The 72,089-nt window shown below is 36.1% G+C and overlaps 2 long non-coding RNA genes across 2 annotated transcripts; both read left to right on the top strand.

The window, feature by feature from the left end:
- The first annotated feature begins 33,737 nt into the window (after window positions 1-33,737).
- Window positions 33,738-34,352, top strand: LOC135074170 (uncharacterized). The gene is made up of 3 exons (XR_010257764.1): window positions 33,738-33,774; window positions 33,959-34,097; window positions 34,183-34,352. It is a non-coding gene; the product is annotated as an uncharacterized LOC135074170 (long non-coding RNA).
- A 26,211-nt stretch (window positions 34,353-60,563) lies between these two features.
- Window positions 60,564-61,477, top strand: LOC135073902 (uncharacterized). Its single transcript, XR_010257718.1, has 3 exons — window positions 60,564-61,008; window positions 61,095-61,263; window positions 61,416-61,477. It is a non-coding gene; the product is annotated as an uncharacterized LOC135073902 (long non-coding RNA).
- The last annotated feature ends 10,612 nt before the right edge of the window (window positions 61,478-72,089 follow it).

Raw genomic sequence — 72,089 nt, 5'->3', positions numbered from 1 at the left:
CTGATGAGTACAGATGCACCGATTAATACCATGTACAATGGGATGGTAGTATGGTATATACTGTAATCTTCGTTCTTCTCAAGATTTAACGTTGGATGCTGGGAGATCTTCATGTTGGTGGCGTGAAGATGATCCAGATTCATAGAGTTTAGTTTGAGTGTGACTGTCGAAATATTATACTCTGGTCCCTTCGGTAGATCCGTGATTGTCAGTACATGTCCTTTCAGTCGATCCTTGAGGTTGGAGATTGTCAACAGAGATGTTTCCATGTAGCATTTGTGTGGGATGATTGCGAGATAGCTGCCTCGATACTCCTTGTAGAGATCATGCCCGCAGGACAGATGTACCTTCGTAGAAGTAGGGAAGTTGATGACATAGTGGCGGTCGTCTAGTTGTTCGTATGCTGGTTGATTTAGTGTGACCGTGATTGGGCTGCAGTTGGCGCTCCGTTGTTGGGTCGTGATGAGTTGATGGATGCAATCTTCAGATGGTTGGCTTTGGAGACTCCGTGTTTCTTCACATATGAACCATTTGCTGGTCTTCGGGCATTCAGCCTCTATGTGCTTGAAATCTTTCTCATTGATAGCTAGGAATGGGGAGGATGGAACAAGGATTTCGTGATTTCCGTTAGGGACAATAGATAATTTGTATAGGTCGTATATGTAAGGAGTAAAGATTGGGAACTTGTACACTATTACTATTTCATTATCTACGTAATATGAACCTAACTTAATTATGTCGTAATATTCTCTTATTTCTAAGTCTAGAATCTTATTGTTTCCGTATAAAGTATTTAGCTTATTTATTAAACTGCGAATTTCACGTGAGTTAAGAAACGAATGATGCATAGTAGAAACTTTAATAAATGCTAAGATGTTTTGTAATTTAGTTAGTTCTTGTGATACTAGATCTATATTATCTCCAAGTATTAAGAATGTTTGTGCGAGATGAGCATATTTTATAAGATCGTGGTCTCTATTAGCATCGCTTATGGAGATTTTATTTATTATAGTCTCTATAGTCTTTTGGTTATGTACTAAGCTATCTATAATTTTAGAGTATTGCGCGGCCATTTCTTTAGTTAAGCTTACATGATTGTTAAGTTCAGTTAATAATTTATTTTCATTATTACGAATACCTTTTATGGCCTGGTCATAGTGTAAGGCGTCCGTGTAGTCTAAGTTACCAGTTACACTCTTGACTACAGATCCGAGGCCATCAATGAGTCCCCTTTTAACTCGACTTGTTTCAAATGTCTGGAGTTGATCTGATACACTGTCGAGCTTAGACATAAGATATTGTAAATGGGGTTGAAATAAAGAGTTGGTCTTATTATTAAGTTCTGGGGAAGTATTCGCTAGTTGGTCATTGATTGAATTTACTTTATCTTGTAATTCTTGAAGGTTAACATATTGTAAAAAGGAATGATAATGGGATAGGATCCGGGACGGACCTAGCTTAAAGGGAAGGATACCAGGACCGCTATCTAGACTTTCAAGTCTTATCTCTTGTGTTACTACTGTTCGTAGAACCAGGTGGATTACCACTGCTGTCCTGTAACAATTTAGAGCTCTTAGGGGTTCTCTTCAATCTATGTTTTGCCACAGGGCCTCGTCTTTTCTTTGTATAAATATGGATAGGAAGGTCTGCCATGACTACATCATGAGTGAAACGTGGGGCTAGTTTTTGCCGGGATGCAAAGGGATTTTTAACAAATACTTGTTGTTCAGGACAGTAGTCAATCTCAGGTTCCCTATTTTTATTACGGTTATCCATTAAAGCCTTACGGGAGTCAGTACTTAAGTCGTGAATTAATTGATATGCATTAGTCATTTTGTCTTTATGGTTAGTCATGTATTGTTGTAATAAGTGAACTGTAAGATCGAGGTCAAAAGCGTCCCGAGGATCAAAGTGGCCAGTTATTACCTCAATGGGTCTACATTTGGTTAGGCTGTGTATACTATTATTATAAGCGAGAAGGGCGTAGGGCATAAGATTAGGGACAGAATCATTTTTATGTGTAACCTTTAAGATTCGAAGATGTTCTAGGATAGTCGAATGGAACTTTTCAACAATTCCATTTTCGTTGGGTGTATGCGCAGCAACTTTGTGATGCTGTATTCTGTGTAATCTTACGAATTCGCCGACAAGTTGGTTAGTGAACTCTGGCCCATTATCAGTCACTATGGTGATAGGTATGCCGTGATGTGTGCAGAAGCTAAGAAAACCCTGAACTACGCTAATAGCGGTTCCGTCTCGCAAATAGTATGCCTGAGCGTATTTAGAAAAGGCGTCTACGATGGTTAAAAACTTCTCACCTTGGATTGTTAATAAATCAATATGTACAAGCTCAAAAGGTTTATTGGTGGAAGCAACTATTTTAAATTGTTGTTTGACGGGGTTTCGATCATACTTTGCTTGACCGCACACTGTACATTCATTTATAAATTTAGTGATACTTTCGCGCATTTTGGGCCAATAGTATTTGTGAGACAGAGCTAAAAACGTTTCATTTATGCCCCGATGATTGGTTTTGCCGTCATGATACTTGTTAATAATTTCCTGTTGTCTTAAATATTCCCGAACGTTTTCTAATTCCCTTTTGGTTAGTATTAATTGCATTGATGAACTCTTAAATGTTCTTTGAATGATGGGAATGATGGAATACATGGCCAAAGGTGGGTTAATAAGCAATCCCGTTTTAACCTTTGGGTTCACGTACTCTTTTATTGCGTTCGTAACATCCTCCTCTAAGTTAGATTGCGATAGTTGAACTGTGATGCGAGTGTGCGTATCAAAGGGTTTAGTCACAATTGGGCGCCCTTTTATATCACCTACGATATTTAAAATAATTTGTTTGGTGAACTTATTTAATGGTTCATCGGAGATTGGGATTTCTAATATTGGGTTCTCATTATCTGTATGAACTGTCGCAGTCCCAGAGTTATCTGAAGGGGCTGTTATAGTTCTAGATTCATCTAATGTAGGTGCTTTCTCAGATGGATTGGCTACGATAGACATGAGCTCTTCGTTATTCAGTTCTATCCTAGATAATGCATCTGCGTTCGTGTTACACTTTCCCTGTTTATATATTACTGAAAAATCAAATTCACTTAATTTTAGGCGCCACCTTGTGAGACGTGAATTGGGCTCCTTTAAGTTCATGATCCATTGTAAGGGCTTGTGGTCTGTTATAATTTTAAATTTACGACCGAACAAATAAGGCCTGAAATACTTAGTTGCCCATACAATAGCTAGGAGCTCTTTTTCTATTGTACTATAGTTGAGCTCACTGGAATTAAGTGTACGTGAGGCGTACGCTATTGGTTTATCCGAGCCTATTGTACCCTGGGATAAAACAGCACCGATAGCTACATTAGACGCATCCGTTGTTAGTATGAATTCCTTAGAAAAATCGGGATATTGGAGGATAGGGTCGTTAGTCAGAAGCGTTTTGCAGTGATTGAAACAATCTACGTAATTTTTGTCTAGTGTAATTTTAGAACCTTTTTTAAGACATTTAGTTAGTGGTTTTGTTAATCGTGCAAAATCTGGGATGAATTTCCTATAGTATCCTAGCAATCCGAGAAAACGTTTGATTTCAGTTGGGTTTTTAGGAAGGGGATAATTTTGTATAGCGGTAATTTTATCTGGATTAGGCTTCACACCCTCATTACAAATGATGTGGCCTAAGAAACTCGTTTCTAATTTTAAAAATTCCGATTTGTCCATTTGTATTTTAAAATTGGATTCTCGTAGTCTATTAAAAACTTTCTTCAGGTTTACTATGTGTTCCTGTAGGGAAGTACTGAATACGACAATGTCATCTAAGTACACTAGGCATATTTGATGTAGGTCTCTTAGAACATTGTCCATCACTCTTTGAAAAGTTGACGGAGAATTCTTGAGACCCATCGGCATTCTTAAAAATTCATAATGCCCATTTTCTACGGTGAATGCGGTTTTATGAATATCGGTCGGATCCATCTCTACCTGATAGAACCCTGACGCTAAATCTAGGGTGCTGAAGTACTGGCATTTACCAAGTTTATCAAGGACATCGGTAATGTTGGGTATAGGATACTTGTCATCAATCGTCTTCTCGTTCACTTTCCTAAAGTCCACGACAAGACGCCACTTTACCTTTCCTGATGCATCTGCTTTCTTGGGGACAATCCATATAGAAGAGCTCCAAGCAGAGTCTGATGGTCTTATAATATTCTGTTTGAGCATCTTATCTATCTGATCCCTAACCTCTTGTCTGTGAACGTATGGGTACCTATAGCTCTTGGTGTACACTGGAATTTCATCGGTCGTTCTAATTTTGTGTTTTATTTTATTGGTGAATGTTAACGGTTCACCCTCAAGATAAAACACATCCGCGTAATTAGCACAGAGATTTTTCAAGTTAACAAGTTCTTCTGGGTTGAGATGATCGGTACGCAAACGAGATAAAACTGCTTGTGTACGATCCGATGAGATTTCAGGTTGTACGCTTTCGATGTTAAATAATTCAGCTTCTATGGGGCGGTCCATTGAAAAGATGAGATCGTTAGATGAAGTGTTAGTAATTTCTACCCAGCCTCTACTGTTACTAACTGTGGTTAAGCAATCTGAAATAAGGCAGTTACAAATAGTTTGATGTTGGACTAAAACTTCACCATCACGCGTGTTGATGGGCAGCTTCAGTAGTTTGGATGAATTAGCAGGAATGATATCTTCGTAAAGATTAACATTACGAGAATCATACATTTGTAAAGGTATCTGCGCATTTCTAGTTAGCAGCATTTTATTTTTAAGATCTATCTTTGATCCCCATTTTTCTAATAAGTCAAATCCTAGTAATCCGTCAAAGTAGTTGTGAAACTTGTACAGGAACAAGGTAATGTCAGTATTTTCATTTATCTCTGGAAAGCAAGGCAAGGTTATAGAATACTCGTTTTTACTAGTCCCATGAACATTGGTCACTTCAAACGGTTCGTGATTCAGAGGCAAATGATTAAAATATTTAGTTACAGCATCTGGGTTTATAAAAGATTGATTAGCACCTGTGTCAATCAATAACTTTAAAGGAGGGTTGCTAATTTGGATAAACCCTAGCTGTCTCTGTATATGAAAATTAAGCTCTATTTTGGTTTTTCGGATTGGGAAGCTTGCTGAAAATTTTCGGTTGGGACTACGCCAGCCTCCTGGTCTACCGTTTCGGTTCCAGGGTGTTGTTCATAATAAAAGTTGGGGTTGTCATAGTAAGTATAGTCAGTATAGTTGGGGTTCCCGTAATAAGAAAATTGATCTGATGGGTAGGAATATTCCTGTTCACAGTCCGCGTAATTATAGTTGTTATAGTCATAGTCGTACTCGCACTCGTTCATATTCATTTCCCTAGGCTTAAAATAATTGCTGGGGGGCGGATTCCCATAAATTCTCCAGTCACGACCGGTAGGTGGTAAGGGTTTCGGCACAAACTGACTAACTCCACTCATAGGATGGGGGCCATTAAAAGGCTGTTGTGGTGAATGTCGATTAGGTGCTCTAAAAACTTGGCTGCCGGGGTTATAGTTAGGCAAGGGGGCGCGCATCATTTGCTGCGTTCTAGTGAGTCCCTGGGGTTGATGAGCTCTAAAATTATTAGGCTTCCAATTTTGAGCGAAGGGTTGGATAGGCTGTTGCCGAGAAGGGCCAGGACCGTTAATCATAGGTGGCATCAATGACCTGGGATTATTAAAATTATTATATGAGGATTGTTTCGGGATAAAGTTATTAAGTGGTAAATTAAAATTATTAGGCTGTGAAGGAGACCACTCTTTCCTATGTGACGGGTTACTCTCGTTACGATTTTGCATATAGATAGTATTTAACTCCTCCTGCACGAACTCTAATGCTTTCTCCATGGATTCCGGACGCATACAGCGTATCTTTGATCCCAGAGGGTCTTTTAGACCTCTCAGATAAGCCTTGAGGGTTAATGTTTGGTATAAAGCACGTTTAGACTCTATTGTTGTAGGTACAGTTTCGTGAAGCGAAATGTAGGTCATGATAGTACTGAACAGATTCTGGCATCGTTCGTAATATTCCTGAGGGGTACTAGATCCCTGGGTCTGCATAGCCAAATCGTTATACAATGAGGACTCATCGCGGTGGTCTGCGAAGTTATTTATTAAGGCCGTTTTTATACCCTGCCACGTTTCTGGAATACCATTCGCATTAATATGTCTAGCCGCGGCGCCGGTAACTTTATTTAAAATACCATTTATAAGGGCTAAATTTGATAATTCGTGCCCTGGCGCAGCGCAAAAGTGGGTCAACACTAACTGGTCGCATAGATTTATAAATCGTGTAAGTACGTGCGGATTACCGTCGAAGTCTGGTAATAGCCTAAGAGACTTGTAAATTACATCAATATCGTATTGCGCCATATTTTCGTTTAAGTTCCTACACTCGTCTATTGCTCCTAATCTATTTATAGCTCTACTATCCCTATCTAACCTAACGGTACGCGATTCTCTTGGATGAAAAATTTTGACGAACTAATAAAATACACACACAAAAAAAAAAAATACAGTAAAGTAATAGCATGCACAAGATTGGAAAGGATAAAAATTTAAGTTTAATATAATTAGGATTAGGAAGGTGAGGACTTGAAAGATTCAAGGACTTACAGCATTGCTTTCTTCTGGACGAATCGATGGCTTGATTCACCTCTGGACTGCAGCTCCCGTAGGTTCGGATATTCGAAGCGCGACTTGATAGCCACTCGGAGGGCTCGGTGAACGGAAATCTTCGTACGCGACCCGGGCCTAACCGTGAATATCCTACCGACTGCGCCAATTTCGTTAGCTGCAACCGGAGGTTCCAAGAAAAAGCAAACTTTATTTAATTAAATTTAATTTAAAAGAAAGAAATTACAATAAAAGTAAAATTAGGTAAGCTAGTGATACCGTCTCGAAGTGTGAAACAAATATGATTATAAAATAATTGGTAAAATTAATGAAACGTCGCCGCTGTCGTCATGAGAGGCGCATTTTGCTGATGCTGTTGTCAAGAGAGGCGCGTTTTGCTGATGCTGCTCCGCGCGGTCCATAGTGCAATGTGCAATCTTGATTTGGGTAAACTGGGTCAGCGTCGATGCAGCGATCTTCATAGATTAGGCGTGCGTAACAAACGTAACGAGTTATTTATTGTTAATATTTTATTGTCATGTTTTAACAAAACATATCGAAAATGTTATTCCTGCAAAAAATGTTTATATTTAATTGTAACGTAATCAACGAAGTCACTTAATTAGAAGTAATCTTCCTAAAGCGATACCAAAATTATCATGTTAAAACGAAAACAAAGAAACTTTTTACTTTCTTAGTAAAAAAAAATAATCCCCCAATCGAAAATGACAATTATTATTAGAAAATAGTTCCAGTAAACCGTCTCAGCTCGCCTTACACAATCGGATTTTTTCGGTCTACGAAACTGATTAACCTCACATCTTAATTGCCATTAGGCTGCAAACCCTCTATAATGGGAGGCTCTGGGGAAGATTTACTGAGATAAAAAATTCAATTAACATTTTACCAACAATTCCGAAGGCCTGCTTAGATAACTCCGCGTCGGAATTTCATGGTTGTTTGCTGAAGATAGCTTCGGCTATTAAATTTCTTAAAAGCGAAGCTTCTTCACGGATCTGTTTACCTATTTATATTACTTTTACTTCCCGCGACCGCGTATTTGGTTTGTATTATTCTTAGGACGTTAATTGAATGGATATAAAAACGTCCACAGTGTAAATAATACAGTAATTTTGTTAAAGGACAGCCATCAAGAAATTGAGATTTCTTCTGAGACAACAAACAAGTTTTTCTCTGAAGTCCGAGATGAATTCGTAAAAATAGGAGTAGCATCCCTCAGACATGTTGAGGTGACACATTCGTATCGAAAGGTGAACCAATTCTCATTTTAATTCTACTCCGAGTTCCGACTTTATTTTAAATATTATATTTGTTCCTATTTATTACAATAAAATATGATGAACACAGTATAAAAGACTACCAAGTCCCTACATAATCGAATCACCTGACACCATCTCAAAAAATTATAAATAACTTATTTATAATTTTCAAATTAGTTTGAGACGCAACTCTTAACGCTAAAAATTAAATAACTATAATATCTAAAATCTACATTTTTCCGATGAAATATAAAACCATAACTGTAACAAAAGAGTAGGTACACAAATGGGAGCAATATTCTTTTGTATACGAAAACATAGTTGCATCTGTACCAGAATCGGAAACGCTTTCGACAATGAATTCCGGGAAATCGTGAACACGATCACGGAATATAGGTGTGAGCGTGACACGTGTATCATTTGCGTATCACATTTGGAACGAGCTTTCGCTCGATAGAAGCTTTTGACGGATACCACTCTACTACCTAATTACATGGTTCAACCGAAAACCCTTTAAACAGGTTTGCTTTTTTGTAGCTAAAATTTAAAGAAAGCGTAAAATGTAATGTAATTTGCTATTTTCAGGCATTACATAATATTGTAATTGATAGCATCATTCCATCATTACTTAAAATTAAGTTACTTAAAAAATAAACAAAATTAATTTCATATATTACCCTCAGTGGTCGCATGAGACCGCGGTAACAATTGATTTTTATTGTGTCTCGATTCGCTGGTACTTGAAGGGCTACAAATCCGTCAATTTTGTTTAATTCTCTTCCAAATTCAAATTCAAATTACGTTTATTGTGAACCACAGGTACAAAGGTTGTCAAATTATAAATGGATATAGATCGGCTGCGTTCCGCCTTGAAGGCATACAATAGTTAGTTCTTAATTCTAGGGTTAAAGTTTATGCTGAAAGTTAGGTGCAAACATAAGTAATTATTCAAAAAATTTCAAATAATTAATCAATAAATCGGTCCGTCACTGCTCATTACACTGTGTTTTGCCAGCAGCATTGCGTAGATACCTTTTATAATGTCGCTCCATTTTGTGGTAGAGCGTCCTCGCTGCGTTTGCCAAGTCGCGGGTCCGCACTCAAAAACACGTCAACACAATCATTTTTGGCTATACAGTCAACCAGACTTATTGCAAAATCGCACTTATCACAACTGAAATAAAGATGCCAGATGTGTTGACGTCTGTACTTCCTGTGCCTATAGGTTTTATCACTATTTAATGTCCGATCGAATTACCATAAAAATGTGTCACCTCGCTGTCCCTTTTGTTTTACCTCATTAAGCAGGTAAAAAGTTTTATAGCACTTTATTTCCGTCAAAATAACTAAAAAATATTTTAATATCGTCATATTATTTTCCCATAAACTGTTGCCCTAGTTTATACCATACGTTTTCAAGTTTTTTCATAACATTTTACGCGTGAATAAACCGTGCGCATAAAGCATAAAGTCCGCGCGCGTATACGCGCTCCCAAAAACGAATTTATACTCGTCAAAACTATTAAACTAAACGCTAAAAGTTTATTTCTTATAACTATGCCAATGTATAATGCAATTTTTGACAGTAAAATAAAGTATGAACATGAAACTAAAAAAACACTACGAAACTAGATAAGTGGTATTTCTCCTTGCGTGATTGTAAAATCCTCGCTCTTCTGCCAAAGTAATGCGCCGCGTATTCGCGAGTCACTCGTAAAACCAAACGGTTGGGTGCGGTTGGCGAATTTAATTGCCTTTGAAAACGGAAACTCGAACTACTAAGTAGATCTATCTGAATTCCTGTATATACAGGGTGGAGTTTTGTAATGCCACCTAGAGGGAAAGTATTCTTAATATTATAATTATTCCAAAATACGAAAAGTAATAAATTTGCTAAATGTAAGTAGTAACAGACGGGACACATCAAAATACACATACAGTTGTTTCAAGGCCTGTTTTACAACAAATGTATAGATAGTTTGGTCTGTACAAAATTGATGCAAGTTAAAGTGGCAATGTACCGGCCATATCTGTCTCAGAACCGATGAATAGTGGAGAGAAATAATGTGCTCTCGAATGGAGACCACGTCTTGGCAAACGATTTGAGATGCCGAGAATATGTGATGACATTTCTTGTGTAACTCGTATTCGACTAAAACATGGAATTTTAAGTATAAATAATACTCCCGGGAGAAAAAAGTTTTTCTTAGGTTTATTGTACGAGTACGATACAATTTGGGATATGTGGGACTGGTCATTGTGAAATTCCTTAGAGACCTTTGTCCAGCAGTGAACTTCCATTGTGCAACAGAAAATTGTGTAAAATACGTTCTTGTGCATGTCCGGTTTTCTCATACAAATATCGCCTTGTAAACCCTTAGTGATTATGTTTAAAAAGGTCAAAGCTTCTTGGGCTACAAAAAGAATTTCTACGTACGAGTAATTTCATTAAAGCACTGTTCACAGGTAATCAATCTCAAAGGTAGAGTGAAGTATTAAAGTAATTGTGGGGCTCGCGTGATAAAAAGAGTAAAAAATTCGCCCGCACGCGCGGAAGCGAGGTAATTGAAAAAGTTTCTGTTTTCATTACGGGAGCATGGACACGCATGTGTACATTGCCACAAAACAGGTAGTAACAGAAGACAATCACCTGTATGTATTGTACTTTATTTTGCATACGCACACAGACAATAGTGTCTTAAACGGGCGGCATTCGCACGCGCACTGTTTTAGACTGGTTTGCGACACTTTACGCGATATTCGCGATAACGTATTCGTGAGCAATGTCTATGGCCGCTTTCACATTAGGGCGTGAGAAGCGCGACAGTAGCGCGGCAGCGGCGTTTTTATAATGTGAAGGAACAAGGAAAGCATCCGCTGCCATATAATATGAAATTGTCGGCAGCCCGTCTGTTGCGCATTTATTTATTTTTGTTTAAAACAAGTTACATAGTATTTCCAAACATTAATAATGACCATTGACGATGTCACAAAAACCAGTTCTGGTTTTACCGTGCACCATTGTATTATTTGTCGCGCTGCTAAGTCGCCTAAATGTGAAAACGCTCTATATGTGTGCAGCCCGAGCGTATTTTGTATATAGATTGTCTTCTGCTCCTATCTATTTTGTGATTTAATCAGACATCCTTGGGAGTTGTAATCTGTGCAGTGTTATGGTGAATGGGTTTTATAATGAGCCTTTACTGCTGTAACTTTCACGGCAAGGTACAGGAGGAACTTATTTAGTAAACTGTGGTACAGGTATTATCTTACGTGATTTTATAATACAGGGTGGGCTAAATATTTTTGCAAATAGCAACGCTTGATTTCTCGAATACGGTTTGAACTAGGGCCGTGGGGGTGATGGGAAACTGTGCATAATTTCATGAATTTTCAGTCACTATGGAGCGTTTCACTAGACAACAGCGTGCTTTGGTACTTACATCTCATCGATTTCATAATAACTAGTAGGTATATTAAGTAATTTGATATTGTATCGTTTGCATGGATTAAACTACACTTACTGTAAAGCAACTAATCCATTATCCACTAGGGCTGAGTTGCAGCACCTTATTTTAACCGTAAAAATAACAATAACCGGTGCTTTTTATATGGAGTTCGACGTTTGTTAAGGTTTAAAGTAAGATGGTGCAACTCATCCTAAGACTTTTTCTCAAAAGAATTGGGGAAATAAATTGTGATGTTTGTACCCATAGCTTTAAAGGTAAGTCGTCTAAAATGCGTTGAAAAATTAATTTTTGCATTGTTTTAAAGCTTTCCTTTTGAGGAAGGTCAACTCTTACAACTTTAAATGGGTGAAGACATAAAAATGTGAAGTGTTCCCAATCATTTTTGCAGATTTACTGTAAAGGAAAAATTTTGGTCTTTAAATTACTTCGTTCGATTCAGCCGAAAGACGTCCACTGCTGGACAAAGGCCTCCCCCAAGGATTTCCACAAAGACCGGTCCTGCGCCGCTTGCTTTACTTATTTAAAGATAAATAGCACAAACATTAAATTAGAAATTGTAAAAAGTAATTTGGAGTCAAGATTATCACGAATTGTATTCTGTTATCAACAATCCAAAGTCAAAGTCAAAGTCAAAATTTATTTATTTGTTTAGACTAATAAATAGTTCTTACAAATCGTCATTTTGCTTTTAAGGAGCCTCTACATGTCTCAAAATCTTTTTACCCTACCAGCGCTTCGAGACCAACATTTGGCAAGTGCTGAGAAGAAGCGCCGCAACAAACTCAGTCACCACTGTCTGCCGGTTAATATAAATAAATAGAAATAGTAGTAGTAGGTACATTCGATTCAGGAGCAGTTCACTGAATTTACCATGCATTCTTGTATGGTGTATCATAAGAATGGGTATACAAGATTGCGAGGTATATTAAACAAGGTAGTGACGTGCTAATATCTAGACTTACATATTAAGGTACTAGTAGAAATGACTCGCATACATAAATTTGAATAACTTGGATTGACCAGTCCCCGAAAGCAGCGCCTGTCCACTAGGCATGGAACATTTCATGAATAGCAGGTGAAAAATCATATGAAATGAATTTCATTAATCACTCCTGCTATTTTACTTCATATAGACTGCTATAATTTCACAGTCAACGAAATCACGAATCACATGAATTTCATTCATTCATTCGAGCGAAGTCCGTGAGCGCAGCTCTGCGAAGCGACCGAGCGAGTAAGTAGGAATGATTTGATCATGTGCGTGTTAGAAAAGGACGAGAGATGTGATGACGGACAAAACTGGGCACTTTAAATATGAACTTTAAACTCAAAGGTGTAAGGTTTAGATTTCCTTGTCACGATTCGTATGATTTCATTAGATAGCAGGCAGATGAAATGAATGATTTTTCACTAGTCGCGCGGTTATGGATTGTTGCATACATACTGTGCTGTAAAACTGTTTGTTTTTTGTTGTGCGACATAAAATGAAACAGATATTGTTACATTTCAATTTAGCTAATTAGCAATCGTCCATCATAATTCACACTTCATTAAAAGTAGCACATTATATGAAAGAGCTACATTATAACACTGCGAATAAAAATCATTGCCTGTGAAATTTCACATGTGAAATCATATGAACAAAAATCATCATTTCATAGAATGAAAATGAATGAAAAATAGCAATCATTTCCATGCCTACTGTCCACAGACATGACGAGTGAACCAGCCATCGCTTCACTCGACCTTATTAGAGGGAATGTAACAGACAGACTTTCCACTATTTCTAAACCAGGCTTAGCGTAAAAACCTAGCTTTAGTGATAAATCCCACTAGCACTAAAGAAAATCGAGGGGAGTTCAATCTGAAAACGTAAATATAACATAGATTTTACTTTTGAAAATTGATTTTTTTTCATAAATCACCCATTGTGTCAAATAAACTCTTTGATTTATACCAAATTCACATTTAGTATCATTTATTTATTTATACAACTTATTTTGCTATTTCTTATACTCGTAATATATCTAAGAACATAAAATAATATTTGACTGCAATGGTACTGATATTATCCCCTTAGATTTAAGTACCAGGCACGTCAGTTCCAAATGTTCCAATACGCAAATTCAAGTTCACCGTGATTTATATTCGATGTCACGGATAAGGCAAAGTACAGTCTCCGCCAATAAAAATGGCAAATGTGCAAAGCAATTATGCCAACTAATAATATTTACCATTGAACAATTTTACGTATATTGATGTTAATAGGTCAATCGTTAGTTACGACGTTTTATTTCGACATTCTAATATCTGTTTCAGCAGATTTTTATAGCATATTATTTACAGGAACGTCAATATTCATCGGAGCGGACTGTACAAAATATATAGTGTAATACGATTCTTTACGACCTGCGTATGGACCGTGGTAACTTATCACTGATATTGTAACTGAGAGGAATGGGACACCGTAACGTTCCACCATTTTGCATGATATTGGCCCATAATGTTAGTCGAAAATCGAGAGGGTTGCGTCGAAACGATGTCATTTGTTACCGCATGTTGGGGAGTATTGGCGGCATTTATAGCTGTGCCTCGAAACAAAAGTGAATACATTTTTCGGACGTTTTAAATATAAGATGGCAATATTGTGTGAATATGTTACAAACAAAAATATTTTATGGCTGTTAGCACGTCAATGGACTTCAGAAAATTTTTGTAACAAATTTTATGAGTTGTCGTCTATGCACACATCTTTATGTGTAGGTACATCTTATGTGTATCTTTGCTCGGTAAATACAATAATATTGAGTTTAAGCCGGGACTCCAGCGCGTGTTTTGCTACACAATCAACAAAACGTCTCAAGGTATTTTGTAGGTAATTTTGTTGTATGTTGAAAAGATTTTGTTGATTGTGTAGGGCAAAACACACGCTGGAAACCCAGCTTTACTTATGACTAGCCGCAGACCACCGATTTTTAGTTGGCCGATAGTTGTGCCCAATTTTAAAATGTAAGGTACTTGATGCAAATAAGGCCTACGTTCTAATAAGGCCTATACATCAGAAAACACAGATAAATAAATCCAACCGGGATAATACTTCAAGAACACGTACTCATATGCCCTACAACCCGGTAGAGTGCAAGAGCGTCCCGATCCACGATCCCAGCACCAATTGGCACGCGTTCTTCTAAGGTGGTGGGTGATTTCGTGCTCTCTTATAAAAATCTGGCGATTTCATCTTAAATTTTCGGTAAAATGACGCTGTTTTAGATTAAGCTTTTCTTTGTAATCGTTTCTAAATATTTCTTACTAGCTAATAATTACCTTCATTTGTACTACTGGCTATAGATGCATTATTTGTAAATTTTTAAAGACAACAAGAGCGAGATATCTTATAAGGCCTAGGCCTTATTTCAGCATGGTAGGCCATATTAGATACTTATGTCAACACCTGATTACGGCCAAATTCATTAAACTAAATGAGTCAAAGAGTAACTAAAAATTTATTTAATAAGAATTTTACTAACAGCACAGAAAAGAAAAAGAAAATAGAGTCGAAAAAAATTACTAAACCTGTAGAAAAAAAGAAACAAAATACAAAACCAATTAAAAATAAGAAAAAAAAGCCGTATGTATAATTCTAAAGGAAAGGAGAATAAAAGCTGGTATTATCATGCCTTTTTTCAAAGACAATGTAGCAGATATGCTACCATAAAGGACTGCTTTTGGTGGTATCACGAAGATTGTGTAGGAATTCGTAAAGATGATTCAGAAGCCTTTTTATGCCCTGGTTCTAACAAAAATTGAGATCTCATTTTGTTTACAAAAATTCAAGACTAAATGATGTTCCTAAACTGATTTATTTAAAAGGTTTTATGTGTAGGCCTTATTCGAACACGGTGTTTTAATAAGCCCTATACAAAAAAAAAATTGTTTGATTTGATATTTTTTTTGATAATTTAAGTAAGGAATCATTACTTTGTTACTATGAATATTTAATTGTATCTATAATTTATGTATTATTCTTAATAAGTGGAATATAAGTTTATCTAGAGATATACAGTATATTTCTGTTTACTTGGTATGTAAAATTTTGATAACGCAAACAAATCGACGTGTTTAATGTTATAAGACCGCATTTTGTTTAATACAACCTCAATTTTAAGGTCTACAGGTCTACTTGTTTTTGTTGACTGGCGTTAATATTTATTGAAATATAAGCATTTAAAGTTAGGTAGGCCTTATTTGTATCAAGTACCTTATGAAGAATCGGCCAAATCGAATCGGTGTACTTAATGTGCGCACTTCCATACGTGCCCATACAGATCAACTGCCCGACTAAACTATCGGCCGACGAAAAATCGATGGTCTGCGCCTAGGCTAAGCAGTGTAATACTTTTAAAATGTACGAAAATTCTTAATTAACCTTGCAAAAAAATCAGTGTTTCGCATAATAAATAAACAAATCCTCAATTGCTAGACCGTTCAATCTCTGTCTCGGCGGTTTTTCATACCGTTTGTATTAACGAAATTGCTTAAATCTATTGGCGTAATAGATAGACGACTGAGACGATCAGAGAGCGCTGTTTTTATGATGAATGGGTTTGCTCTTGATAATATATCTCTCTTCGGCTTTTAACATGACAATCTGAGGACGGCTTGTCGTATATTTTGTCATACAATCCCAGTTATAAAATTTAACGGGGATATTAGGACTATTACAATTAGTGCAATATTTTTTTTTTTTTTTAGGGGTGTAAGGGGGGAGCGCACTCCATCTAGCTTCCCCAAACGTCAACCTCACCTGCACGTGGTGCACCCTGCTGCTACTGACGAGGCTCTGGCGCCCGAGGAAAGGCGGGATATCCTTTCTCGACGTGGAGGGGGTTTTGTAGCTTTACCCGAAATTTCTATACAAAGTTACCCACGTGTTTGTGCCGTGCGTGGAGACCCGTAATGACGGAGGAGAGGATCCTGGAAGCTGAGACCGATCGAAGAAGGTCAGTTCGCCGCAATTTATTGCGCGTCTTCGTATTGGTCAACACGCAACTTTGGCCTCAAATTCGGATAAAACGGGAGGTTGGAGTCTAGCCAGCTCCAATCAATCGGCTGCGGCTACTAGTAGGCTGGTAGTCAGGCGAGTGTCGGGTGCGAAGGATCAGGCAGACGGCGGGCTCGGCAGCAGTGTGAATGGTCGTCACGCTCGCTGCACTTGCTCCAACCGTCGCGATCTGAAACTTCGTAGCTTTTTATATTCTTCTCTCTTCCTATTCTTTCACTTCTTTCTTCTTACTTCTCCTGGTACTATACTCAAAGTGTAGCCCTGGGTTTGTAGTGCAAACTCCCCATTTGCGGACTCCGAGGAGGGTGGGGAACACGGAGAGCGAACTTTTATCCTTTTTTAAAAATATGGCTACAAAAAACAAAACTCCAACGACCAATCCCAGCTGCGAGGCAGCCAATCTTAAAGACTCGAAATCACTATTCCTGAAAAATAAGGCACAAAAATCTCCTCCCACCACAAGCGTCAACAAAGCACAAACTAAAACAGAAAACATAAAAAATACTTCTCAAAAACCACAGCCTGAAACGTCTGAAACACAAAACCCTGGGTCTCCAAAATTGACACCAACCTCTTCGTCCCAAGGGTCATTACAATCGCAAGACATTTCATGTTCCCCCATGATAATCATTCCTGAGGATGATTATGAAACACCAACTCAAAGTCCGATACCTAAAACACAAATGGATCCATCACGTCTTGCTCATCCCATGCTTGAACTTGCAGCTTCTGAAGACGATGTTACAGACCTGCAATCCTACATGGATACCATTTTCCTCCTCACCGGTAGCATTATGTCGGTTGTCGACGCTAAAAGTGTCTCAGCCTCCAACAAAAAACTAGTTTCCCAATCTGCGGAGGAAATACGAAAAGCCTCTAATAAACTGCAAAGAATTCTTTCCAAGACTTCCGAAACTCCTACACAAGTAACGTCTACTTTAGAACTTGAGATACAGGAAATAAAACACGAACTAACAAAACTCAGACACGACATACATCCTCATAACTTAGTCTCAGCTTCCTTCCAGAGGAAGTCAGCACCTTCATATGCATCAATTGCAGCCACTCCACCAACTAACAAGACAACAGTACCTAAATCAAAGCCAGCACTCATTATCACTTCCAAGGCTCCAGTCAAAAGCACAAGCGAAACCCTACAAAGGACAATGTTCGTTCTCCATACATTGTTCGCCGTTAGATCAACAGTGCCGAAATAATACTTTCTAGTTTCTAAATGACACAAATCTTTATGTAAGAACAATTATTCCTGGCGGACCAATTCTATAAACTTATTGATAGCAATATTGTTATCATAACCTCTTACTTACTAGTATTGTATTATATTATTTTATGCACATCGATTTGGGAGATGTTCTGTATTGTAGTTGTCGCAGCCAAATTGTATTATAATATTGGACGGGTTTTGGAAATAGCTCGGCGTTCCACTTTTATGATTTACTTACTTACATTTTGCACGTAAATAAATAACATGAATCCTATGTTTACTTTCCACTTTTGACATTTAACACGTGACTTACCAAACTAACTATCTCCATGGTTACCGTCTTAGTCTATGCATGACTAGGGATTGAACAACTTTTAATTGAATATTATTAACAATTCTCGATAATTATTATCGATTGAAAAATATTCGGTATTTAATCGAAAGATATATTCAATTTTATCAATATCAAAATATTCAATTTTAATAATAAAATAAATATTATTTACTACCACTTATGAAATGTTCTAAAAATTGCCTGGAGCGCTCCCCCAATCCTGGGTTTTCCCTTTCCAAGCTGAGAGGATATCATTTTGGTTCTATCGATACATTATAAAGGTACTTAATATTTGAAATGTATTACCAATTATTGTTATAAGCATTTTGAGCGAATAAAACTTTCAATTCTATTAGAACTTTAGACATTTCTCTCACTTTAAGCGGCATTGGATTTTTCATCGAATTTTGAAACTGTAACAGATATATTAAAGATGATCCCATATTGTTGTCATTGTCTATATCAGTGTTATGATCACAATTCTTTTTATTTTATTCATGACCTTCGACCAGTTGGACACATTAGATAGCTTCTTGTAGTATCGTGCAATATATTTTTAACTTTTAATTAAAATCTAGTCATACTGTAGCAATTTGGACGATTTATTTTATTTACAAGATCGGTATCTTATTGTCTATGATGACCGCAGTCAACATCACTATTACATGGATTCCTAACAATGAAGTACGGCATTGCCTTGTGCCGATTTTACATAGATTTTATCGACACAAATTATGGAACTTCATAGGATATGGAGCAGGCCACGCCCTAAAATGTCCGGATGTCGTCATAGTATTATGGAATACATATAAAATACTTTTATTATTTCATTTTTTAATCCTCAAGTGTCCGTTACAATCTAATTAATATTTAAGTATTCAAAAAGTAAGAGATTAATTTTGATACTTTACTGCTGTGCCCAGGTATCTAAGGCGGTTTCTGACAATGTCCTTTGGAAAAAAAGTGTGTCTTTCACAGACACCAAGTTTGCACCGGCTAACATCAAATACGTCTCAAATAATAAATTACGAGTTGAGTTTGATAATGTTGAACAAAGAGATGCCACTTTATCAAAAATAAAACATCCTGAATGCGCAGTTAATGCAGAGATCTCCAAAACTCTTCAACCGATGGTAATCCTCAAAGGCATATCCGAAGAAATACCACCTGAACAACTTTCTGAAATACTGCGCAACCAGAACACATCTCTTGAGAACACTGTCACTAAGGATGACGACTTGCTGTTCAAGTTTAAACGAGGCAACCGGAATAAAAACCTCTATAATGCTGTATTCATCACCTCACCAACAGTCTGGAAAGCAATTGTTACATCTGGAAAACTAAACATTGACCACCAAAGAATGCATGCAGAGGATTATATATAGAGATGGGTTTGTAGCCAGCTAGTTTGGATAATAACTGATTATTATCTATTAATAGCCATTATTAGCCATCCATTGGCTAGTAACCCTGCTATTAATAGTTTCTTACGTTTTTTCTTCCACCTTTAAAATCAAATCAATATTAAAATCAAATATTACTCAAAGAAACAAAAAAGAACTAAAAAACATCAATGTAATTTATATAAACGACATTGTAGTTAAAAATGAATCTAAATATATAAAAGGAGAAACTGACTGACTTAGTGACAGATCTACGCACAGCCTAAACGGCTAAACGTAGGCACTTGAAATTTGGAAGGGACGTAGCTTAAATACCGTAGAGGTGCACTAAGAAAGGAATTACCAAAATTCCCAATGGAACGGGAATTAGCGGGAAAATCCTTTTGTATGAAAAATCTAAACCACTTAAGTTAGACGCTTGAAATTTGGCATGTAGGTACATTAGTAAACTTAAAGCTTAGTTACAACAAGGAATTCCCGATATTCCCACGGGAGCGGGAATTAGCGGGAATATCCTTTTGTATGAAAAATCTAAACCGCTTAAGTCAGACGCTTGAAATTTGGCATGTAGGTACATTAGTAAACTCAAAGCTTAGTTACAACAAGGAATTCCCGAAATTCCCACGGTATTGGGAATTAGCTGGAAAATCCTTTTGTATGAAAAAAGTAAACCGCTTAAGTTACACGCTTGAAATTTGGCATGTAGATACCTTAGTAAACTGAAAGCTTAGTTACAACAAGGAATTCCCGAAATTCCCACGGGAACGGGAATTAACGGGAAAATGCTTTTGTATGAAAAATCTAAACCGCTTAAGTTAGACGCTTGAAATTTGGCATGCAGGTACCTTAGTAAACTTAAAGCTTAGTTACAACAGGATTTTCCAAAATTCCCACGGGAACGAGAGTTAGGAAAAAACATTTGTATGAAAAAATCTAAACCGCGTAAGATAGATGAAGGGGGTAAAACGGGATCCACGCGTACGAAGTCGCGGGCGGCCGCTAGTGCTTAATAACAGGCGATACTAAAAAAATACGTAAAATACCCAGAAAATGTCAATAAATAATAAAAACTCAGATATTTTTTGACTTTTTTTATCGATAAAAATAGGTTTAGTAGTTCCGCCTATTTTCATATATGCACTTTCTCAAGTCAAGACTCATACTGTACTAGCGGCCGCCCGCGACTTCGACGCGTGGATCCCGTTTTACCCCCTTCATCTATCTTACGCGGTTTAGATTTTTTCATACAAATGTTTTTTCCCGCTAACTCCCGTTCCGTGGGAATTTTGCAATATCCTGTTGTAACTAAGCTTTAAGTTTACTAAGGTACCTGCATGCCAAATTTCAAGCGTCTAACTTAGGCGGTTTAGATTTTTCATACAAAAGGATTTTCCCGATAATTCCCGTTCCCGTGGGAATTTTGGGAATTCCTTGTTGAAACTAAGCTTTCAGTTTACTAAGGTACCTACATGCCAAATTTCAAGCGTCTAACTTACGCGGTTTAGATTTTTTCATATAATTTTTTTTTCCCGCTGATTCCCGTTCCCGTTGGAATTTTGCAATATTCTGTTGTAATTAAGCATTAAGTTTACTAAGGTACCTGCATGCCACATTTCAAGCGTCTAACTTAAGCGGTTTAGATTTTTCATACCAAAGGATTTTCCCGCTAATTCCCGTTCCCGTATGAATTTCGGGAATTCCTTTCTTAGTGCACCTCTACGGTACCTAAGCTACGTCCCTTCCAAATTTCAAGTGCATATGTTTAGCCGTTTAGGCTGTGCGTTGATATGTCACTAAGTCAGTCAGTTTCTCCTTTTACATATTTAGACTAGCGGCCGCCCGCGATTTCGTACGCGTGGATCCCGTTTTAGCCCCTACATCTATCTTACGCGGTTTAGATTTTTTCATACAAATGTTTTTTCCCGCTAACTCCCGTTCCCGTGGGAATTTTGCAATATCCTCTTGTAACTAAGCTTTGAGTTTACTAAGGTACCTGCATGCCAAATTTCAAGCGTCTATCTTACGTTGTTTAGATTTTTTTATACAAATGTTTTTTCCCGCTAACTCCCGTTCCCGTGGGAATTTTGCAATATCCTCTTGTAACTAAGCTTTGACTTTACTAAGGTACCTGCATGCCAAATTTCAAGCGTCTATCTTACGTGGTTTCGATTTTTTCATACAAATGTTTTTTTTCCGCTAACTCCCGTTTCCGTGGGAATTTTGCAATATCCTCTTGTAACTAAGCTTTAAGTTTACTAAGGTACCTGCATGCCAAATTTCAAGCGTCTAACTTAAGCGGTTTAGATTTTTCATACAAAAGGATTTTCCCGCTAATTCCCGTGCCCGTGGGAATTTCGGGTATTCCTTTCTTAATGCACCTCTACGGTACCTAAGCTACGTCCCTTCCAAATTTCAAGTGCTACATTTGTAAACTATGAAGGGATATGTTTAATCATTAGTATAACATTAATAGCAGGGTTACCATCCGAAATCGGCTATTATTGGCTATTAATGGCTAATAACTGCTTTTAATCCGTTACTAGCCAATTGCTATTAATCGGATTATTAGCACTTACCCATCTCTAATTATATACCTCTACTGCAATGTTTTAAGTGCCTGTCTTTTGGTCATACAAAAAGCAGGTGTCAACAAAACCACATCTGCTCATATTGCGCGTCTTCCCAACACGAATACAAAAATTGTCCGAGTAAAAACGATCCAGATAAAATCAAATGTCACAACTGCACTGTTTACAATCACAAACACAATATAAAAAACGGAAAATAGGTATAAACATAGTGCTACATCTGACATGTGTCCCCGTGTATTCTTCATGTCCAACAAAATACGCAGTAAAACAGATTATGGATTATAAAGTAACTAAAAGAACGCACAATACTAAAAACATCGCTCTTAAATGTATACAGATAAACCTTGGCCGTAACAGGACTGCACAACACGAATTGTCAGTATATCTAAAAGATAACGACATAGACGTTGCCTTTGTTACTGAGCCATATACCGGTAAGGTGGGAACTCTTAAAACTATACCAGGATATATTTTGCACCAATTTCCATCTTATCTCCCTGTTAAGTCAGCTATTATAATAAAGTCCAACTTATGCTCCACACTTGGTAATACAGAATTTTCTAACTCCAATCTAAGTATTATACAACTTAATCATTCTTCAGGTAGAAAAACATTCTTAATCTCAGTTTATATTGAACCATGTACTGACCAACATAACACACTAAATAAACTTGAACATTTCTTGAACAAAACATCAGGCTCTTCACATATTATTTGCGGTGACTTCAATGGATGGCATAGTCTATGGGGATCTCAAAGTAATAACAGAAGAGGTAACATTGTTGCTGATTTCATAACGGTTAATAACTTATTAATATGTAACACCGGCAATACTCCTACATTTGATATCGTGGTACATGGTCTTCCTCGCCGCACAATTATAGATCTCACGCTTATTTCCAACACCAACTTGTTAAATATCAAGGATTGGGAAGTCAACCTTGGTGTTTGCCCATCGTCAGATCATAATGCTATTGAATTCTGTGCCCTACTTGGACGAGAACCTCCAACTAAAAATCATAAACTCACCACCTTCAAATATGACACTTCTCATATGAAATGGGAAGTAATAGCTCCAAAATTCACGCAAGCACTAATGGATCTCATTCCTCAAAATACAGATATTAGTAACATGAACATTGCTCAGCTTGAAGACTTCACATCTTATCTCACCAATGCCATTCAAAAAGCCTGTGATAAGGTATTACCTCACTCTAAGGGACCGCCTCAGTGAGCCCCTTGGTGGAATAGCAATCTTGAACAGTTAAAATTATCCGTGATCCAAAACCACCATAAACTTCAAAAAGCTATAAGACAAAAGCTACCTCTTGATGAAATTCTCCAAGAACGACTACAGTTAAAAAAGAAATATTCGGATGCTTTTTGCACTGCTTCCACAGAACATTTTAGGGAATTTTGTAACCGTCAGAAGAAAGAAGATGTCTGGTCGGTAACCAACAGGCTACTTAAAACTCGCCCAATTACACAACCTCCTGCAACACTACGTCTTGAGGATGGCACCTATACTAAAGATTCCATAGAAACTGCCCAGGCTCTCTTAGATAAATTCTACCCAAATGATACAACAGATACCACTAGAAAACAATCTTTACTTAGATCACAAATGCCACATCCTATTAACACCCAACTTGAACCATTATTTACAACCAGCGAAATACTAGAACATCTCAAAAACATGAATAGTAAAAAAGCCCCTGGCCCAGACCACCTCACAGCAGACATCTGTCTTAACTTTACACTAGCTTATCCTTCCATTATTACTGACATTATGAATCGCTGTCTCACACTTGGCTACTTTCCAAAAATTTGGAAGGAAGCTTACGCTAAAATTATACCTAAACCCAATAAATCTAACTATTCTGAAACATCTTCATTCAGACCTATCGGTCTCATTAACGTTTTCGGTAAACTGCTAGAAAAATTAGTCATTAGTCGTTTAACTTATTACATGGATAAATCTAACGCACATTCGAAACACCAATTCGGTTTTAAACAACAAACCTCTACCGTTAAAGCAATAACCAGTGCCTTAGACATCATAAACAAAGCAAAGTCCAATAAGGAACACGTTATCGCCGTTTCTTTAGATATTAAAGCTGCTTTTGATCACGCTTGGTGGCCAGGTATTTTCAATAGATTGCGCTCCTTGAACTGTCCTAGAAATCTGTATTATTTACTTTTGAATTATATCTCTGATCGGAAAGTAACTTTAAGTTTCGGTGATTGCAGTGTCAGCAAAACTATGACAAGAGGCTGCATACAGGGTTCAGTATGCGGCCCCAGCCTATGGAATTTAATCCTAGATGAACTGTTATTTATGCCATTGCCTTCCGGATGTTACCTCCAAGCATATGCAGATGATGTTTTATTAATTGTTCACTCACATAACATTCAGCACCTAGAATCATCTACCAACTTAGCACTAAATAAAATTTTAGAATGGGGTGAGAGCGTTAAATTAGAATTTGGACCATCTAAAACACAAGTAATTGGATTTACTAACAAATCAGAATATTGTAAAATTAAAGTTCATGGACAAAATAATAATATGGCCTTTGTAGATCAAATTAAATATCTAGGGATTATTATCGATAAACGATTAAATTTCATTAAGCATTCTCAACACGCGATAGATAAAGTTAAAAAAATATTTTACAAAATTGTTACCTTTGTACGACCCACATGGGGAATTCATCCAGAAAATATCAAAATAATTTATAAACAAGTCATCGAACCCATTATTTCTTACGCAGCTAGTATCTGGTCTGGAGCACTCAAATATAAATGTGTTCGAAAACGCCTACTTTCCATACAACGGCTCTTTGCGATCAAAATTGTTCAAGGCTTTCGTACTATCAGTACTCCAATATCTATTAGTCTAGCTCAATTAATACCATTGACAGCTAAAATAACAGAAATAGCTAATACTGAAAGAACTAAAATTCTTGGTACCACAACAGTTATACCTGAAGATGTCTCTATAGAAACTCCCGCATCCACAATAGAACTTCTCCATCCATCTTTAAGACCCTCCATCAATTTTCAAGAAATTTCCTCCGCTGAAGATGTAGATAAATTAAATACTAAGGAATATTGGCAAATTTATACAGATGGAAGCAGACACGATGACAGAGTAGGAGCCGCGTATGTTGTAATACATCCAAATAACGACCGTACTATCAAAAAACTAAAACTCCACCATTACTGCTCAGTTTTCCAGGCCGAACTTTTTGCAATGGAAAAAGCTTGTAAATGGATCATCGACAACCAAGTCAAGCGCGCTATTATCTTTTCAGATTGTAAGTCCGGCCTCACCGAAATTTCTAATCCTAACACTCGAAATCAGATTGCTGTTAATATACACAACTTAATCCATAAAGCTCATGTTGCACGATTAACCATCGAGTTTATATGGGTCAAGGCTCATGTAGGCATTGGTGGTAATGAGGCAGCTGACTTGGCTGCTAAGGCTGCGGCTTCATTAGAGACAATTCCCGATTTTAATAAAGTTCCCATAAGCTACATTAAACACAAAAATAAAATAATATCAGAACAGGAATCCAAAAAACTCTACTCTACACCAGATAATTGCGCGTACACTAAATCCTGGCTCCCTTCGTATGAAAATCTTATCGAGTTCATATCACATATCAAACCCTCCTTTTCTATTACTCAGTTACTCACAAACCACGGATACCATAAAGAATACCTCCACAGATTCAAGATTACTGACAATGACACATGTCCCTGTGATAATATAACCACCCAATCAATGTTGCATCTCGTTCAGGACTGCCCAAGATTTCAATCAACAAGACTTAGCCATAATATAGTTTGCCAAATTTACAACATCGACCCATTCAATTTCCAACAAATTATAACCAAGCAAGATTCCATAACAACATTTACCACCCACATTGAAAACATAGTTAGCAACCTAAAATCTTTCAACAATTAAAATTCTAAATCACGTAGGAGAGAGCAACGCGTAAACCGATAGCGCCGCGCTCTCTCTGAAATTAAAAATGCCCAAATTAAAAAAAAAAAAAAAAAACACTTTTTTAATAACAAAAAAAAAGTGTGATAGTTTAAAAGGGATGGAGGACTTTATGACGCTTAAACAACACTAAAACGATTTATTAAGAAAATGGTACAAATATTGTTTGAGACCCCACCTATTCTTAGAGCCTAGTAGTAGTAGTACCTATTATTAAACTATAATTAGTGCATATTACTAAACATATTTAATACAAGTGTGTTGAAGTGCCAGCGCTGTCTAAATAATACAATTAAGTTTGCGGATTCGCGTATTTGTACTTTACAAATAAATATGAAGGTCCAGTCTTCCCAAGGTATTCGGTGGCAAAAGCTTCTTCGTTTCCGCTTCTTTTATATCAACATCAATCTCGTGCCTTCCGCCCCTAGAGAATACTTTGGGATGCTTATTTTGATTCACTTTGCGCCGTTATTATTGTATTTTATTGCAATTTTCAGCGAACATCGAAATGAATTTCATAGATCCTTTGCGATTCAGGATAATTCAATTATGTACACGTAATTGGGAAATGAAAAAATGTAGATAAAATGTATTAATTAATTGAAAATGCTTTTCGCTATCAAAGTACTTAATGCTTTCAATAATTTTACATGCAAATATTTTGCACCGCCATAGCAAATTGAATAATTAAGGATTTTCATGTAACTATTACGCAGGCTATAATGCTTACCTGAGATATTAATTAAAAATTTATAGACACTTTGCTATGAATTTTATCTTTTAGTCGAATGCGAGTAAGTGACAGAACCAGAAACACGCGAAGGTTATCAACAAACTTTAACACTACTGTGCCTCTACCATGAGTTGCCATCGAAAACTTGTATTCTAGTCCAATCAACGAGGAGATTCGTTGTATGGAGACATCCGAATAATTCGTCCGTCAATGAAACTTGGCACATGGTGAAAGTAGGTAATATAGATCATAGATATGCAAAAATCCAACAAAAATTTTTTTGGGAAGTTATGTTTTTTGACCTAAACATGAAAATCGTTAATAACTCTCTGTGTAAAAATTCTCAGCCTGAAATTCTTTCTGTATACGTACCTATGTACTACTTAGAATATGTATGTAAAAGAATCCAACACTTTTTCGATTTCAGAGATACCTGAAATTTAACTTTTAACATTTTGCACTATAACTTCTACTGAAAAATTGCTCCGCTGATTTTTATTTTTTAATACGCTTTTATATGTTCAAATACATAGCTTTTCACAGTAATCCAATAGATTTTCCTTTACTATGTTATAGTTCTTATTTTTACGTAATTACGTCGTGTGAATAATTGCTCCGTCCATTTTTATACATCTGTTGACCATTTGATAATATATTAAAACAGATTTATCAATAATCCAACAAATTTTCGAACGTTAACTATACTTTTAAGGATATACTGCACGCGGGCAATGTAGTTCGCGGGCTAAAGTCAGCGATACGCTCTTATTACTACTGCCGTAAGGTTGACATTTCAAGTAACAAACCCATCCTTATCACTCGCGCGTAATTGTATTGCTGTCGCACTCGCACACTCACTGCGGCCGCATGTTGCACGGTTGATAAAGATGGGTCATTGGACGAAATTCTACGTACTCGGCGACCGGGCTTTAGTTGTTTGTAGTAGTTACTAATTGTTGCAGACAGGGAACATAATCTATGACATGCGCAAATGATAGCTCTTATGATGAAATAATTCTTTGACTGTACATTTATAAAATCGATTAAAAATAAATAACATAATAATATTATTCTTCAAATACATAATTGTAATCCACACTAATTTACGCTTCTGAATAATAAATTAAAAACACTGTGACGTGATTAAAACTAAAATCACAAACTAAACATGCATTGTCAAAAGTTAAATAAAAACGAAAAATAACCTCTTCAAAACAAAACACACGTATTCATGGTCAGGACAAAATCCATTATATGATCGATATTTAATTAATTTAGTTGCGTATCGCTGAGTGGTGCAATTCGAGGGTTCACAGGCTATATTTGCATTAAGCGACATCTTGGGCGATATTGAGTTATATTCGGAATTGCGAGAATTTTCTGCGTTGTTTGAGCTCGGTTTGTAGCGATCTGAACACTTTATTGTCGCTTGAAACATCAGTTTTAGGTCTAGTCCGAATCTAGTTTGTCTGATACGACATAAATTGTAGAAAAATAGGACTTCATAAAATTATTATGAAATTGACATAAGTGATTTTGCTTGAAAACTACGCAACAAAAGGCATTTGAATCGTTATGCCTGAATCTGAAATTTATTATTGGTGTCGCTTTAAACTTTTTAGCCTGCACTTGAAATACAAAATACAAATACAAATATTTTATTATGAAACACATGTTACATTGTAATTACAAATTAGCCTTATCCATTTAAGTTTTTAAAAAAACTTGTCCTAGGATAAGGCTGCTCTTCACAATGTTTAAAATTTAACTAATAATTTTACGTTTAACAATTCCACGAAGCTCAGTAATATGTTATGAACAAAATTTTATAAAAAATCTCTATGAAAAACATAAGAAATTAACGCACTGCTTTTAATTATGATCATAATTCACAAATTAATAGTTGTGTCTAATAGTGAAATACATACAATATTGTCACTTAAAACATTTATTCTGCAACTTATTTTAATACGATGCGCTTAAAATATTTTGATATTTAACGGAAATTTTTGTTACTTGGTGGATAGACTTTTTTTCTCGAACTAATTTAACAACCATCTGTCGCACCCTCAGATCATAGAAGGGAATAGATGTGAAACGGGGGCGTGGCGCGTGTCTCCGCGATATGCCCAGAAACGAACATCGGCCGCGTAGCTAGGTTAGTCGCGATTCAGTCGTACTAAGGAAATGTTCTCCGATATTTTGGATAATGCGTCGTTACGTGCAATAAAACAAGTGAAACGCAGAACTACAGGAACAATGGAGTCATTTACTACATGTAAGTATTGCAAATCCATTGGTATTTTGCTTATAAATAAAAAAAACTAAACATTTTTACGAACGAATTCAGTGCCGTAACAGTTACTGCGATATCGAAATCAGTGGTGATAAAAATTCTAACACACTTGTACATTGACGATTTAGTTAGCAACCACTTTATGTCATGCTCAACTACTGCGCAATGTATTTAATTTCTTCCGATATCCACTGTCGTGTGAAAATACACAGTACGGCCGCATGTGCCGGTCGTAACATAGTGCCGTGCTCGTGTTCTAATGCGGTTTGCTATTATCGATAAATAGAAGTAAATTATAATTTTCTATTTTGTAATTTTAAATAAAAAATGATGTGTTACTTGCGATTATAAGATTTTCCAAAAAAAATAATAACAGTAGAAGTAATTAGTAACTGTCAACTATGTAATTACTATAAGAGCTAGTTGAAAGCCTAATATAGGCATTATTTTTGATAAACATTATGCGGTACGCAGATCGCCATAATTAAAAAGTAAATGCGTGATAGTAGTTAATAATAACGTATAATAATAAAAAGGTTTTCATACATAAGCATTTTGTGAAATCAATTTCGATCCTTGCCCCTAGCGATTTAAAGTATCGATATCTTGTCGACTCCATTTTATCTTTGTTCTCTCACTAGCGTTTTCAATGTGTGCGTCACGTCACGCGGCCATTGATTGGCCATGAGGCATGCCTTCTGGCCAATCACAGCACTTTTAAGCCGGTTGCACATGTTGTCGTAGACTCTCAGTCGCTTTGTTTTTACACAGTTGAATGTGTGTGTGGGAGCTGTGGTGGGGGAAATGTGGGGACACTGGTTCTCGTTGTAGTTACGCGCGACTTCATATCTATTCTCTTTCTATGATCTGAGGTCGCACCGCATCAGACATAAATTATTAAAAATGTAAGTGGTGAAATTTAAAACCTTTTTCTTTTACCGAAATTAGGAAAGCTAGTTCGTTAAGATAGATGACTGGCATTAAGTCCGCCTTCTGTACAGTATTCTGTGCAAGTGAGTTCTAAATAATAATAGGCAATATTTTGTGTAAATTGTCGGATAAGATAATGCATTTTGGCCGCACGTGCCCCCTGTGTCGCTGAAGTCATCCGTTTTGGACAAAACAGATATGTACCGTTTCTCCCAAACCCGTCCTCAAGATACGGCTTGAGCCGAGGTTTCAAATTAATATTCAAAATTAAGAGCTGTAGCAAACCGTATGTATTCGGTACTGAGTAACGGGTCCTCCGCCTAGTACCAAATAAGATTGGTAATTCATTTATGGAAAAATGGTATTAAACTTTTTAATAAATTACCATAAACTGTTGTAGAATTGCCCATTCATAAATTTAAAGTACATATTAAAAACAGCTTAATGAAAAAGGGCTACTATAAAATTGATGATTATAATAAAAAATAAAACTGTTTAGATTCTTTAAACTGCCTAGCTCGCATTAATGCTTATGTACGACTATAGTGACTGAGTTTCTTGCGCTGCTTCTTCTCAGCACTGGCCCATTTATTGTCCTGAAGCAGTGGTAGGGTTAATACTGGGACGTTTAGAAGCGCTTTTAAAAGCCTTTATTTACATTACTAGCATCAAACGTAACAGATTCTGCTTCCACTGCAGAAGAGAGGGCCATAAGGCCGACACTTTTGCATTGGACCAGAATGTCCTTTCTTCTTCTTCGTTACAATAATGTAGAGCGCGTGGTCACGTTGAGGCGTTGACGTTGCTTGTGGAGGCGTAGTCAGATACGCAGTTTCCTACTGTTTTGGCGGATGGGAACGGTTAGTGACCTACCCGACAGTGTTCTCAAATTGGACATTCATCCTCGGCTCAAGCTCACTCTTGAGTGCTTCGAAGGGAAAGGTGGGTCTCAAGTTGACCGCCAAAAGCGCACTAGACACTGGTTTAACAGAAGAAGAATATAGGACGATCGGTTTGGCCAATATCTCAATCCAAGCGGAAGTAAGACTAAAACTTTCAATAAAAATGGTTAATCTTCTAAGAGCTCCATTCAGGTCCCTATAAGTAATATAGAACTACAATTAAGTTAGCCTTTTTATAACTTGTAGACTTGACTTACCATCGCGTTCGGTCTTGAGCCGATCTTTTTCGCCTCGTCTGCCACAGTGCGCCGCCAAGTTTTCTTGGGGCGACCACGTTTGCGTTAACTTGTTTAACTTGTAGAGCAGGAAGTAAAAATAAACTAAAATTTCGCAGTTGCTTGGCACCTAAAACTTATGCATGCCTGGGAATGCGCACCTTTTAGGACCAAATAATATTAAATACTTTGAAAAGCTATTTTGTGTCCTATTTGATTGTCCTGATATTATTCCGTCGTATTATTTTAAAATATTATGTATAAAATATTTTTGTTTTAGCCACCATTCTGTAAAACTTTTATCTTCTTTGTGAGGTCTATAATAAATGGCCTCGTTTTGGAGCCATATGTCATCACTGTTAACATACACTGAAGTAAGTCAAGTCTAAGTCTCGTCTTCGTCTTTAGGCATTGAGGTATTTTGGACGAAAAGATGTTATGTAGCTTCCCGAACGCTGCCCAGCCGAGCCAACGTGGATTCGATGATTGACCTCTTTCTCCAAATTGGACCTACCTAGTTGAATCTTTGGTCCAATACATACATGTCAATAATCTCGAGAAACGAACTGACTAGCTTGAATCATTTTAATATAGCGATGGTTGTTAATACAATTAGCCTTACAGTAAATAACCGCCTGTGTGTCGCTTCAATCCTCTTTCCTGGACCTAATATTTTCAGTTTATGGCGCTTGAATCATTTAGCCTCTTTTTAAATAAAAGTGATTAGAACCATTTTGTATTAAGTAACATTTATTTCTGGAAAAAATAACTTTAAGAAAATGAATTCTAGACTAAATTAGGTACCTAATATTATTTATTTATTTAAGGATATCGTTTGATATAAGGAGCTTTTTTGGGAAAAAAATATGTTTTTCTAATCTAATTACCGCGCAAAAGGTCGTGGGTTCGATGTCCACCTTAGGCAGTTCGATTTTTTCAGGCAATCCGAAACTAAATTCATTGAATATCGGCCATAAAATGGTTTTTGAATACCTATGTGTGTTTTGTTAAGATAAGTTTTTATTTCATTGTATTTATGCATGCGTAAAGTTTAGGTTTTTTATTACACCTACCTAGCTAGAATAGAGCAACAAATGACTGAGCGAGCGAGATGTCACTAGCGGCAACTTTGTGCAATAAAAAGAGATGCCGTCACCGTCACGTCTCAAACAGAACCGTTTTTTGCAAGGAAGGAATAATAACTTTATGTTTTTATGTAACTTTTGACAATGCATGTTGAGTTTGTAATTTTGATAAAATTTAATCACCCAGTGTTATTTTTAAGAGAGGTAAATAAGTGTAAATAGAATTTACGTAATTACGTTAAATAGGCTTGTTTAATAAGTAGGTATGTCGATTATCTAGGTACTACAGTCGCTATGTCAGTACATAAATTACATAATTAAACCAAATAGGTACTTAAAATTAAAGCGTATGGTGAAAAACTCGCTGTGGATACGCATCTACCTTCTGTTACTTGAAATGTCAACCTTACGGCAGTAGTAATAAGAGCGTATCGCTGACTTTAGCCCGCGAACTACATTGCCCGCGTGCAGTATATCCTTAAAAGTATAGTTAACGTTCGAAAATTTGTTGGATTATTGATAAATCTGTTTTAATATATTACCAAATGGTCAACAGATGTATAAAAATGGACGGAGCAATTATTCACACGACGTAATTACGTAAAAATAAGAACTATAACATAGTAAAGGAAAATTTATTGGATTACTGTGAAAAGCTATGTATTTGAACATATAAAAGCGTATTAAAAAATAAAAATCAGCAGAGCAATTTTTCAGTAGAAGTTATAGTGCAAAATGTTAAAAGTTAAATTTCAGGTATCTCTGAAATCGAAAAAGTGTTGGATTCTTTTACATACATATTCTAAGTAGTACATAGGTACGTATACAGAAAGAATTTCAGGCTGAGAATTTTTACACAGAGAGTTATTGACGATTTTCACGTTTAGGTCAAAAAACATAACTTCCCAAAATAAATTTTGTTGGATTTTTGCATATCTATGATCTATATTACCTACTTTCACCATGTGCCAAGTTTCATTGACGGACGAATTATTCGGGTTACAAACGCCTCGTTGATTGGACTATTCGTATACTACAGTCGATAGAGTTTAAACATGGATCGATGAAGTTTGCATTAAAATCATACCATGAGTTCAATTACCGTATACTTTACTCGCCAGCGATAATTCGATGGTTTTGTGATGTCATGTTGGTGAACATGTTAACGTATCCAACTTCACACTCTATGAATGGATGAATGAAAGAACGAATGCCGCTCCTTTCTAACTATATAGAAAAGATAGAGTAGGAAATAACAAAAATGTCAAAAATAACACTGCTAAATTTAAGTGTCCTAGAACAGTGCTTAAAGCTGAATTAACCTGATGATTTTAAATTTGTATTGTTTATTTCTTGTCATTGCGACTTTGACGCAGCTGTTGTCATGACAACAGATAACAAAACATGTTTTGTTGAAGGATTATTGATGAATAATTTTCCACAAAAAATTGAATTTTAACCACGATAGGAAAATGAGAACCGTTTAAACCGATTGTAGAATTTATGGAAAGGTAAGTTAAGTAAAAATAAACATACTATGTGGTGGAGGAATTTCGAAATTAAACAAATAATTTTGAGCTGGTTTTTTGGAGAAATACAACCTTTCCAGCATAACTTCCACGTGCCTAGCTAAAATTCAGTAATATGAGTGCTAGATTTATATTTTCTAGATACAATAAAGTTGTTTTTCCATAGATATGGCGATCTGAGTATGCCCACTGAAGGGCCCCAAGAAAGAGCCAACAATAGTCAACGGTGGGTGGAACTAACGGACACGCGAAAGTGAAATGCTGATGCCACCGGCGACACGAAAACTACTGAGAAATTGAGAAAAGTGTGTATAAATACCTACTACTTTATTCATTTTCATTGCTTTTATCTTATTTCGTCATTATTATTTGTAATGTTTATTTGTTAAGGTGTGGAGTGACTTTAAACAGCAAGAAGAAGGCAACTCGCATACACAGAGCTGCCAAGGGAACACTGGACTGGTGGCGGTCCAGGTTCTTCCCTGAAGCCAAAGGATTTAGAGCAGAGTGCTTGTAAATAACTACTTGTAAATTAAATCTATAATAAAGACCTAGGGTAACTGGATGGATATACCTACCTTATTATTGTAAAACTTAAGATATTATAATTAATTAAATACATTACCTATATTGTTTTAATCTTTCATGGTCACTAAACATACATGGTAGCAATCTCGTCAGTAATAATAATTAAGTAAATACATATCCTAGTAATATCCCACTTAATATTAAAAATGCGAAAGTTTGGATGTCTGGATGTTTGTTACTCTTTCACGCAAAAACTACTGAACGGATTTTGATGAAACTTTACAGTATTATTGTTTATAACCCAGATTAACATATAGGCTATAATTATGACGATCTGTGACAAACTAAATTTCACGCGGACGAAGCCGCGGGCAAAAGCTAGTTGAAAATAAAATGATTAATTTTTATTGACTGTTTATTTCACAAAACCTAATACATAATACACAGACTGATTAAAAACAAAAGTAAATTTCAACTTATGAAAATACATATTCATTGTCGGATTAGCTTTCTATCATGATCTCGTAAGGCTGCGTTTCCACCAGAGATGTGCGAGGATGCGTAGCGAAGGATGTGTTTGTAAAGAACCAATAGAATCGCTTCATTTACCTCGCCTCGGTCAGCACATCTCTGGTAGAAAAGGCTCAGGCTGTACAACACTAATGAGCATTTTCAAATCTCTGCTACACATCCTCGTACGATAGGTACATTTTCCTCGCACAGCTTTGGTGGAAACCCGCACACATTTTCACAGCACAGCTAGACATCTTCGCACGACACAATTCCCTCGCATATCTCTGGGAAACGCAGCATCCTCTCCCTCCCCCAAGGATCTCCACAATGTGCCCGCATCCAGGTTCTTCCCGCGACCTTCACCAGATCGTCGGTCCACCTAGTGGGAGGTCTGCCCACATGCTGATAACATTTTCCATCGTAATAAACTTCTTTCCGACATAATTTAATAAAGAAAACACCTAAAATGACCTAAAACCACAATTTTATTTTGCTTTTCACACGTCAATAAGCCAGTGAGTTACGTTACTGTGACAGCTAAGGTTTTTTTCGATGACATCTTTGAAAATTGCAACTCATGGTAAGTTATTTGTATGAAACTAAATAAAAACTTTAGTCGCTATCGTATTCATTTAGATAGGTTTTTTACCTAACGATTTGAGATGAACTCATGGTAGTGTTTTTAGTTTTGCTGTGGTTCAGCTACTAATCGCTAGAGGCGCTGTACAATTTGCCATACATTTTTTTACGCCCTCGATAGCGAGATGCTCGGTAGGTAAACTCATGGTAGAGGCACTGAGATCGACAAAACTACTATCGACAAAATCGACAAAATTACTATAAAAGTCAACTGCACAATTGAAATGCAATACACTTACGAGCACTTAACGTACAATGAAGATTTCCTTTTCAGTAATTCCGTTAGCTTTACTTTAATCAGATTCTAATGCTTAAGCCTTATCCATCGCACCTGCTTAAATGAGCCCAGATTGAGAACTACCATTCCCATATTACGTTTACACCTTAGCTGAGTACCCTGCGCGAGGCATGGGCACGCGGCCGCGGTTATCCCATCCCAACTAATATTATAAATGCGAAAGTAACTCTGTCTGTCTGTGTCTGTCTGTCTGTCTGTCTGTCTGTTACGCTTTCCCGCTTAAACCTCGCAACCGATTTTGATGAAATTTGGCATAGAGATAGTTTGAGTCCCGGGAAAGAACATAGGATAGTTTTTATCCCGGTTTTTGAAACAGGGACGCGCGCGATAAAGTTTTTCTGTGACAGACAAAATTCCACGCGGGCGAAGCCGCGGGCGGAAAGCTAGTTCCGTATAATCCTCATTTTAGTGCTCACCCAACACTTCCTAACACCCTAGTTAGGGTTACCAACTTTCTTAACGCGATAGCCCAACGGACAAACAAATTATGAACTAGGAGTTTTGGTAACGATACAACAAACCACTAAATATATCAGGGACAATCCTCTAATTCATCCCAGCTAAGTTACTTATCCCAATTATAAATAGTGGATGAGACAGGTAATTAAGAAATTAATGAAATTGTTCTATTGGATTGATCCCATTTATCTCAGTTCCTTGTATTGTCTTCTTCAGAAAATTGGCTCAAGTCAATTATAATTTATTCAGTCTAAAGGAAAATAGCAGTTATTGATTTTAACAATTACCTATGTAGTTTCACTGATGAAAAGAACACTTTAATAAAAAGGTTCAATTCTGTAAATGTGAAATATGATAAACAGTCAAAACTAACTGCTAACAGTTAACCTAAGGCTTGAGTTGCACCATCTGACTTTAACTTTAACAAACGTCAAAAATCTGTCAAACTCAATACAAAAAGCACTGGTTATTGTTATTTAAAGTAAGTTGATGCAACTCAGCCTCAGTCAGCTTGTCTAATTATCCATATGAAAACAAAAGCATATGACCCGTAGTCTGTAAGGAAACGTACGGCTATTTAAAGCTTTAGCACACCATCCGATTTGCAGGGTCGAGAATATTAGAATAATCAGGCACTCCATCCACTCGTGTAATTAGAAACCGCAGTGTCCGCTCGCCTTTATTATTATACAAAACATACGAGAGGAAAAAATTATACGAAGAATGAGTTTGGGTAGGTTACTGATTTGTTGATATTATGACCTTTACGAAGTAAACAACAGCTTTTAACCAACAGAATTACCATTTTGTTATTATTAAAGTATAAGTGGGCGAACCGTTTATTTACAAACAAAATGATTCAATAGCAATATTTTGAATTATAAATATTTCATACAATATCAATTCCATTCGTATTTAAGCAAGTAAAATAGGTACTTACTTTACCTATTCGCTTAAAAATACTTTGGTACTAATTTAATGAAAAACACCAAAATAAAGTACCTAAGTAATTACTTACTATGTACAAGAACTCTACTTATTTATTTGCCTAAACATTTAATTGTTAAAATAATTTAATCTGAAAAGATTATTTTGCTTCCCACAAAGTATTTTACCGCTTGCTTTATAATAATTTATACATTGCCCGGGTGTTTTTATTTTCACTTTTCCCAGCTTCCTTCGTATTTAGGCTGTATCGGGTAAACCCCTTATAGATAATACCGCGACAGCCCGGCGCCCGCCCTAGGACATTTTTGTCCCATGCTTATGACAATGCCACGATAAAATTTAACGGCATCGATAGTGCGGTTATACGGGTTATACACGGTCGAACCGTGGTTTTAGACAATAGTGAAATTATGTTGAATCATTTGATAAACATAAATACCCAGGTTGAAAGCTCAATTTATAACAGGTTTATTTGAAATATTCTCCGAATTGAAATCAAATAGGGAACTTACTTATAGTAAGTGTATGGTGAGGTGACTAGTAGGTCGCAGCAGAAGGCAATGAAACGCAGGAATCTTGAAATATTGGATGTAATGCGGGTTTACAATGAAAGTAGGTATTTGATAGGTATAAATAATAGACACAAAATCGACGCGCCCGCGTCGCGCTCTGAGACCCGAATGGGGGGCGGGCAGCGCCGCGCCGCTCTGCAGCTTGGGCTCCTCGAACCGGTCGCGGCGATGCGTCTGTGTGCGTGCGCGCTGACACAGACGCCTTAACATACTGCCGCCCTTGGAACGTCTGGTTCCAATGTTGGTAAAGGGCAGAGCCTGTTGTAGGCTCTCCTCATTGTTCCTGATGAAGTGTAGACGTCGGCCACACGGTTGACACCATCGGCGCCGGGGAAGACAGCAGTGACTCGACCCAGCAGCCATCGGTTGGGGGGCAGGCGGTCATCTTTGATCAGAACCATCTCTCCTATTTGTGGTTGACCGCCATCTCTGCGCCATTTACTTCGCTTCTGTAATTCTGAAATATACTCCATATAATAGCGGTTCCAAAAGTGGTGCTTCAGCGATTGTGTTCTTGCATATCTTGAGAGAGTGTTGATGTGAGCATCTTGTACCTGGGGAGCAGGCAACATCGTTACTGTTCGTCCAATCAAAAAATGCGCAGGAGTTAAAGGGATTAGATCTGAAGGATCATTGGAGAGAGGAGTGAGAGGCCTTGAATTTAATATTGCTTCAATTTCTACCAATACTGAGTTGAGTTCATCATAATCAAGATGAGTTAGTGACAATACTCTCCTTAAGTGATATTTTATTGATTTTACTGATCCCTCGGCTAAGCCATTGAAGTGGGGACTATATGCTGGGCAAAACTTGAAAATAATTCCCTTCTCAGCTGAATATGTAATTATACTACTAGAACTATTTTTTAAAAATTTAGAAATTTCGTTATAAGCGCCTACGAAGTTTGTGCCATTGTCTGAAAATATAACAGCGGGCCTGCCTCTGCGGGCTATGAATCTGTTGAGTGCTGACAGAAAGCCTTGTGTACTCAGGTCGGTGACAAGCTCGATGTGAACTGCACGAACTGCCAAACAGACAAATACACATATGTATGCTTTTTTAAGTTTACAACCTCTGCCCCTTCTGTCGGCTATAAGAACTGGCCCCGCATAGTCCACAGCTGTGTTACTAAATGGATAGTCTGAATGCAGTCTCTCTGCAGGCAGGCTACTCATGATTGGTTGGTAAGTTTTACCTGAAAATCTGCAACATTTTAAACAGTCACGTGTTATTTTTCTCGTTAGATTACGTCCGTTAATAATCCAAAATTTATGTCTTAAATTTGCCAATAACAACTGTGGACCTGCATGTAATAAAAGTGTGTGATAGTGTTGAACTAGTAACCTTGTAACATTGTGAGAAGCGTGTAATAAAATTGGATGTTTTGTATTTGTGTCATAATTTGAATTGTTTAATCTTCCGCCAACTCTTATGAGGTCTGCCTCATCGATAAATGGATTTAAACTTAGTAGTTTATCTTTGGCAGGAAGTGGTTTATTGTTTTTAAGAAATGAATATTGTTTACAGAACATGTCTTGCTGCACTATTCGATAAAGTATGTGTGTGGCGTGTTCAAGTTCAAATGTCATTAATGGGCCCGTGATTTTATTATTTGGATGTTTACAATTATTTATAAACCGTTGTATCAGAGCTGTAATACGTTGTAATTTTCTGTAATTTGAAAAACTACTCGTGAAAGTATTTTCGTGGCTTTCACTGGCACATAAATGACATTGAAACTTTGTTTCTTGTGAGTTCTCGATGTGTATGTCTTGAGGTTGTGTAGGTGTGATAAACTTCACTTCCTGAAGGAACTGTGGACCTCCCCACCACAAAGTCGAAGTTTTGAGCTGAGCTGCATTTAATCCCCTGGAGCCTATGTCTGCAGGGTTGAGACTTGTGGGAATGTAGTGCCAGGAGGAGGGTTCTGAGTTTTCTGTAATTTGAGTAATTCTGTTATAAACAAACAACTTCAGTTTATCTTTATTACATGTCTTAATCCAACCTAGCACAATGGTTGAATCACACCAAAAATATTTGGAATCTAAAGTTAAATTCAGGGAACCTTCAGTCTTTTTTGCTAAGTGAGTAGCTAGAAGAGCCCCACAAAGTTCCAGTCTAGGCATTTTTTTTTTTTTTTTTAATAAATCTTTGGACAATTTCACACAGCGCCAGCTAGCCCCAAAGTAAGCAACTTAATGCTTGTGTTATGGGTGCTAGCTTAACGGATATACTACTTATAGACTTTTTTTTTTTTTAAATACATAAATATTATACATAGTCACACCCAGACCCGTCACAGAAATTAAAATTCATCATTTCAATTTCTGCCCGGCCGGGAATCGAACCCGGGACCTCTCGGCATAGTAGTCCGTTCTGAACCACTACACCAAACGGCCGACCATTGTTAGTTTCTGTTTGAGTGGGGCCACTCTGCTCTTGGCTAACAATAAATGAATTGCGACAACACCATTGTTTGAAATTGAGCGTATGTATACGCAAGCAGAGTATGCCTTAATTGAAGCATCTAAAAAGATATGTAATTCAATTCTAATAGGTTTATCGCTCAAAACATTGCGTGGTATTTCAATATTATTTAATTCAGGTAGGTGTTGTATAAAGCAGTTCCACTGAGATTGAATTTCTTGAGACAATGGTTCGTCCCATGAAATATTCTTGGCCCAAAGATTTTGTAATATTAGTTTAGCCTGTAGCATACAGGGGTTAATTAGACCTAATGGGTCAAAAATTTGAGCGATTGATGATAAAATTGTGCGTTTGTTTATTTTTGTTTTGTGTACATCTGTTAGTGATAGTGGAAATAACAACGAGTCGCTACTGGTAGCCCACTGTAAGCCTAATGTTTTTGTGTATTCGTTTTTGCTCAGATTTACTAAGTCTTCGTTGCTGTCTTTGCCTACAATTTCTTTATGTACCAGCTGACTGTTTGTATGCCACTTGCGTAAGTTAAATTGAGCGCCATTTAATTCGTTAATTATTCCTTTGCATATTTGAACTAATGATGATTCATCAGAATGACCAGTGACTAAATCGTCTACATAGAAGTCTGATAAGATTGTTTTGCTTATATTTTGATCTATGCAGTCACGGCCAAGTTGCACTAAACATCTGCATGCCAAATATGGTGCAGAAGCTGTACCGTAGGTAACGGTATTTAATTTGTATTGTTTAACCTCTTGTGACTGATCTGAGCGCCAAAAGATCTGTTGTAAGCAGCGTTGGCTTTCAGAAACTAAAATTTGTCTGTACATTTTTTCTATGTCTGCAGTTACAACAAACTTATGCTGGCGGAATCGAATTAGTATGCTAACTAAATCCTCTTGTATAGTAGGACCTATGTGCTGAATATCATTAAATGACTTGCCAGTACTTGTAACTGCAGAGGCATCAAAAACAGTCCTCAGTTTTGTTGTTGTGCTATCCTCTCGCAAAACCCCATGATGTGGTAAGAAATATGAAACTTCAGTGTTGTTTGGATTTGTGTTTTCTGACATGTGACCTAGAGAAATGTATTCATTCATGAAAGCTACGTAACTTTGTTTGAATGTGGGATTTCGTTTGAATTTGTGTTCTAATGCATGAAATCTGGAAAGAGCTTGCTCGGCGGAGTCTCCTAGACAGTTAGGAGATTCCTTTAATGGTATGGTAACCATGAACCTGCCGTCTGGTTGACGGACAGTGGTTTTGGTGAAAATTGATTCACATTGACTCTCACCCACAGAAGGGGATTGTTGAGTAGTGCCAACTGACTCTAATGCAAAAAAATTGTTAAGCTTTGTTTCGAGCTCAGTGTCTTGAATGAAATTGCAATTGACTGTGTTTTGAAAGCGTCTGCCTCTGACTTGGCCAGAGATTATCCACCCAAGCATTGTTTCAGCTATGGTTGGCATGTTTTTACCTAATGGTATTCGATTGTTTGACAAAACCTGCCAAAACAGGTCTGCGCCCAGCAACATCTGCACCTCAGACGGAGTGTTGAATTGAGGGTCCGCGAGGTGGATGTGAGGGGGAATATTGAAATGATCTATGTTGATGAATTTAGAAGGAGTTAATTGCGTTATTTGCGGCACAACAAAGCAATTTACATTTGCTGTGTAACCGCTGTTTGTGAGGGATGAAATGTTTACGTCGCATCTCTTAGTAATTTTGGAACATTGACTATTTAATCCTTGAACGGATATTGAAGTTGAATAGCATGGAATGTTGAGTTGTCTTTGTAAGTTTTCTGTGATGAAATTAGACGTGCTGCCATTATCTAAAAGGGCACGAATTTTGTGTAAATTGCCAAATTTATCTGTGATATGAATTTGGACTGTGGATAATAAAACCTGACCTGAATGCATCGTTGAAAGTGTAATATTATTTGTGTCTAATTGATTGTTTTGTGAAAATGATTCGGTCTCCCTTTGTTTTTGCATTGCAGGAAGTACTACACATTCTGTTTGTGAATGTGGCTGAGAGATTATGGCCTGTTTGTTATCTATGTGTAACATAGTGTTGTGTCTACGTGAACACCTTTTGCATGTCCCATATTTGCATCGTTTCTCATCATGCCCTGAACGCAAGCAATTTGTGCAAAGTTTTAATTGTTTAATCATTTCTATGCGTCTTTCAATTGGTAATAATTTGAATTTCATACAGTGATAAATTGAATGAGAACCTTTGCAAATAGGGCATGGAATTTGTGTTTGTTTTGTAGTGTCTTGATTCGCTATGAATGTTTTTGGCCTAACATGTGTGACGTCACTGTGTCGTCGTAACGGTTGTGAGTGTGAGTGTTTTTCGTCCATAGTCTCCAACAAGTCAGCCCGATTTTTTAAGAAATTGTTAAAATCAGACAAAGTTGGTAACTCTTTTATTGTATTACGATGAACCTCCCAATCGCGTACTGTTGCTGGGTCTAACTTGTTAGATACAATGTGTATGACTAGAATGTCCCAATGCTCTGTAGGTACTTTTAATGTTTTTAGGGATCGTAGATTCTTGTTTACGATATCTATGATGTTACGTAAGGCCCTTGCAGATTCTTTAGTAACAAAGTCAATGTTGAACAGAGCTTGAACATGATTATTAATTAAAATGCGATTGTTATTGTAACGGTCGCACAAGAGATCCCAAGCAACATTATAATTTTCTGATGAAAAATCTAAAGATTGAATAATAAGAGCAGCATTATCCCTTAAAGATGCTCGTAAATAATGAAATTTGTGTATGTTAGGTATTGATGAGTTTGTGTGGATTAGTGATGTGTATGTTTCGTGAAATTCTAACCAGTCCTGATAGCGTCCAGTGAAAATAGGTAAGTTAATTGTTGGTAACTTAATGTTTGGTACAGCACTTGCCACCTCCGAGCCTGGCACCGACGCGAAGTCAGCAACAGAGACAGGCCCGGCCGCCGCGTGTCTGCTCAGCAGCTCCTGAGCCGCTGCGATGGCACCAAAGTAAGCTCGTTCGAAGGTCTCGCGTTCGGCAAACTCGTCACCTGGAATTTCGAGTGCATTTTCTATTTGAGTTTGAATGCTATCGAACTCATCGTATAATGCTTGGATTTTCGCTAAGCGAATGTTTGTTTCGTGAATTTGTAAGGCATTCAAGTCTTTGCAAGCAAGAAGTGGTTCAAGATAAGATTTGAAAATAGTTAACTTTGATTTCTGAGATGCTCTAGTGCGTTTTAATGATTTTAAATCTTCCATTATGTAAATAATAAAGGCAACTGTGCAAATGAAGAAAGGTTAGAAGAGAATTTTACCAATGTTTCGCCAGCTAGTGAAGAAAAAGAATTATTTCCTTTATAAAAAGGCGTGAAGAAAAAACAAATAAAGAGAGAAGCTTTTGGAATGATACTTAAAATGAAAATGAAGTGAAAGAAGCGTGTAGAATAGGGTGTCCCGAAATATCTTTTTTTATATTTTCGCTACACAAGACCCCTCAAAAGTTGCGTCATAAGATGTAGATTACCGTAAAAATAATTAAAAAAATATAAAATAATGTCTCAAGGGCTCTACCGGCATTTTTATGTCTCAAAAAATCACTTAATCAGCCCTTCACTGTTTGTCATCTATTATATTTTTTTTTACAATTATTTCATTTTATTTTGTAATAACAGTGGCAGTGGAACCCTCAGATATGATTTGCAGGCAATGACAGACTGTTTCCAGTGAGGAATAGGTTTGGTTCGAACTAGCAGAATTCATATTTTGATTTGTTTTTCTCAAATTTTCTACTTCTTCGGCGAGGCTGTTGGTATTATTTCTGTTGAAGTTTTATTGCTGTAAGGTATCGCACCGCACTTTTTTGTTATAATGTTACATACTTTTTAGCATAAATTTAACAAAAATTTAGCAAACATATGGTAGTAATATACTTTTTGATTTTTTTCAGGTAAAAACTACCTAAGCAAAAATCTTTAAAATATTATATTTAAATAGAATACTAATTGACATGTTAAATAGTTTTAGCATACTATTAAATATAAATAACATTTATGTACGTTACATAAACTTTCTAGCTGAATTTTTTGTTCTGTACGCAGTTTTTTATCAATGTTGAACTTCAACGGAAGTAAAAAAATATTTTTAGTTATGAAACGCATACATGTTATATATCAAATTAAAGACAATTTAATACACTCTTTTTCTCGTGTAAAACTTTTAGTAGAGTATAAGACATTTTGTAAAAAAATGATTTAAAAAGTAGTATCACAACAATGTAAAAAAAATCAATTTTCCTTTAATTACTAACTAAAGGTTGATTTTATCGATACAATTTATACTACAAAATATCAAGCGCATACGTAGAGCTTTGATTTAAATAAAAAAGTAATGAAATCGGACAAATGGTTTTCAAGTTATGGTTGATTTTCTAAAATTGACTGCCATTTTTGTTAGCTTCCACTTAGAGGTGCCAATCGTTGTTTTATAATAGCATAGTAAAATTATTAACCTGCTGTGAGAAGCGAATTGAGTATCCTCAAATTAAATCGATATCTTGGCTGACCCATGGATTAATTAGGAATACATTAAAATCGCGCGCGTAAATGCCTAATTCTGGTCAAAAAGCCAATTCTGTTTTTAAAGTATTTATGGATTTATTGGTTTTTAAACTATTTTAAACCTTGCTGTGACTCATTTTGTACCCTCAAATTTCATAAAAACGCTATTTTTGTATTATTTATAGTTTATGTTAGGAACCCCTAAAATAGCAATTTTAAAAATTTTCAAGGACAGGTAGAGGCCTCAAGATGACAGATATCTAATTAAATTTAATGCTAATCGTAATCTATATGTCAAAACGCAACTTTCGACACCTCTTGCGTAACCGTAGCTCAAAAAAAAATTTTTCCCATACAACGACGGGACACCCTAGTGTAGAAGCTATGCGAAGCGTGCACGGCACGCGCCACGTGCTTGAGCCACCGCGAGCGCGGCTGTGACCTTTGGACTGCCGAGCGCCGGCAGCCACGCCAGCATGCGCGGGCTCGAGCGTTCCGCCACGCTCTGGCAATATAACTGTAATGTACACAAAATTCACTTGATTATAATGCAAAAACAACAATCTCGATTTGGTGCTTGGTAGAAATGGAAGCAAATCAAATGTTTAAGTGCCTCTGAAAGTTTGGAATGCAATATAATTTAGTAAATACGTAGGCACTATTCTGTTTAGAATATTAAAGGAACGTTACTTTGTGAAAATATTACGATAAATGTCAGAGGTAGGTAATTTACTTTAAAAATATTGAAATAATAATTGTTAGAATAATACTTGGACAGATAAAATAATCACTGCACTGATTTAGAAAGTGAAAGTGAGGAGAGGAAATGCGCTTGTGATTGGAACGAACTCACGAATATGAACTGCAGGCCCCTTTTCAGGGTTTTGATGTAATAATCCGGTACTGGCACCACGGATTGTCTTGATTAATCGCCACTGTAGACGTCACCGTTGTTGAAGTTTGAAATATTCCCGTTTCGAATTGCCACGGATCGCTGCCACGTTCGCTGTCTGCTACGCCCTTGATTTCACCTCGCCGCTGCGTGTTCTGCTCGTGCTCGCCAAGCGGAATTTTATTCCGCTCGAAATTCGTAATCCGGCTCGAAGTTGTATGGTGAGGTGACTAGTAGGTCGCAGCAGAAGGCAATGAAACGCAGGAATCTTGAATATTGGATGTAATGCGGGTTTACAATGAAAGTAGGTATTTGATAGGTATAAATAATAGACACAAAATCGACGCGCCCGCGTCGCGCTCTGAGACCCGAATGGGGGGCGGGCAGCGCCGCGCCGCTCTGCAGCTTGGGCTCCTCGAACCGGTCGCGGCGATGCGTCTGTGTGCGTGCGCGCTGACACAGACGCCTTAACAGTAAGTAAATTAATGATTTGTGATCGATCTATTGCGTTATGAAATGAAGCTGTATTTAAAACTAGTGTTTATTTTATTATTAATCACAGTTATTAATTGTGAATCAGGTACAATCAGAGTAATTTGATTTAAAGGAGATTAAGGGGTTCTACAAAATATGTAGGTATCATCACGACACTTATTTTACAAGCTTTTATTTATAAAACTGTATTAAAGCAAAAGTTTATTTTTCATGAGCCAAATTGATTGTAATTTGAGTCCAATCAGAGCAATGTTATTTGTCGTAACATCTAGCAATATTTTTGTCAAAATACCATTACATAATAGTTTTCAGCGAACTGATACAGAAATCTAGATATTTTGTTAGTTTAGGATATCTCCAGCTCACCAAACTGAAACTTCTAACTTGTTTACGTTTGTTTGTTTTCCCGATTTCTTGGAAAGACGAAAGAAAAATACCTTTCAGTGACTGTAGCTCCCAGAGGAACGCGTGTTTCATTCAATGGATTCGAAGAATTACAGAAGACAATTCAAGTTAAAATTTGAAGTTTCGCACCACAACAATGCTTCTTGTTGTGACATTTTAGTTACACTTTAAAGAAACACTTTAGGACTGACAAGGTGGGTAATACACTTTTGGCGATCTTATGATTTTGGTTGTTGTTCTTCCGTCCAAGCGCAGCGTGGAAAACGCGCGTTAAAAATATTTGTTCGTGACGACTGACGTTTGTAATGTGAGATAGGTAAAGTGTTCGGCAGCGACAACAAAGTTGCTAGTCCAAATGCCAAGGTAGTGTGCCTTCTAAGGCCCATATTTTTGAGATTTTTATTTTTCAAGTTCTTTATATTCTTTTTCTTCTTATCGTGACGACAACAAACCTACACAGTGCTACACTATTTTATATTAAGAAGTTTAACTTATCAAATTGTTAATTTCTTTATTTATTGTATTGTTATTTATGTTTAGGTTATTCTTGCAACATTTTGAAATCTCATCCTTCCATTCTCACTTTTTTATACTGTATTTATTGGGATATCTCGAATAAATCCCTCTATTTTTATGCGAAAAAGATGCAGATAGGGTAGTTCATATTTCATCTGATCCCCATTTTCGCTTCTCATAAATTAAACGTTCAAGTTTCACTATTACTATTTTACTTGAAGATAAAGTTTACTGTTAGCTAAGTAACTCTATTGAACATTTGTTAGACAGACCGTATGTATGTGGGCAGATGACAAAATATCATCATTCTACAGTGATATAAATTCTACAGCTGAAACTGAAAATTCAGTTCGTTCCTTCGTTCGTTTCAGCCAAAAATTCAGTATTGAAGGAAAATTTAAACACGTGCCTAGGTATTCAGCAGTACCTAAATCTGATTACTAAAATAAACTTAACAGTACCTATATTTGAAATAATTTTAGCCCTATAAAGATTCAGGTGCATCGTAGACCGTAAAATTAAATATGTCAGTCTCTTGCTGGTAATCATAATTAAAAATATTTAACCTTATTAATTTAATTCTTATTGCGTAAATTTTTATTTTTATATTCATTATACGACTTCGTTACGTGTTCAAAATTCAAACAGCATCAATTAAAATCTCAAAAATTTTCATTTTAAATCAAGTAGGTACACTAGCAGAATTTAAAAAGACTAGGTACCTACTTAAAACGCTGGTTACATTTGAAATATGTTCTTTTGAAGCTTAGTTAGGAATAAGTTTCATCAAAACTTTCACTGTGTTTCCACTTATTACTTACTCAATTCTAGACGTCTGGTGCATTTTCTCTAACATTGTTTTAATAATTTATCTACGTGCAATTTACACTAAGTAATGTCATAATTTTGACACCAGCCATTAGGCTAAGTTCAAAAAGTAACTTTTCCATGGGCTTTTTTGTAGTAAACAGATCCATTGAGAAATTAAAACTAGGAACAACTGATCACGTGATTTTCCGTTCCTTTTATTTACAGATTGGTACACAGTTTATATTTCAGTTAGCTCTCTCTTTTGAAATAAACAGAATGGCTATTTTTAGATAGAAAAACATCCGTAGGCAAAAACACCATTGTCTGTGTCGAATGTTGATTCAATTTTGAATGAAAAAGAATCGATACCACAGTGAAAATAATGTAAACGAGACGCATAGTCAATAGTACCTACTTAACTTCTACTGACAAGTTTTCCTTTGAAAAGCGTATGAGTCACATCATGTTAGATCTAATTATAGGATGTTTGTATTTAATTTACAAAATAAGTTCAACGAATCAACGCTAAACACACGCATTCCATGAATTACTTGCCATCAAAAGTTTTCTCAGGCAACATAGGTAAATTATGTTACGTAATATATTTCTTGCTAATTTGGAGTCGTACTAAAACAGTATAAATAACACTTCAAAACAACTCCCGGTCAAAAAAGCACCCACACATTTATTTAAAATTTCAAACTAGGCCATTCCATGCAGAAACTCACAAAACGTTCTTTTTTCAAAAATTCAAATTAGGCCACTCGTTTGAAACTTTTAATCCCGTGCAATTTCCAAGCAAACAATGCGATGAAGTGTGCCAGCCAACGTATGTGAGCAGCGAGATAGACTCGTTTTTCGCAAAGGTTTTGTGGGGCGATACTGCGACATGTGCGATACCGCTCGCCATTGTGTGCGCGTCCGTCACTAGTGTGCGCTGCGGTGCACGGAAACCGAGCACTTGTGAAAATACAACTTGTGTAACAATGCAAGAGAGGTTTTTGGCCACACCTCACAAAAATAACAACTGTAAATAGGAACACAAAATGTATTCCGCGATTTATCATTGAGAACGACCTATTTTAGAAAATTTGTGGAGAAGGCGTAGTTGTTTGTGAATACTTAGTTCAATAAAAAGTAAGTTTCCCATAAAAGTAATTTTAGAAACTTTATATAATTTAAAGTTTCAGCAACTCAATAAGTATCTACATAATTTAGAAAGTTACAATGGAGAGAATAATATTATAGTTAGTACCTACTGTTAACTTGAAATTCAATTTAACTTGATAATATCATTTCACTCATGTATCTAACTAATGCCAATAATGAGTAATTGAATTTACTGTAACCTATTGAACGTAGCAGGTTTCCAATTTTAGATATTGGAGCTAGGGGTAAGTGCTCTACGCGGTCGATGTGACGTGTAGGTAAGTATCAAGGCTTTCAAAGATTCTAACTTAGTAATAAGCTGTAGCCGTACCCGTAGTTACAATCGCAAAATTTGGTCTAACTCTCTTAAGCTTTCGTGCTTTATAGAAGCGTTTTTTACGTTAAAAATTAATATGATTTTAATTTCAATTACTATGACTTGATATAAAATAGTAACTTTCACATGTTCAAATCTAAAATTGACTATTATTTGTTATAATTTTTGAGACAAGCCAATGATGATCTTGAAGATCATTCACTAAGCTTTTGTATTATTTAAAAAAAATACAAAGCCTCGTAACATCGGCAAAATTCCAATTTCCAACTTTCAAATCTTTAAAAAAAGAAGACACACCGTCCGTTTCCACATCATATTGTTTGCGTGCGCCTCACAGTGCCACTAAGTGTAGTACGTCCGTCAGTGACGGGTGCAAACATGGGCGGGTCGCAGCGGTCCTCGGCAGAATAATGAATGCCACAGACTTCTATTCCATTGTAATGTGGATGACATATTCAGCCACATTACGCCCCATTTAGAGCCACGGCACACATGCTACTTTAACACCGGCGATCGGCGTTTTAGTCGCTTTTTAAAAGCTGAATTCAGCGACCACACATTTAACACCGCACGCCAAATGCGGTGATTGAGTCACTTTTCAGAAGTTCGACACAGCGACAATCGCTAAAACGCGCGATTCCGATACCGCGTCTGAACGCATGAAGTCGCGAAATAGCGATGCTGCATCGATAGAGTCGCTAAAAGGCGCGATTCCGATATGGCATCCGAACATAGAAGTCGCGAAATCGCGATGCTGCATCGACACAGTCGCAAAATCGCCGATCGCTGATTCTAAAAGTAGCAAGTCTGCGGTGGCCCTTATGCCACGTATGAAAAAATATATTTAAATCTGAATGGAAGGCACATGCAAAATGAATTGAGCGAATGCTCATGATGGGTATTGACTCGCTATTGGAAGCTGAAGTGCTGTTTATTATGTCGTGTCTAAAGAATTATGGAATGCCAAATAAATATAATAAACGAACTAACAAAGGTTTTACGTGACTGGTAAACACTGGAAACGTACAAGTACCTATATTGTATATTCATAATTTTGATAGCGCAACATGACTACGTACCTTATCTATGTACCATGATACAGCCTAAGCTATTTTCAAGGTTTTCCAGCTTTTCGTAAACGTTCATGGACAAGTAAATAGGATCGGATTAAAAAATACTGCTATAAAAGAAGCAAGATAAATCTTCCAATACCATTCCATCTTACTCAAAAACACAACCAAAGTAAGTACCTATTACACTTTGGCTATCGCTTTCCACACAAGCGTAATGATTTTTACAAATTACTATTTAATATGTAAACCAATATCGTAGACATTTTCAAACATAATAAAACACTGAAAAAACATTACGAATCAATGGAAACAATTTTATGGCCACCATTGATTCGAATAGCTCCAGATATCAAATCTAAATGTCGTTGAAAGCGACACGGAAGAGGGAAGAGTGATAACAATTCAGGAAGCTTTAAAATATTACATTAATTTTTCATCCCCTCACATTGTAAGACCGTACAAGTCATTAAGCTGAGAATGGAAATAAAAGGATTTGTTACGATTCGAGTTTGAAGACGTGCTGAAAGATAAATCTTGTTGGTTCAATGTTGAGTTCTTATCTGTATTTTGTGGTCTATTTGTCTTTGTGATTAAACTTTTTTATGCAGAATAAGCAGGTATTTGACCGCAATCACACCTATTGGGTTAAGGGTTAAGTGAGATGTTGTCTAGGATGGTACATACTGCCCTGTAAATGCCTATTTACTCTCACTTTATAAATAAAAGCTTTTATAATGCAATTACCTATCTCGATTGTGAACTTTTACTAGTAACAATCTAATCAACTTGAATATTTTATAAATAAACCGATTTTCAAATCATCTGACATAAAACAATGGCAATAAGCCGAAAAAAATTAAAGAAACAATTTCAAAGATACTAATTTTAAGTTATCGTCCCTTGTGAGTATTAAGACTAAACTGCTAAGACGGTTGACATGACTAAATATGGAAACCAACAATGATTAGCTTGTGTATGGGATTAATGGAAAGATATTACTAACATTTTCATAATGTTCCCAACAGTCAAGTACTATCGGATTAACATTCCTCAATACTCCTAATAAACTTCAATCAACCCTGCAAAATTAATTTTCTCTTTCGCCGTGTTTCCATATTATATATTCAAGGAGGGTTCCACGCACTGATCGGCTTTACTATTACAACATTGTTGGTTCGGTAGGCTCACTACTAAAGCGCTTTTTAAAAGCTTACATTTAAAAAATTCATGACTTTTGGCCGGATGAATTTTTCACCATACATTTTTAGCCGGTGAATCTGTATTTATAGTTTTAATATTTTATGTTACAGCCACCTCACATAATGGTCCATTGTACCTATGTGCTAAAAACATCAGCTACGGTGGCTGATTTGAATCACACGAGCAATTAATATTAGTGATGAGAGCGAGGGGTCTTGGAATTTAATACATACCTACTCGTATTAAATAGTTTAATTAAAAATGTTCAGAAATATTTATTTTGTAGGTTTCATTGTTGGAAGAATAAAAAATATATCTACGACTTTTATCACCGATTTAGTAAGTACCTTATTGCTTAATAGGTAATTTATAAATCTAACAGTTTGGCAAAAGTGACTATTGATATGCAAGAACAAAAATAAATGTAATACAGGGTGTGGTTTTGTAAAACAACGCCCATCCCAGGGGTGGTAGACTGGTAGTACACCTGAAAGTAATTACAAGAAAAATATAAATAAAATTTTAACTAAGTATTACTTTATTGGTAAAAAAACCTTGTTCAAACGTCTCCTAAAACCTTCGAGACGGCGCTTGTTACCGCCCGCGCCACCCCTGCGTACCCCGCTACACCACCGAGCACATGCGGCAGCACATGCGGCCGCCCACCCCGGGAGAGCGGGAGGACTGACCAATAACTCGCCCGCGTAATAATACCATTTTTCTAATTTCATGAATTTTTCCATGAAAATTTAAAATATTTTTTTATATTTTTTTTTTTTGGCATCAGTGTCGTGTATACTACCATCCCTGAGATGGGCGTTGTTTTACAAAACCACACCCTGTATAAGCCTTGCATTACCACGATTGTCAATTTATATTCGGGAATAAAACGCCCTATGGTTTAAAGGGGTCCTACGGTGTCAATTTTCTTATGGCACTCTGGAACAAGCCGCTTGTTATCAGTGAACGATATTACGGTCTTCATTTCTTCCAGTTTATGTGTCGTAAAATTCCATTCGTTAGCAAATGAAATAAACCGAATTGATATGGAATTCAGTCGTGAAAATCGACGCGGATTTTCGGATGCGTCGTAAATTTTCTCAGCGCGGCGTTTACTTACCTAACTTACCAACATGAGTGGGAACAGAATTAGGCCCGCATTTGAGATTTATGAATAAGTCATACTCGTACATACAAGTAACGTGGTTTAGGTAAATTAATTTGGTTGTTTCATATTGAAATATTACTTTAGATTCTCTTCTAATTGCCTCGAAGTTCAAAATACTTTAATAACTGGGATGCAACGAGAAGATAAGGAGAAGATAAGGTAAAGATTTTAAATAAGGTTTATTTTATATTAACACTGCAGTACACACGCCCCTTTTTTTACACGAATACACGCGCGGCCTACTCTGGTAAGCCAATTTAAAATCACTTAAATCAGTTTGTAAGCAATTTATGTATAGAATTACTATGTAAATGATAAAAGTGTTTATTATAGTTATATTATAATCAAAGTTTATTTATATAACTATTTGGGATCCAACATTATAAACAGATTTAAAAGTTTTTTGGACCATAATTGCACTCTGAGACCAATATTAACAAAAAACAATTGACTGAAAAAATATGATTTGTTTTTTATCTTTCATAGTATTCAAGACTTTCTACTGCCTGGTACACGGGGTAAATCCATTTGTCGCAAGTCTTTCATAATTTTTTTGTCGAGTGAATTCGGGCTTTTGAGTAGACCCACAGTTTTGACGGCCAAATTTAGAAAAGTGCGCAGACGCTAGCGACCCAACCTTTACTGGCTTACTGACAAATTTAGTAAACAAGGCTTTCCTGGAATGCCAGCTCTCTGGCGCAAGTTTTCAAAAATTTATAGCGTAAAGTGTTACCCTGGTCTACTTAGTAGTCCGCGCGTGTACTCTAGTGTTAATATGCTATAACTATGTACCTAATGCTTCGTATATTACCTATATGCTGCATTTCCATGACTTCAAATAAGACAGATTTGCTCCCCTACCCGTAAAATCATCAATGCAAATACTAGAAGTATGAAATTTATATCAAATGTGCACGAAGAAAAGGTAGACCGTATAAAAGAATTATTCATAAAGCTCTCAAAGAAATAAGTGTTTGAAGGTACTTGTTCCTAGAGGTATTCTCTTATAAAGTACTGCGTATTTTGCCTTGTTGATCTTTTGAGATGTATCATGCAATTTTCTTGGGGAAAAGTTGTAGTTGAAAGTAACAATGTTTAAGTATTTTCTTTTGTACAAAGAAAACTATTTCATTCTTTACGAGTCGGGGTTAATAAAGCCGAAGGAATCATTTGAAATTGTCTGTGGGAAATTGCATTTAACTGCAAGTATTTTGAGGTCTCTTTATTTTACCACGTTCATTTGTATACAGCCGCGAGCATCTCAGACTATAACTATATATTTTTGACATAAATGATTCTTGTTAAGCCGCACCACAACATCTTTTAGCATTAAAGGAGCGAGGTGGAACTGTCCTACAACAGACCGCATAGTTTTTTTCTTCTATAGAATACGCTGACTCACAGAGGTGTCAACAGAATACATAATAATATAATTAAAAATCTGCTACGGTTGACTTTCACATTCATTACTTCGTTTCTGCCTACTTATGTAGTCTATTAACGTACGAGTCCCCGGTTAAAAAGGACTGACATAACCGTATTTTGCTATAGCCACTGCTTACCCAATTCGCAAAAAGGGAGACAAGATCCCAATATATGGCACCTTGATCGCAAACCAGAACTGAATGGGCGGACCGAACAAAACGCCCGTTGGTATAGCATCGAAAAACAACACTGTCGATAGCAAAATAACACCTTGCGCGAGATCCGTTCAAATCTGAACCTTATTACAAAAGAAACAATCGCACAAAAAGTTACCCCACCGGCAAAATCTTTGCAAATCGTATGACGGTGCTGAAACCTTGTCCCTTCCGTGACCGAAATGTTTAAGCTAACGACGAAATGAATGATTTATGCAGGTATAGGGGTTTCCCGGCTAAAGGTAATTCCTTAGTCAACAGATTCCCTAAAATATATTCCGTAAAACGTTCAAAGTGAACTAAGTAAAATATTCAAGGACCTGTTTTATAGCTTCACATTTTCGTTTCAACTTACCAGGGATTTCTAATTTTAGCGGGTTATAGCAAAAAATTTTCTTTTGAGATTATGGCTGGCGATTTTCCATTAGTTTCAACGTTGACATTATTTTCAAGTCTTACATGTTTATTAATTTCAAGTTATCCTGTTTATATTTCAAGTGTATTTTGTCTTTCTACGTTCCCTCTTCAGAGTTCAAAGCATTATTACGAGGCTTATCAGTGCTAAGATTTATCGCAGTAAGAAGACGAGTAGACAAAATTAATTTTCCTTGTGGATTCCGTCGCAAAGCTCCTAAAGACGGTAGGTGGGGAAAATTATTAAAATATTCCTAGGTACAGTTTTCAGCAGTTTCTTATTAGTAATTACAGCGGCCGGTAATACGAGGCACTGGTTTAAGGCGAAAAGCTTTGAGTGAGATGTTATTTCTTGAACGTAAAAGATTATTAATCTTGAGACTTGAGATGGTAAACTTAAAATAACACTTTAGTTCGTGGAATTAAAATGGAGTGTTTACTTCTTTAACAATTTAGTTGCTACAAGCTATTGTTATTTTTAGCCACGAGTAACGACAAATATTTCTTGCATAACCTTTTTTATGGACGATTAAATTTTTAAAAGAAAAAAGTCTAATTCAAAAAGGTTTAAGTATCCCTGAGGGGCTTTTACACGTCCTATAATCTTTTCCCTGCTAGCGATTTGAAATAAATGTAATTTAAGTACAATGTAAAATCCCTGAGGCAGGAAATCTTATCATGTCTATGGAACGATTTCAGAAAATCCAATGTAATGCTAACAACTGTAACACAAACGATGGTTGCATGTGAAGCAGCAAATCGAACGCACCTCGTTGAATAGAGCTAGAGCTCTGTGATCGGTTCGTGTGTCACCATAATGCGTCCACGCGGACTGTGACACCTCATAGTAATGTTTGTGAATACGGGCGTAAGTATGTGCGGATTACATTATTTGCAACGTCAGCGGTTGTGACGTAAGATATTGTGACTAATATTGCTATATAGACTTCGGACTGGACTTTTCGATTAAGATAAAAGTTCCATTTTGGTATCTTCATTATTTTTAGCGATCAATATACTTCGGACATGTCTCGAGGCGGGATGACAACTCCATAGAACGACTGGTCGTCCAGGGAAAAGTCGAAGGAACCCGATCGCGTGGCAGGTCACCAATGTGCTGGACCGACCAAGTGAAAGCAGCAGTGGGAGACGGCTTATGTGACTGCACCAGACAGTCTGCCAATAGAGAGAGATGGAGGGAGATCGTGCGGAGAGTTGTATCCGCCTCTACAACCGATGTGTACAACGCCTCAACGTGACCACGACCGCTCTGCCAAGAGCGTAACGAATAAGAAGAAGATATAATTATTATTAAATATCTAGCACTAAAATACCTTCATACCCTAATAATAAGTAAGTAATTCGGTCAAACAATTTTTACGCCAGAACAGAAGTGCTGATATTACATCTTTTAGAAAATATTTTGATATTTCGGGAGCATGTTCGGGAGCCATAAATTTTATATTTCCCTGCGCACTATAAAACCAGAATGTGAAATATTTAAAGCTCAGAAACGGGCACAATAGACCAGTAGCTATAGATTTTTAAAGTTTTCGCTTGTATGAATAAAAATATTACAGAATGAAAAATAAATTCGAATCTAAACGAACCAATAAAATTATCAATCTGCATTAATCATGTTTTTTACTTGGGGCTAAAAAGTTCGCGACATCGTATGACTCTAGGACAAGAAACGCGACAAAACGAATGTAAATAAGGAGCTCATAATAACCAGTGGTAAATACACAAATCATTTCAACATTTGACAACACACTAATATGTTTATTTAATTACACAAAGTAGATAACTTTAGTATTTAATTCACTCGAAAACAAAGGAACATTCGATTCGCCCCAAAGCAAATAGCATTGGCAATAAACTCAAACGGAAAAGGGTCCTAATGGGAAATGTGTTACTTTAAAACGGAAAATGATACGATCTTAAAATAAAGACTGAATTCAGTGTTACCAACTCTCAAAAATATTCACCCCTAAAACTAGAATGCTGTAATGTTTCGATATTCACTTACTTTAGTTAGTCTAAAGCACATTATATCTACGTCATCAAAATATACTAATGAAATAAAAAAATATACAAAGAAAATCATTAAAATACCTATAGTTTATGCGATAGTGTGAATGCTCCGTGTTACAATGTATTTCTTTTTAAATTATAGATTCATAAAGACCCTAGAAATACTTAAAAAAACTTTTCGGGGTTTCTCATATCCCACTTATTTACCCCCGTTTGAAGGGAAATCCCTAAGTTGGTAACACTGACTGAAATACCAATCATTATAGGAAACAGCGAACAGTATTGTGGTTTCCCCGAGTGAAACTAATTTCACATTTTTACAAAGCTGATTGTTTGACCGGGAAATAGGGGCTTAGCGATTGAGTTAATTTAGCAAAACATAAGCCTTTGTTGTTATTTGTCTTTAGGTCTTGGGTACTGTTTAGTCGTGGACTTTACCTACTATTTGAAGATAGCAGTCTATTTTTTACTTTCGAATAGAATTTGTCAGGAATTTAAGAATTTCGGTCATGTTTGCTTAGAATCGAATCTATTGTATTTATTTTATTTACCAATTCAAATTTTTTGCACTCATCGACTTTTGCATCAGTGTTGCTTGTAAATGTATTTTATTTTCTTCATTTACCAAACAATAAAGGACTTTTATACATGTGGTTTTTGTGCGTTTCTTTTATGTCATAACAATAACTCTCTGTATAGGTAATTGATTCATCTGTCAGATTAATTATCTGAACTCTTATTATATTACCTGTGATAAATTTTGTCTCGCATACGTGACAATGTTATATCAATTATTATCACAGATAATAATGAATAATATCTAAATAAGAGAGGAATTACGTTAATGAACCTCATTATAAGACATTTATTTTCGAAATAATTATTTATGTATGAAAAGATGTCTTTGAGTATGTGAGAACATAATCATATTTAACCTAATTTTGCTTTCATAAATTACAGCTATGTGCTGTCAAAAAACGTATAAAATAAAACGTATTGGAAATACGTTACCCTTGCATCAGTCTAAAAAAAAAATTTTATATTGGCAAGGGATCCATTGATTTATGCGATCTTCGAGCAAGTTTCACGCAGTTGGAACTAATAGCAAAAGGTTTAGAAATTAGAGGAAAGTGAGATAATGGTGGCAACTCATCTTGGAGCATTTTGAATAAAATCGATTTGATTTATTTTCGAAACTGGTCGATAAGCTTTGTTGACTGTCCAAGATTGAACAAACTTAACGCCAAACGTAGAATAAAAACACATTACCTAACTTTTACTTTTTGTAAGAGTGCCTTCAACTAAAGAGTGTGAATAGATACAGCTCTACCTACAATTATCGCTAGATAACGTTACGTTATTACAGATTCGATTACTTTGAACGCTTCTTTTCTTTATGTCTTAAGACAAACACCCAGTCCTTATGTAGGCGGATTTGATTAATCGAAACCGACACCGATTGTTATATTGTCTACAGGCACAAGTCCTTAAAAAGTTTAGGCCCAGCTCATGTTTATTTCAATATTAATATTTTTCCACGACATCATTTCCCTCGTGCAATAACAAAGCGGATTTACTTCCAGCGACTAGTATCGGATGCTCCGGTCTCATTGACTTACAAAACAAGTGTTGATGGCTTGAATCCCGTTTTCGTCTCACGTAACCAGTTTACTTTTTTCTATCTTCTCCGTTGAATTCAATTACGAGTTACAGGCATTGTCGGGGTAAACGCCTCTTCGATGGCTTTATACCGCCCGCCCAACTTTCCATTGCATACGAACAACGAAATACTTTATGAATGGATTCGCGAGTGTTTGTTGTGAAAACGTGCCGATGGAACCTGCTCGATAGGTTTAGGGTCGGGTTTATAAAGCTTTGGATTGATGGGTTTCTAATTTTGAAAGGTGAATTGGTAATTCTTTTTCACGTGTAAAAGCTAACAGAAGCAACGCCCACTCAATTTCCTTTTAATTTTAAGAGCGTTGAGGGTATTTTTATTTTTTAGGGTAATTTTTATGTATAAAAAGTATTTAGAAGAAATATTTCGTTATCTATCTAGGTTATCTTGAACTTGCCTCCCTAATTTGGAATTGGGACCTAAGACACAAACAAAGAGTGTTTTAGTCCAACAAACCGACATTATCCGTTCTTTTTAAATTACCAAAACAAACAGCAATCTCGCACATACAAAACGATCAAATCCTAATTACAATCTAAAATTCAACCTTTCACGGGATCATAAATATTTTCGAACGGCATCCCTGGGAGTAGCAACTCGATTATCTCTTTTTAAAGTCGGTTAAAAAGCCTAACGAACCGTGAAATGAATTACACGGCAAACGTTCGTGTGCTGTAATTTATGCCACACGGATGTGTAAAGGCGCCTGTTAAAATCACACAGCTCTGAATAAATACATATTTTACGAGTCTACAGCTGTGTGTAATTTGCTCAAAGCTTTTCTGATGTGTGCGTGCCTAAGCTGCTGTGCAATAGCGACAAAATAATCTTAAGCTGCTGCAAATCAAGACTATTCAAGACTACCAATCTATAGACATGAATTTGAGATATTCCTCAAAACGCACCCATTGCATTTTGAGACGCACCTATGCAATGTTGCTCTGGTACTTTTTGTTCATCTTAGTAGACATAAAGTTCAATATCTCTATTAGTAAACATAGGTAAGTACGCTTCGATTCCTTCCTATTCATTAATCAATAGTTTTAATCGTCCCAAACTGAAACATATAAGTTTAACAACCAACCTCAAGCGGGGTGAGGTTTGCTGTTTGATTAAACTGACAACTTAAGATTTCTACCTTATTGGAACGAGATTGATCTTGTTACAATAGAAGTTCAAAATCAATAAAGGACACAACTTTGGGGTCACATTTGGTTCCCATTCAAATATTCTATTTTAAACAACAAAATCAAACTACAATAAACATTCCGATCGCTCCGTTTTCATAATAGGAATACTCAGAACATTCTATTGCACGATAAAATACGCAATTCGAGCTATTTCATTTTATTACGATGCCATTGTTAAATAAAGAAATGAAAACTAATTGTTCAGTCCTACCGCTTGGAAATGTTCATTGTAATAATCACTCCAGTTTCAAACGCAAAGATATATTTTATCAGCAAATAGATTTCTGATTAAATCACCAAGCTATGTATCAACTGATGGAAATTGTCTACTTGAATAAAATATAACATCCCTGTTTTGATTAAATTATGATCAACCCTGTGACCTACGTCATAAAAGTGACAACAACCAGTGACAGGTGACAATCCGACAATTTGACTTTGTATCAGAAACGCTCAGTACCTCTAGTACGAAAAACTTTCGAGTTCAAGACGAGGACGAATTTTTGTACGTTTCGAGTTCGAACTCGAAACGTTCATTCTTGTTTTATTAAGGATCGTACTCGTTAGCTTAACTTTCTAATTTCTTTCGTCGGCACGCAAGGCCAAGAAGCTTCTTTCGACGAGTCATAGAGTATTTTACAAGTTTTTTTTTAATTAACATGGAATGGTGTGTTCCGTCCGAAACATGCTGCGTTATTTTAAGATGTTGTTATTAAATTTAAAAAAATAAGTTACAAAGATGAATAATGCTCATAACGCCTCATTAATTGTTTATACGTTTTTGTGTTATTGTGTGTTTAATATGTAAGTATTTAAAACCATTATTATTTATTACCAATCAATATTTATATTGTTGGGTAAACAAATTTCGGAACATCTTTCGTCTTGTTAATGTAGCTGGCAAGCAAAGCGGCGTTATGAATAAATTTAAGTTGCTATAGAAACAATGTTCTGTTGATTGTCACTTGTGTCATAGAAAATAAAAAGAGCTATCCATTGTGTATTCCTACTGTTGTAATAAATTAATTTCGTGGACAAATCTATCTCCTATTTTTCTACTGTAAAATCACACTCAGCCACACGCTCACACACGTCTGACATTGAAAAGACAGGGATTTTTCTTGTTTTGACGTATTTTCTAACCTCTTAGAATGTTATTAGAAGTCGTAATAAAATAATTTGAATATAAAGCTATGTTTTAAAGTAAATAAAGACCATTTAACGATGTTAACATGATGAGACATCGGTAAGTAAATTAAATTAGCAAGTGAAAAGATTTTTTAGTTAAATCATGTAGTTAAATATGTATATTGTAATTCTATCTTGTTTTAGATTTTATGGAATGGAGGAGAAGATTTAACAGCTAGAAATTAACAAAAATCCTGCAAGAGAATCGAGATCTCGCTTTTGGCGAGTGGAAGTCCAAAGGCAAAGTGCAGCGGTTTGCAGTTCTTAGCCTCACTTTTTTGGACCTAACAAGACAGGAAAAGAATAGTCAAAGGTATGTTGATTGCAATAATTGAATCTTTATTATTTAAGTAGATACTTACCTATGCATTCTCTAGACAAACTGAAATGTTATGCCCTTTCATATTGATTGTTAGGATGGCAAGTTAAATTAGTATTTAGTTAACATTACTTTTTCTTTTACAGAGGAAACCCGAGTAGCCAGATGATAATATATGAAACCATGAGCAGCCAGCCATTGAAACTCGGGTTACCTACGCCATATCGAATGACAAATGATCGAAAATCAAAATATCGAATACGTTTCATCGAACGATCAAAATATCGAACGATCAAAATATCGAATGCTCAAAATATCGAACGTTCAGAATATCGAACGTTCAGAATATCGAACGATCAAAATATCGAACGATCAAAATATCGAAAGTCGATATAGACGTTTTTATTTAATTCATCTACCTTGCTCGGCTCCGGTGCATGGTTGTGTTTGGTCGTACAACTTTTCAACAAATGTTCCTCGGCTCCTTGCTGAAGCGTTGTTATTGCCGTACTGCTACAATTAAATTTATATTTTTGTGAACAATACCAATAGAATGTTTCATCAACATGTTTGTTCATTGCCATTACAAAGCCCTCCAAAATGAGGACTGTTTTTCCTTTTTGGGACAGGCTAGGCTTATAATAGGTCCCCACGGACATTATTCTCCAAATTTATAAACTTTTCAGGCACAAAAATACTTAAGGCATACATTAACTGGCAAAACAAAACTGCTGCTATGAAGTTATTAACAAACTGCAATGTACACAAAATATTACTCTGTTAGTGGGTAGAACAAAAATTATTTGACGCGCTTCGTTCAGAAATGATGCGTGATGAATTTTAATAAAAACGTCTATATCGACTTTCGATATTTTGATGGTTCGATATTTTGATCGTTCGATATTTTGATCGTTCGATATTCTGAACGTTCGATATTTTGAGCATTCGATATTTTGATCGTTCGATATTTTGATCGTTCGATGAAACGTATTCGATATTTTGATTTTCGATCATTTGTCATTCGATATGGCGTAGGTAACCCTTGAAACTCTCAGCAATTTGAATAACAATTTTGATTGATTACCAATCATGTATCATACCTATTAATAGAAAATTAAAACTGTTAGGTACCTATGTTTTAATTGAAATTCAAAATATTGTTTAATGTTTTATAAGTATTTATTAAATAAATTGTCACACATATATTTTGTTTTAATCCCATTAATGTCTATTTGCCCGCAAGTGTTGATGGTATTTCTTAAGTGTGCCTAGGAACCTTAGTCCTATTACTTATTCTGTGCCGGAGCTGGATCTTTGTAAGGTTTGGGTAGGGTAGGTACCTGTAATGATTAATAAATGTTGATGAGTAGAATACTATAACATTAATTTTATAGTTATTAGTTTAGGTAAATAAGTTTATTAAGATCTAAAACTTTCTGGCTAAAACACTTACGAGCAAAGGTATGGAATCACCCTGTTGTGTTTTGTTCTGTATGATCTTAAGAACTGAATGCATATGACATTTGTATAAAATAGTTCATGGATAAATCTTATGTAGGCATGAGTACCTACCTACTTCTCCGAGTATGTTGGGGGTATTGAGAGCATTGGTTAAGTAATTCCAAATGCTTCTTCATACCATCAGTGCTTGGGATGAACTGGATGCATCTTAATGCATAGCACATAATATAACCTGTAATAATTATTATCTATCAAATGACAAAGAAATCATGTGGTATGTAGAGTAGACAGAATGTATGAATAAATTATGTACTTGCCTTGTGTTCCAAGGACACTCTTTTTGTTGCCATAAGACTATCTTTCCGGCAATTTGTCACATAAGTAGGTATCTTACAGGGCAGATTTATTATGTACCATCCTAGACTGCATCCCTCTTAACATCATGTGCGATTGTGGTCAAATACCTGCCTTGTTATGCATAAAAAAAATAAATAAATAAAAATCTACTAAAATGCAGGTTTATTGACTTTGAGGCGGTATCCCAAGTAGCATTTTACTCCATTTAAGAGTTCACATTTAGTTCCAATGTGTACTTAAAGCATTAGTACAGTTCACTCGTGATGTATAAGCTGTATTATTGCAATTAATTACACCTATACCTGTCTAAGGGACTTATAGGAGTGTAGACTAGTGTAGAGTTATACTTTTATACGATTTTTGGTGTTATAATACTCTAACAACTATCCTTTAGTCAGCCGTCTGACTAAGAGCATTATAGGAGGGTAGAGATACGGCAATCGCTGTTTAACGGCCTACTTGTACGATGTTATAGAGCTAGCATTTTAATAGAACACACGTGGTCATTTATAAAGCCAAAGGCTGTTATGTTTATTTGTTTTAGACTGTTATACAGCTAGTAGCTGTAGTAGGACTTGTTTGTGATAATTAAAATAACCTTTTTTTACTATCTGTACAAAAATGTTTCAATGGTTCGCATGTGCACTGTAGGCTGTTAAAAGGACTATATGTGTTGTTCATTAACATCAATAGCAGTTTATTTGTCCACAAGTACTACTCTTATTTGCTTTAAGCTGAACATGAATGTGATATTCTATTACACTTTTCCCAAGCCTGTTTTTAGTTGTTCATGGTGGTTCTGTACATGATGCAGAGGAAAATATTATGCCTGAACCTGAAAGTTCCCTTCATAATATACAGATATCAGAGTGTGATGATTGCAGTTCTAGTGATAGTGAATACAATTTTGATTTGGACAATTATTTATTTAACCTTTCGCAAAAAAATAAGAACATGGGCTATTGAAAATCGTATTCCTCATTCCGCTTTGAATAAATTGTCAGGCATAATAAACGAATTTAAACTGGGAACACTACCGTCTTATGCTTTAGGTATTCATACTTGACTATTAGTAGCTGGGCTGGGCGATTTAACGGACATTAATAATTTTTATTGCGGATCTCTAAAATTTCAGTATTTGAAAGAATTAAAGATACACAATTGACCTGAACTAGGTACATCTTAAAGCTGTAGGGGAGAGGGGGGCAGCTTTGGACAGGGGCAGCTTACAACAAATGAATTTAAAAATCACTGGTTTAGGCTACAATGGTATAAATCATAATTTATATTGCCAGCACTGATGCGCATAGCTGTCACATCTCATTTTTAATATTTAACTGTAGGTTAACCGGTAAAAGTGCTTTTTTGTTTTTGACTGCCAGTTTCGCATTTTTTTATTTTGGTTCTAAGGTTTTTGTGGACGTAGTTTTATAAAATAGTGAGTGGTTTGTTTACTATATGGAAGTTTAAATAGTTTCAATGAATATTTGATAAGAAATTGCAACATAAAAGTATGTTCCGTTATGAAATTTATGTTTTTTTCTGGAAATATACCCATGGGGCAGCTTTGAACGAAATGGCTGGGGCACCTTTGAACTTTATCAATTTTCTTTTTTCAGTGGAATTATGAATCTTTAAGTTTTCTAATACTTCGTAGAAGGTTGTTACATAAAAAATAAGCAGATTGCTTTACGGTAACAGATAAAATTTCAAGCTGGGTGAAGTCCGGGCAAAAGCTAGTTTTAGTAGTTGATTGATATTTTTAAATTTATGCAGTTTTGTCTTTGATGTGTCATTAAACAGAAAGTTTATTAGTATTTAGTTAATTGATATATCTTATATTTACTTTTTTTAATAATATCCCTAAGTTTTGGGTTACTTTGTACAGAGTGATTTAAAATAAAATAAACATGTTAAATTGATCCCAAATGACACTGATCATTTAGAATTTTGTTTACTAATTATTTAAAAAATACACTTCATAAATATTCAGTTTTATTTCATTGAAAAAAATACTAATTCAAAACTGCCCCAGGCGTGTTCAAGGCTGCCCCGACCAGGGCCGGATCGTGAATTTGTGGGGCCCTGGGCTGAAACTACTTGGGGGCCTATCTTAGTACTCAACTATAGCCATGCCAAAAAACTGTTTCTATAGTGATATAATATTATTCTTATACATACAGTGTGAGTCACGATAAAGTGCACATATGAAAGTAGGTGAAACTAGACCTATTTTTATCGACAAAAAAGAGGTCACAAAATTTTTCAGATTTTTTTTTGTTTTTTTTTTCTGCCAATTAGCTACTTCTTGTAATGAAAACGTAATAACTTTTAAACTAAGAGGTATATCCTGATAAAATAAAAACAGTAATAATGCTAAATAACAGGCGGTACTAAAAATACATAAAATACCCAGAAAATGTCAACAAATAATAAAAAATTATACTTTTTGAAAAAAATCAGCTATTAAATTCGTGTTTTTTTGGTTATTTGATAAATTTCTCCAAAAAATGCCCCTATAACATGGTTATAGGGGCATTTTTATTACTTTGTATTATTCTCTATCGTATTAATTTTGTAAAACCAAAAATCGGAAGTCTCTATCCCTATCACAACATTTGCTATGATCGTTTGAACAAAGGCCTGCCACCACATTATTCTCCGCTACAGGTAGAGACAATTTTAATTTTAACTAAAATGCTCATTTTACTTCGAAATCTTTTGTTTTTATTTGAAATGTAACTTGTTTTTATCAAAATTACAAATCTAGAGCCACTTTCAGTTTCGTTGTTAACGAAGCGTTGAATGGCGCGCCCGGAGAGGCTTAGTTCAAACGATCATTGCAAACGTTGTGATAGGGATAGAGACATGCGATTTTTAGTTTTACAAAGGTAATACGATAAAGAATAACACAAAGTAAAAAAAACAACCTGTTATGGGGACATTATTTGGAGAAAGGACAATGACCAAAAGTGGTCCAAATGTCCACCACTAATGAGACCTATATTGGCTTATAGTCCATTAAATAGAGATTAACTTTCAGTATGGGACGAAAAATAAATAATCTGTCAGTAAAATGTTATGACTGTTTGAAAAATTGTAGTAGTTTACGCGCTAATCTCAGGAACCACTGGTCCGATTTGAAAAAATATTTTTGTTATAGATAGCCCATTTATCAAGGATGGTTTTAGGATAAATAACATCACCCTACAACCAATAGGGGCGGAGCAGTAAAGACAAATGATGTAAAAATGGGAAATATTATTTAAACTATTTTCACGCGTACAAAGTCGTAGGCACAGCTAGTATAATATTTAATAAAATTCGTCTATAGCCCCGCGCCACATGCGACATGACGTAACATGCGTAGATTAGTCCAAAATGTGCAATGGATAGAATGATAATATCAAGAACATTTTTCGGATGAAAAGGTAAAAAACAGACTTTTTTTTCAGTCATAACTTTTTACTGACAACCTATTTTTGATTGCGGTTTGGTTATAATGAATCAGTATTTAGTAGATTATTTTACTACATAGGTCTCGTTAGTGGTGGACATTTGGACCACACTCCATACATTTTTGGTCATTGTCCTTTATCAAATAACCAAAAAAACACGAATTAAAATGCAGATTTTTCTCAAAATGTATCATTTTTTTATTATTTGTTGCCATTTTCTGAGTATTTTATGTATTTTTTTAGTATCGCCTGTTATTTAGGATTATTACTGTTTTTATTTTATCAGGATATAGTTACCTCTTAGTTTAAAATTTATTACGTTTTCTTTACAAGAAGTAATTGGAAGAAAAAAAATTAAAAAAATATCTCAAAAAGGACATCATCCATTTTGGTCCAAAATCAAAAGTGCCGGCCAAAAAATAAAAGTGCTGTATTCTGATAGAACACGTCCACCTTAGCATTTGTTACTATGGCACCAAAGCTGTAGCACCACTGTGCATTGTAGTATTTGAGTTCTAAAAGTATGTCTTTTTAACATTTACGATTAAACTATTTACTAAAACAAACGAAGTATCTTGCCGAAACATGGCGTTTTTAATATGTTTTGGTTAACACGATGTACTTATTGTCGTTCATATACACTGCATACCCAAAAAAATGCACCATGAGTACCTACAAACAATAAAAAGGAATAATAATAACTCGACGCACAGTGGTGCTACAGCTTTGGGGCCATAGTAACAAATGTTAAGGCAGACGTATTCTGTCAGTATACAGCACTTTTTTTTGTTGGCCGGCAATTTTGATTTTGGACCAAAAATATATGAAACGTTTTTAATCAATATTTTCTTATGACGTTGTCAACGTTGTAAACCGACTTTACAGACAACTATTTTTTTTTTCTTCAAATTATGGCCTACTTTTTAGCGGGATCTGGGGGCCCCTTGTAACCCCGGGGCCCTGGGCTGCAGCCCAATTAGCCCATAGGTAGATCCGGCCCTGGCCCCGACTACGGGGCAGTTTTGAACATTTACAGGTCTGTGAAAAAATCTAAATATCTTAATAAGCGTTCATGAACAATTAAGAAGAACATCATTATTTTGTTGTGTGATAACCATGACCTCTATCTAGGAAGAAAAAAATAATGAAATCAGTCAAATTTAGAAGATATTTAATAAACTATGAAAATTGTTCAAAGCTGCCCCCCTCTCCCCTACATAAGTTCACATTAGAATAAATTTATAGACATTAGCGCTGTAGTGGTACAAATGTGGAACTTCATATAGATAACAGCATTCTAACAGAACACATGTGAACCTAATATACGCTCACCGCATTAAATTGGAGTTATAACAGTTCACATAGCCGTATTTCATTTCCACCATTTTGTTCTACATAACCTAAAATATTTACCAAATAAATCTCCAAAATTAATGCAGATTTATCACAAAATTCGCAGATAGAGCGATTGAGTTTTGGTTTCATGTTATAATTAATTACCGTAATATAATTATAATGCCAATGCAATATCAAAAACTGAAAATTGTAGATTTCCTCTCAGCCAGATTTAAATATTTTAAAATGAATATCGCGTTTTTACAGAGGCGCGTAAATATTTTAGCTGTAAATATGTATACATTTCACGATAAAGTTGCATTCCCAATGGCATTAACATTATTAAGTATTTAAAACCCGTGTTATTATTTGCATAAATGATTATCCGCCCGAGTTGTTTCCCTCTTGGCACTCACGTACAAATACCAAACTAATATTAAAATGTGGAAATAATTTAGGACACACGTGAACTTTATGTAGCATTGGAGTACTTTTGTCGGACTTTATAACTTTGAAAGCTGTGCATTTAGCCACTTGTTACTCTTTATTACACTCACGTACGTTGTATGGTTCACACTGCGTCCCATATAGTGCCGTAAGTCAGCCTTAAGTCCGATGTTACTACTTAAACTGCTATTATAATGCTATTATACTGCTAATGTACAGCCATAGTGAACTTAAGGCTGCCTAATTTGTGCCCAAACTGGTTCTATAAAAGCATTATAGCAAGCTATACAGCTCGTATACAGCTGACATACACAGCTTGTGGAGTACATGTGAACGACTAGTGAACTCTTAAATGGAGTAAAATGCTACTTGGGATCGCTGCAACAACCACAACATCAGGATTTAAGTTTTTCCTTATTATGTTGCCCTATTAGATATGAAATAAACAAACATTAGGAAAAATGTCCACAAAATATATTTTTTTACTCACTGTTGGGATGCTTCCTAATCTCTTAACTTAAAGCATCTAAACAATCTAAATGATGCCAAACAAGGAAATAAATTCGCCGACCACATAATCTCCACATTTAAGCCTCAAAAACACGTAAAATTTATATCAACGTAATCTTCTCACAACAAAATTGACAGTGACACAACATTCGATGATTTCAACGACAACGAAACGACCGTTGATTGTCAAAATTAGGTTCGTACTACGTTATTTCATACAAAATCCATCTTTCGTCACGCCTAGTATTTGAACTCGATACGAAAGAAAATCGAAAGTTAGGTGTTTTTTTCTTTTTATGACCTATAGGGGGCGCTGTTTAATTTTTCATACAAAATTTTTCGATGGCACTTTGAATACGCAAACGAAACGAACTCGAAAGTTTTTCGTACTAGAGGTACAGAAAGGACTGAAAATATTTTTATCGGTCAAATTAAATCAGAGGTACCTAGGTTAATTTTGTGAAAATTGGATTAAAGTAAAAAAAATGTTTTTTCAAAAACATCTCGAACATTACAAATACAATTAGGTCACGTCATGTACTTGCAAAGGTGCGGATAAACTCAATGGTCATGTACAATAGTGCAGTACCTATCTCTGATGACGTCACATACTAATTCCCACGGACTATAACTGCAACTGTCAAGCTTGATTATATTCTACTAGCATGTTCAAGATAGTTCAGTGATCAATAAGAACTTCAATCGTTAAAAAATAGTGACTGAAAAACTGTTAGGTAATTCCAAAAACATTGTGGAATTTGAGCAATTCTTGTATGTAAGTAGTTTTTGGGTTTAATACATGAAAAGGTCAATTCAATTTCAGGTTAAGTACCTACCTACATTGTACTAACATAGTTATATGTTATGCCTAGAATAGAGCTAGATTAAGATTGGCTAGAACTAAAACAATACACACGGCAGTTGTTTGAGATACGTAATTCAAATGTAAGAGCCGAGTCTAACCATTTATCTTGTCTTGGAATGACTGATGAGATAGTGACAGCTACGAGTATTCCTTTATAAATATGGCAAAAAGGTTCTCTGTTCCGTTTGCATAGACATTTATTGGATGAATAATGTCCAAATGAAAATAAAGGACTTGGAATGTTTGTAAAATGTAGCAAAAGCATGGGAAATCAAAAATAACAAAAAAAGTGCAAACACTCTTTTCATTCAAAACATTTCATCATAACAAATTAAAATACTTATTTGTTATTTAATAGAATACCTGAATAAACCACGGATACTCTCGGCGCACTTAAGGGACTCTTATCTAGGTATAAATAAGACGTCAATATGTAGGTGACAATTTATTGCTTGTCAATGGTTCACAATAGTTGTCAAAGGTTAACAGATGTCAAAATACTCCAGGTATATAAAGCCAGGGAAAAAAATCTGGACACCGCGGTACAGCTTTTCGTCCCTCAAAGAGCAGTGACATCTCTCGGCAAATAACACAAACAAGTTTCATGGTAGGTTTATACATATCGCCCACCAAGGACCGTCCTAGGTCCTTAACAACAGGAAAAAACAACCCAATGAAACTTAATGCGAATGCATCGCCCACCATGAAACATGTTACGGTACACATCAACAATAAAATAAAAATAAATCATGTAAAAAACCACTGTACCGTAAAATATCAAAAACACATTCAATATACTCAAAACATAAAAACCTTAAAACTAAATAAACTAAAATTATTTAGCTTTAGGAAGGAGACAAATTTGTTACCCTTGAAACTAACAACTAGAACATCATCGTTACCGGGATGGACCACAATCACCCTGCCACTAAGCCAAGACCCGTAGCTAGTTGTCCACCGTTATGACAACTAAATCACCAACTTTTAGGTTGACGAATTTATATAGTCCACCTCTATGTTTTTACCTTACGACGTTCATAAAGCTGTAAGTTTGCAAGGTCTCCAACCAATTTTCAACTGTTTCACATCAAGAAAAGGATTCAAGAAACGGAGAAAACTACGATTGGGTGGTAAGTATACGTTTTCTTTTAACCTTTCAACATCAGCACGAAAGTTCTCAGATTGGCATGCAACTATACTATACAACCCATAGCCTTCTGTATCTCTACTGTTGTTGAATACCCATCGCATTTCTCAAGCGTATCCCTTTTATTTTAACCTTCCTTTTTGTTTCAGGATCTCCGTAGGTCTGCACGTCGACCTTGTAGCGGTATACATCTTCACTTCGGTTCCAGGTAATACCACCACCTTTTATTACTTCACCAGGTTCTCCTTTCAGAGCTTCTTCGTTTCCTTTCCGTTGACTTACTTTACCTTTTTCCATTGCCTTTACCAAATCTTCATTGTCAGTAGACAATTTCTGCAACACACATTCTTCTTTACCTAACGTCATATTCATTTCTCTGTAAATTTGAATCCCCTCATCGACAATTTCACAACCCATCATGAGATCGTCCACAGAAAAGTCTGACAGTATCTTCTCAGCCACCGTTGGAGAATCTTCACCGTGATCCAAATTCATGTCAACATCTTCTTCTTCTTCTTTTCAGCCAAATGACGTCCACTGCTGGACAAAGGCCTCCCCCAAGGTTTTCCACAATGAACGGTCCTGCGCTGCCCGCATCCAGGCTCTTCCCGCGACCTTTACCAGATCGTCGGTCCACCTAGTAGGAGGCCTGCCCACGCTACGTCTTCCAGCCCGTGGTCGCCACTCGAGAACTTTCCTGCCCCAACGGCCATCGTCTCTACGAGCTATGTGCCCCGCCATATTCATGTCAACATATTCATTAGTAACCTCTGAGTATTTCTGTTTCAGATCGCCGTTCTTCAGTCTTCGTTCTAATGAATACATTCTTTTTTCAGGTATCTGCACAGAATTCTTCACATCGGGATCTTCGTTCTTCACCGGAAGACGCTCATTGTGTCGACCAGTTTCATCTCTACGAGTAGTTCTGGTACAGTATCTCTCGCATGTCTCTTCATTTTCCGTACAGGTTCCTTTCTTTGGCAACGGAATGTCATCTTCTAGCTTCCGACATTTCCTTAGAAACTGATTATCCTCCACGCTACAGTGCATCACTTTTATTGTTTCAGAGGGCTTCGTGGGCGTGCTAACGACACCAGACACAATCCACCCCAATGACGAACACTGAGCGAGTTGTGAACCAAGCGGTCCCTTCATGACACCGTTTTGAATTACCCGGCTATATACTTCTGACCCCAACAACAAATCCACACTGTTAGAAGTATAATAGCTCGGATCCGCG

This window comes from Ostrinia nubilalis, chromosome 8 (genome assembly GCF_963855985.1).
Source record: "Ostrinia nubilalis chromosome 8, ilOstNubi1.1, whole genome shotgun sequence".
Taxonomy (NCBI): Eukaryota; Metazoa; Arthropoda; class Insecta; order Lepidoptera; family Crambidae; genus Ostrinia; species Ostrinia nubilalis.
This window is presented reverse-complemented; position numbering and strand designations above follow the sequence as displayed.